The sequence below is a fragment of the Salvia miltiorrhiza genome, chromosome 4 (genome assembly GCF_028751815.1).
Source record: "Salvia miltiorrhiza cultivar Shanhuang (shh) chromosome 4, IMPLAD_Smil_shh, whole genome shotgun sequence".
Lineage (NCBI taxonomy): Eukaryota > Viridiplantae > Streptophyta > Magnoliopsida > Lamiales > Lamiaceae > Salvia > Salvia miltiorrhiza.
Genome location: NC_080390.1, coordinates 44,227,861 through 44,299,949, shown reverse-complemented (window position 1 = coordinate 44,299,949; position 72,089 = coordinate 44,227,861). Strand labels below are relative to the sequence as shown.

At 36.1% G+C, this 72,089-nt stretch overlaps 5 protein-coding genes and 2 long non-coding RNA genes across 7 annotated transcripts; 5 read left to right on the top strand and 2 right to left on the bottom strand.

Moving 5' to 3' along the window:
• Positions 1 to 3,972: 3,972 nt before the first annotated feature.
• Positions 3,973 to 6,009, bottom strand: LOC131021914 (berberine bridge enzyme-like 18). Its single transcript, XM_057951252.1, has one exon. It carries the CDS (start codon positions 5,685 to 5,687, stop codon positions 4,074 to 4,076), a length of 1,614 nt encoding a protein of 537 aa, XP_057807235.1. The 5' UTR covers positions 5,688 to 6,009; the 3' UTR covers positions 3,973 to 4,073.
• Positions 6,010 to 26,629: 20,620 nt separating this feature from the next.
• LOC131021948 (uncharacterized) lies at positions 26,630 to 27,933 on the top strand. The gene is made up of 2 exons (XR_009101098.1): positions 26,630 to 27,422; positions 27,683 to 27,933. It is a non-coding gene; the product is annotated as an uncharacterized LOC131021948 (long non-coding RNA).
• Positions 27,934 to 32,837: 4,904 nt separating this feature from the next.
• LOC131023487 (uncharacterized mitochondrial protein AtMg00810-like) lies at positions 32,838 to 33,313 on the top strand. The gene is made up of 2 exons (XM_057953029.1): positions 32,838 to 33,094; positions 33,229 to 33,313. Exons 1-2 carry the CDS (start codon positions 32,838 to 32,840, stop codon positions 33,311 to 33,313), a joined length of 342 nt encoding a protein of 113 aa, XP_057809012.1.
• Positions 33,314 to 37,403: 4,090 nt separating this feature from the next.
• LOC131021934 (ethylene-responsive transcription factor 1B-like) lies at positions 37,404 to 38,274 on the top strand. The gene has a single exon (XM_057951277.1). It carries the CDS (start codon positions 37,732 to 37,734, stop codon positions 38,224 to 38,226), a length of 495 nt encoding a protein of 164 aa, XP_057807260.1. The 5' UTR covers positions 37,404 to 37,731; the 3' UTR covers positions 38,227 to 38,274.
• A 9,558-nt stretch (positions 38,275 to 47,832) lies between these two features.
• Positions 47,833 to 49,673, top strand: LOC131021935 (ethylene-response factor C3-like). The gene has a single exon (XM_057951278.1). It carries the CDS (start codon positions 49,012 to 49,014, stop codon positions 49,498 to 49,500), a length of 489 nt encoding a protein of 162 aa, XP_057807261.1. The 5' UTR covers positions 47,833 to 49,011; the 3' UTR covers positions 49,501 to 49,673.
• Positions 49,674 to 66,205: 16,532 nt separating this feature from the next.
• On the bottom strand, positions 66,206 to 68,904 carry LOC131021954 (uncharacterized). The gene is made up of 5 exons (XR_009101104.1): positions 68,415 to 68,904; positions 68,185 to 68,269; positions 67,832 to 67,930; positions 67,567 to 67,611; positions 66,206 to 66,398 (listed from the first exon to the last, which is right to left on the bottom strand). It is a non-coding gene; the product is annotated as an uncharacterized LOC131021954 (long non-coding RNA).
• A 1,748-nt stretch (positions 68,905 to 70,652) lies between these two features.
• Positions 70,653 to 71,556, top strand: LOC131021933 (ethylene-response factor C3-like). The gene has a single exon (XM_057951276.1). It carries the CDS (start codon positions 70,886 to 70,888, stop codon positions 71,411 to 71,413), a length of 528 nt encoding a protein of 175 aa, XP_057807259.1. The 5' UTR covers positions 70,653 to 70,885; the 3' UTR covers positions 71,414 to 71,556.
• The last annotated feature ends 533 nt before the right edge of the window (positions 71,557 to 72,089 follow it).

Genomic DNA, 72,089 nt, shown 5'->3' with positions numbered 1-72,089 from the left:
GAAAATGATTAAGTGTACTTCAATTGACAGGACGCTTTACCTCCGATTAATAGGTTAGGGGTTTGAGTCACACCTAATACACGTAATTGTGGATATGAGTTATAACTTTCTAAAAAAATAAGGGTCAATAGTATTTTATGTTCCAAACTTTTAACATTTTTAATAAAATGTCCCAAAATTTTGTTTGCTATTCAAAAATCCCGAACATTCAGTATTTTCTTTATTATAAAAATTAGTGACAAAAAGATGATTTAGCTCGTTGGAGGTGGATTTTTTTTCACCTCACCTTAAAAAAAACCTTATTCCAAAGTGGCCTGAATTTTTAGCATTATTCATAAAATGTCCCCTATTTTCATTTTCTATTCAAAAATTTCGAACTTTCAATATTTTTCATAAAATGTATCGGTATATATACAAAATCCGATAGTTCTAAGTCATAATCCAATTATAGAATTTTCCAAGTCTATAAGCCTTATAGGTCGTACATATGTTGTATAGAATCTAGAATGCTACCGGACACAGTTTGTGGCGACATTCCGAGCTCCAACCGATTGTACTCAAGTAGGAGGGATGAATAATGAGCCATGCGTGATAAGGGCTTAGCAAACCTCTCAAACTGATTATAGTCAAGTTGTTAATTCTACACTACCAAGTTCATAATTGAACATTGTGAATGACGTGGAGGCTTCTTTTTAGATATGAATGATCTATAATTAATGCTTTCTAGATTTGAGTAATTTTGTACGACCTATAAAGCTTATGGATTTGGATAATTTGTTATTGGATTATGATGTAGAATTATCAGCTTTTGTTTAGCGAAATATCTTAAGAAAAATGCTGAAAGTTTGAGATTTTTTAATAGAAAACTTGAGACATTAATGGAAAATGTTAAAGGTTGGGGATAACAATGGAATAGTTTTTTATTTATTTTTAGAATAAGTTGGAAAAAAAATTAACTTCAGACTCAGGCGAGCTAAATCATCTTTCAGTTACCAAATTTTGTATAGCAGAACATTTTATAAAAAACGATGAAAGTTTGATGATCTTAAATAAAAATAAAATTCCATGGATCGAAATATTTTATGGAAAATATTAAAAATTTGGAACACAAAACACTATTAACTTAAAAATGAGAGAAAAAGAAGGGTAAATGTCACTTTCTATTCCATCGTTTTAGCGAATTCTAAAAAATGTCCAACTAATGATATTGACAAAATGATACCCAAACCTACCAAAATAATATTGTTAATTTGTGTCATACTAAAATTTTCCGGAGGCTGAAAATTGACGTGGATTGCTGGAGATCCTACATAACTTGCCTACATGGATGTTAACAAATAAAAATAAAATGAATATACACGTCATACTAAACGTTTTCGTTTCTATTTTCTTCTTCATCATTTTTTATCTTTTCCTGACAATTACATACAATTTCGACAATGTCCAAAACCTGCGAAAAATGATAATCAAGATGCCTCTTATCCTCATTCTCGCGACCCACACACACACACTCATAGACCACCACACCGCTACCACATTCTCCGGCGAAGGGCGTCGGTAAACCACCAATACCACCACACTTTCTCAATCTCTATCTACTTCATCCCTATCTCTGTCTAACCTCTCTCTCTCTCTCTCTCTCTCTCTCTCTCTCTCACTAGCTCTCTGTACACGATAGACACACACAAACACAAAAATCCCAAATCGTTGACGCCACATTCAATTTAGGCCAGTCGCAGCCTCTTCCCTTTTTTTTAAAGAGATTTGCATTTTCTGTTTGTTGCAGATTTGGCAGTCGTTCTATATATTGGCTATGCCGAGTTATTATCTTGAGAAAAAGTGAATTGAAGAAGAAGGTGGTGTTTTGGATCAATGGTTGGAAACAGATATGTAGTGAGTTGCTTCAATTCGGAGATTGTAGTGGGATTTGCTCTCTTATTTTTCGTGATCAGATTTTCACAAGGGTACATCAATCCTAATGATGGTGAGACAAAAATCAATATTTTTTTAACTCAAAACTTGCAAAATTCACTGATCTCCAAAACCTGCAATTTCAAAATTGTCCACCGTTCTTCAAAATCGACTCGAAAAACCTCGTTGGGGTTCAAAATTTTAGTCGTCGCCGCGCTCTCTGTTGTCGTCAAAATTTAGAATGCCATTGTCGCATCGAAATTGGAGATGTCGATGCGAGTTCTAAATGTTCTCAGATTTGGCTTCGTCTTCTCTCCCGTTTATTCGCGAATTCAGTTGAGCTTCGTGAGCCTCCTATTTTTTGTTGCGATAATGGAAAGGTTATACTTCCATTTTCTGAAATTCCCAAAGAATTATATGAATTGTTTACATCCGAATCACAAGAAGCTATGGATTTTCGAAAAAATATCCGCTCATACAATCGTATATTCTCATTTACTTAATTGGAGTGAAATTGGATAAAGAGCTTACATCTTCAAGACGAGGAATTTATGATGCGGCCTTTAAATTTCTTTATTTAATACTGTTAGTTTATGAAAAAAAATAGATAGTACGAATAATAAAAACTATACAATCTATACACTCATTTAAAATTTCTATATTTTTACCCGTGTCAAACCCGATTAAAAAGTAGTAATTTTTATTATTCGTTCCCGTCCAAACTGACAAATATATGAAAAGAGAGTAACTCTATTTTCAAACCTATACAATAATATTTGTTAATGATCCGAAATATTTAAATTTTATAGCCTCAAGAAAGAGAGCTCAGACAAAAAAACAAATAACGAAAAAGCACCAAAAGAGAACAAAACGGGAAGGGGCGAAAAGTCAACCTCAAAGGCTCCGGCCGAACCATTGCCCCTAGGATAACCGGCCCCCAAAATCCGAAACAGAAACCCAAACAAAAACCATAGAAAAAACTAATAGCGAGACCGGCCAAAAAGGGACAACCCAACGGAAGATAGTCGGACAGAAAACTACAGAAACCACAACGAAGACAGCGCAAGAGAAAACCGCCGAAAAGGCAAACCACCAAACCACCGAAAAGGCCAACCAACCATCTGCAAAAACAAAAACCCGCCGAAAAGCAACCAGGAAAAGGAAAACAACAAAGCACAAAACAAGCACAAGCACAACCGCACACCAAAAGCACCCAAAGACAGGGGAAACAGTCCGTCCAAACTTAACCAGATGCTAGCTCTCAAGCAGCAGCCCCAACCACCAAGAAGGAATCCAGGTAATTCTACTCTCCAAACCAACACCCACCCATCCAAGTCTCTCAAGATATCAACATGACTGAGAAGTGTACAGAGTTAAAAATTTAAGAAGCAACAACAAATTGAAACAATTTGAACCGATCAGACCCAATTCTCCGCTATGGGTGAATTTCCTAATGCAATTGCCTTTACAATCAAATCTCACCCTTTTAAAAAAAGGTCAAATTATTATGCTCTCAAGATAGGCCATCTTCACGAGATAAGCACTTTTGGGGATGACCCAAAATTTTCTCGCGTGGTTTCCCATGCTCATGATGCACAACAGAAACATCAGAGGAGCAGAGACCCATAGCAATCAAAACCAATAACCAACCAAACGATACAAACCAGATAAAAGATATTTTGGCAAAAGCAATGAAAACACTCTCCATAGCATCTACCGGACAAATCACGACGAAAATTGCTCACCAAGTTGTTGCATCCAAAACATTAAGCAAATAACACAACCCAGGCAACATCATATCAAGAAGAAACAGATAGCAGCCCAAAACAAACACAACCCAAAAAACAACTAGCAAACCAACCTCAACGGGAGGGGAGCACCTGAAACCAGCATCCGAACAAGAAAGGAGGGCTAAAACCCCACAACACACCCCAACAAGCAAAAAGCAAAAACAAAAAAGTCAAAAAGAAAAGAAAAAGAGGAAGAGAACCACCCAGAAGAGAGGAGCGCCCAAGAGAAACGAAGGCGCCTAAGCCACAATCCGAACGTAACAAATAAATGTATATCAAATATAAATATATAGTATAAAATATATCACAAAGGCAAAATAGGCAATTCACAAATTGTGCCTTAGGCTCTTTTTCTATTAGTATATAGATAAATTATATCGATGAACTGTTTAATCTATTTTCTAAATACGATACCATGGGTGGAATACTTTGCTCGTTTCTGAAAAAGTTTGAGGGGTCAATTTTGGTCTTCACACGAACTAATCTTCTGAAATTGTTCTTAAAATATTTGAGGCCCCAAACACTAGCCTGATCGTAAGTGGTAATACTGCTGTCTTGAGTGTTGCTCCCAATATCAAGATCTCTGTAGTTGAAGTAAGCAGCCCTGGGATTTTGGGTGACATAGCGTGCCATGAAGCTGTAGAAGCCTCTGATCCAATCAAGATGCGTTTGTGATTCTGATGGGTTGTCCCATACCACGACGTAGTAGATCATGAATATATTTCCGTTACGATGAGGGAACGGCGTTTCGGAGTCGGAGATTGTATTGAAAACTCCCCCGTAAGGACTGAACTGCAGCTGAGAACCTTCTTCTTCTAGAAGGAACCTCCATATCTCTCTCAGACCCTTCACCGGGATGGGAGCACTCACGTAGTCAGATTTCCCTTTGAAGTAGGTTGGGGCGTAGATGCCCTGCGGCGTGCGGTCCAGCAAAACGTCTACTGTGGTATTCTCAAATCCAGCGAAGAAGAGATGAGATTCTACCCAGCTCATCTCCATGCAATCTTTCTCGGTTAATCCCAGCTCTGGAAACTGCTCCTCCATTATTGGCATGAGTTCGCCAATCCTTCCCAGGTACAGCGTCGTGAACGAAGCTGAGATTGTACGAGAGTTGCTGGGAGCCAAGAAAAGCCTGAGCAGGAGATTCTCGTCGACCTTGTCGGCGATGTATTGCCATTTGTTTACTATATCAGTCGCGTTTTCTTCCAAAGTTCGTGTCACGTTGAAAACGGTGACCGTTTCCGGGACACTGACTAACGTCACCTTGAATTCTAGAACAATCCCGAAGCTTGTGCCTCCGCCTCCTCGGATGGCCCAAAACAGATCTTCTCCCATGCTGCTCCTGTCCAGGATTTCGCCGTCGGCGTTGATCAGTTTGGCGTCCACGATGTGGTCCGATGCGATTGAATGTTTGCGTGACATCATACTGTACCCTCCGCCACTGAAGTGGCCGCCCACGCCCACCGTCGGGCAAGCCCCGGCCGGGAAACCAAGAGTCTTGCTTTTTAGGGAGATTGTGTAGTAGAGTTCGCCGAGGGTTGCACCGGCCTGCACCCATGCAGTTTTCGCCTTGTCGTTGACGGTTACTGATCGGAAGTTTCTCATGTCAACGATCATGAAAGGCGTTGATGCAGAGGTGTAGGAAAGGCCTTCGTAGTCGTGGCCGCCACTCTTGACTCTGATCTGCAGGCCGAGTTTCCGGGAGCAGAAGACTGCTGCCTGGATTTCGGACACAGAGAATGGAGTGACGATGAGATCAGGTTTCTCCGGTGAGGTGGTAGCTGCCCGTAGATTTTGGGATAGCAGAAGATATGCATATGTTGCATTTTGAGGGGTGTAGATTATATCAGTATCTAAGTTTGAGAGTTGGAATTCATGGATTAGACATTCCAGAAAATCATGATTGTTAGATGTAGAAGCTCCCAAAAGTAACAAGTTTGCGAAAATTAACAAAAGGAATGTAAAAGTGCAATTAAGAGACGACATTACACTACAAGAAATAGTAGTATTAATTGTGAGAAACTTATGTAATAAATTTTGTTATATTTATAGTTTTTATGTGTGAGGAAATTTAATATCATTACATTAAATTTTGTGTGTGTTGTGAAAGGCTCAAATCTTTTAAATATATGGTGTTTAATGGATCCCAAAGCCAACTTACATGAAAATGCCTCATCATAAGATCAAGAGGTGTTGGAACAACGAGAAACCACCTCCATTCATTCTTGATAGAGAGTGGGCAAATTGGAAGGAGTATTGGGGTCGGGATGATGTGAAAGCAAAAGCAGAAAAGATGAAAATAATAGGATGTCTGAACCAAATGGAGTAGAGAAACAAAGATCATAAAGCATAGAGGTGGCTCAAAATATGCTTGGATTTTTTTAACAAGGGTTGGACGACGTCATTTATGATATATATTTGATGTGTTATATTGATTTTTTTTTGCATAATGCAATCATTTTTCCACGTAGATTAATAAATCCATGTAGGCAATCCATGTAGGTCGTCTGTCCCATTAATTTCCGGTCTCCGGAAATTTTTAATAGGATACAAACAATATTTTTTTTGATAAATTAGGTATTATTTTGTCAACATCGTTAAATTGAGATGTTTTTAAGAATTCACTTAAATGACGAGATAGAAAGTGATATATATATATATATATATATAGAGAGAGAGAGAGAAAGGTTAAACGGAGAATGCTAAATATTTAGAGAATAGAGAAATCGGAAACAAAAACGAACAGATCTACAAATTTAACGAACAGATCAATGTACCGCATGAACAACAATTTGCCCAGGGTTCGAATCCTGTTGGTGGCGAGATTTTCTTTTTTTTTTACTAAATACGTCTGTTCAAATTGCTGTTCATGCGGTACATTGATCTGTTCGTTAAATTTGTAGATCTGTTCGTTTTTGTTTCACGATTTCTCTATTCTCTAAATATTTAGCATTCTCTGTTTAACTTGACCCTATAGAGAGAAAGGGTTAGGTTCTATTAAAATTTTGATTTTCGTAAGAAATGAGATTAATGAACATATCAATAAATTCTTTGAACATATAACTGATGAACATACGAATTTATTTAATTTGTTAAAAAATGCGTCATCACTAGGGATAGAACCCCACATCAAACACGCGTTCATAATTAATTAACATATTCATCAAAATGTATTTAACTTATTCATATTTATTTGAATGAAATCTCAAAATATTAAAAATCTCAATTAAACCTTTCTCTGCATATATATATATATATATATATATATATATATATATTTATATAGGGGAGGGCTATACAGAAAACCCTCCTTAGTATATAAAATAAGACCAAATCCAGACCATAGATCTTGAGTGATTTGGCGGTTGTGATTTAAAAATCTACCGCATCTTTAATTCGCAGAATTTGTTCTTCTGATTCAGAGTCACGCGTTTGAGGGTAAAATTGGAAATGGCTCTCGATCTTCTATTTATCCAATTGATATGCGCCGATTCGTGCGTGATATAATTATGGAATTAAAATCAAATTTGATTGATACTCGAGTTTGTCACTGAAGCAAGCAATATGTGAATTGGAATGATTTTTAAAACAAATCTTTGGATAAAAAAACATGCCATTTACTACTAACAATTAATTAAAATATTAAAAACACACCTAATCTTATGAATTAAATCATTTCATCGGCTGATATTGTGGAGAGGGTAACTAGGGCGACGAAGCAGACGAAGTTTTCGGAACGACGAAATTCGTAGTAGGCTCACCGTCTATCGCATCTAAACGCCGATATTAACGGCTCGGACAAAATCAAATCCACCCGGTGAGATGCGCAATTTTCACATATTTTGTTACTTCTAATGACATGAATTTTCGAGGTGGTGGTGGTGGTGCTTCCGATGGACTATGGAGGAGTTAATTAGTTGTTAGGCAGCTATTTGTGGTTTGGGGTTTGTCGTGGGTCCTGCATTTTTGACCTCCCGGCTATTGCTGAACCTTTTAATTGTATGTTAGAAATCATATATGTGCAGAATTATATGGAATGAAGTGGATTAAGGTTTTAACAAATCCTGAATTTTATTGTTGCTTCAATATTCTGGAAAAATAAATTAATAGCATGAATTTTCACATATTTCGTTGGATCCAAAAAATAGATATAGATATTGCAATTTTCTTTTTCGTTTTTGGGCGAGTTCATGTGTCGTAAATGATAGTAAATAAGTGTGGACGTTGATGCGAATATAGTAGAACTAGTATAAATTCAAAGGTATAACAGTATGAACTAATCATTGGCCACATGAAATTGAATTCTCTGTGCATTGAGGTAGATTTAAACAGGGTCTGTGTCATGTAATTCATATATGAATTATATGTGTTTGAAGTATGAATTATATTCGTAATTCATTTACATATTTTGCCATAATTCATACCATATGTCCATAATTCGTTTACATATTTCACATAATTCATACTATTTAATCCATAATTCATACATAATATACTCATAATTCATCTGCCCAAATAAGGATACTTCGCACATAATATGGATGTAATGGTATTCCATATGGCGCAGCCTAATTATTGGAGTATAAAACCATAGCTCATACATAATATATTTATAATATATATGTCATTATCATCACGTGAAGCGTAATAATTCGTCATTATTAATCATGTGATTTATTTGACACTGGTTCATGGTACTTCATTCATAAATCGCAAATAATAAAAACATGAATTATAAGTGAAATCATGATGAATTATACGTTGTATTAGAATAAATTATACGTAAATAAAACATTAAAGTTTAGGATGAATTATACGTGAAACGAGGATGAATTGTACGCATGATAAGTTATGTTTAGTGAAGAAGGATTAAAAGATATTAGACTACATGTAACAATTGTGAATCAGTATCTACCATTGTATGAATTAACAACAATGATATGTGAATTGATAGTTGCAGTTTGTGAATTCATAATTAAGAACATAAATATTAATGAATCAATAATATTATTGTATTATGACACGTAAATGGATGTTGTTTAATCCTGGGTACGTGTATTCTCCATTTTCTAGGCGTGAGAGTTTTTTTTTTTATTATTAAATTTCAAATCAGCGGTTTTGTTAAATGATGTTACAAAATAATACAGATCTTATGTATTGGATTTAATGATGAAAATAATATTATACTATTAAATAGTGAGATCCCTTAAATCATGCGGTAACTGAATTTTGAAATGTAAAATTACTTAATAACCCTATACTTTTTTTTTTATCAGAAAAGGAAATTCATTAAAAAGCTCCCCATGAGGTACCAGAGGGGCAAAAGGACATAATACAAAGGAAAAGGAAGAATCAAACACAAACAAGGCAAAAAGCAAACCAAGCAGACACCAACAGACGAAACAAACCAGCAAATCGAAGAGCTCAAGCCAAGATTTTTGTCTCTGTAACCCACGTCCTAGAGTTAATCTTGGCTTCTGGTTTTATGATCCATGCTGAGCTGGCACTCCTCCTATTTTTATACGCAATTAAATTTCTTCAGCTCACTACTCACCACTGCTCCAAGGCTCATGAGAAAAACTGGTCGGAATAGAGACAAGAGCAGCGCCCCAAACCTTGTCACGCCAGAACAGTGTGGGCCGAAAACAACCGAGCAAAAACTAAGCAGATAAGCAGGAGGCCAGAGAGAAATCCGGAGAACACCAGAGCTCGAGGCAAAACCCATCTTTCAACACTTTAAACGAAGAAAGCCAGCTCCATAATCTGACTTTAGCTTCCAGAACAAGGTTTTTGACGTCCCAAAATTTATCTTCGAATCTGCTCTCGTTTCTTTTTTTCCAGATGAGCCAAATAACACACATCCACAAAGCTTTAAGGATTTTGCGGCTTCTCTTACCTCTACCTTGATGACAGAAAGAAATGAAATGATGTGCCACGCCTCTTGGTCTAGCCGTAGTGAAGCCGATCCATCGTTGGATATCATCCCAAATTTGCTCAGTTTTTGCACATGAGAGAAAGAGGTGATCCGAGGTCTCCTCTCTCAAAATACATGCATTGCAGCTTGCTTCTTCGACCGGAATGTCGACGTGTCTCTTGAGAAGGTTATGGCAGGTTGGTAATCTACTTCGCAAATATCTCCAGGCTGTCAATTTAACCTTGTGTGGTGTCGGAGCTTCCCAGATCTTAAGCAGCGCCTTGTTTGAAAAGGAATTAGATTGGGAATCGCCTCGCCTTGAAGCAATAGAATGGTATGCTGATTTTGTCGAGAACAGCCCATCCTTCGTCTCTTTCCATCTCCACACGTCGCAATTACCTGTACTGGGAACAACAGTAGAAATAATCGTGAGCAAATTGGCGACCAAAGTTTTTTCCCATTCGAACAAGTCCCTTCTCCACGAAAAAGACCACGACCAACTCCCATTGACCCACAAACTCGACTTTTCAATGGACACAAAGGGATCAACACAAAGACGAAAAAGTCTAGGGAAGACGAAGCGAAGAGGCTTATCTCCCACCCACCAGTCAGCCCAGAACCGAGTATCCTTACCGTTTCCCACCTGACGAGAAAGAGACCCATAAAACCAATCCCCAACAGAGGATCCCCCCCCAGCCAAAACCTTCGGCCACCACCCACCCTTTCCCTTCTTACACGACAGCCCCCCCTCCCCCCATTCAGCCTCCCCATAAATGGACCTAACAACCCTTGCCCAAAGTGTCTCCTTCCCCTGGAGATAACGCCACACCCATTTTGCCGTCAAAGCAGAGTTAAACCATTCGAGGTTTCATATTGGTTCCTATTTTATAGTAGAGTTAAACCATTCGAGGTTTCATATTGGTTCCTATTTTATAGTAGACTTAAACTTTACACGACAGCCACCCTTCCCCTGACTTAATAACCCTATACTAAACTAGCGTGTAGTTTTACAGCTGAAAAAATAGAGTAAATCCGGCCATCCAATTTTTAAGATCTAAAGGTCCATATTAATTCCTATTTTATAGTATAAATACTGTTTTTATTTTAGTCTCCCCTATATATATATATATAATTCAACAACAAATTTTATTACCAAACCCTAGACAAGAATGGTACCACCCTGGTGGAAATTCCTGTGCTACACACTACTGGCATATATAAGATAATATAGTTAATTAGGGACAGTGAATTTTCAGTTTTATCTGGAAAAGAGCACCTTTCTGTCTTTTTGTAACATGGAATGTAAAACAATATTATAGCTTTATATTTTTAACAATGGCTAAGTCCTAATTGGATCCCATTCCTTTAAAAGCAAATTAGGATGCATCCGCCGACGGAAAAGGACAAAAGCTATAGAGCCCGAAATAACACATTCATTTGGGAATATGAATTAAACATATTTAAATGAAATTTTGAGATATTTTGTGCTACTTGGAGCTACTACAATATATAGGTGACTAAGTGATCCGTTTCGACGGGGTCTATTAAAATATAAATTTATGAAATTATTAATGTATTTTTTGTTTTGTGAATTATTTTTCATAAAAATAGAGAATTTAATAAAATTATTTTAAAGTAAAAAAGTTATAATATTTATTTGAAATTGACCTAATTTAAATGTCTTATAAAATTTATATGTAACCAGAGTTTCGATCCAAAAAATATTAAAAGAGAAATTGGAACAATTATTTGAAACGTTTCTATATTAGATATCTGTAGTTGGAACCAATAATTAAAAAATAAGAAAAAAATAAATTAAATAATATCATTAATGACTTAAACTTTAAAAGTTTGAATAAATTATTAAAGTTGCAATTACCTCATAATCTATCGAAAATTTCATCATATAACACGTTAGTTGTTGCGTCTTGCACATGACCTCTTTTTTAGTGACTTTTGAGATTGCCACGTAAAATTGTCCATAACTAAGAATAGGTTTCAGCATGGTATAATCCTACATTTGAAAGAGATTGTCCATGACTTTTATTTATTGTCGACATAGCAAAACAAACACTCATAGAGAATTGCCTTCTCTGAAACCGAATTGAAAATTTAGTGAAATGCGATTAAATCGTAATCATTCTAGCTATAGAAAACTTATTGCGCTCATTTTTTTTTTCTTCTGAAATGAGTTTATCTTCACTTACGTGTTCCCCAAGTTGAGTTACTATCAGCCTGGTGCCATTGTAAAGCTCATTAGATTGATCATATTTTTGAGAAGCGTGATTATGCATGCATTCCTCTTTCAATCATGATTTGACAATCCTGAACACTTGATCGTGTCGAGATATTCAACCAAGAATACATGTTCATTGAGCTCAATTTGTCCATTTTCTTTGCAAATACTGTCTGAACTTAGATAAACCCTTTTCTTTGATAGACATTAGAGACATGACGTAATCATTTATCGTATCAATCATCTTATTAATTAGTGTGGGCCAAGATAGCTCTATTCTTAAACATTTATGTATCAAATGCATTATTAATTATGTTATGGATATAAATAGATTTTTCTTGATTTGTGGAATATTAATATAATGATTTTTAGATATTTCATAGTTTTCAGATATTTAATGATTTTTGTATATGGAAACTGATTAAAATTTAGAAAAATAAAAAGAATGAATGAGAATTGAGGAAAATTAGAATGAAGTGATTATACGACGTCACATAGGATATAATTAATTTTGTTGAAATACTAATATAATGATTTTTAGATATTTAATAGTTTTGAATATATCATAATTTTTAGATATTTAATGATTTTTAGATATGAAAATTGATAAAAGTTTAGAAAAAAAAATAAGAATGAATTAGAATTGAGGAAAATTAGAATGAAGTAATTGGAATGAATGAGAATTTATAATCCGTCATCTTTATAAATGAATATTAGCGGATAGTGCATCGGAAGATAGAAAGGACTAAATTTATTCAACCGTATAAGTTCAACAGTGCTCTTTTGAACAATGGAATCAATTTATTTATATTTGAAGGAAAAATGTTAACAATTGAATTTAATAGTTATTATGTGGAATGTGGTGGGGTGTTTAGAGATAGTTATTATGTGGAATCACTATTGCTGCAGGTGGGGTGTTTAGAGATAACTGGAATGTGGTGCGTGGTTGTTTTCACTTCAAAGGTGGCTCGGGTTTTGCCTTTGAAGCAGAGCTACTGGCAGTTATCTCGGCGATTCAAATTGCTCACAATCGTGGATGGCACAAACTTTGGATTGAAGCCGATTCCACCTACGTGATACTCATTCTTAATTCTCGTTCTTTGAATGTGCCTTGGCGTTTTAAGGCGGCGTGGAATAGGATTTTAAAGATGTTAGATGATTTCTCGCTGCAGGTTTCTCACATCTTTAGAGAAGGAAACAAGGCGGCCGATTTAATGGCTAACCAACAACGTTCGGAAGGGTGGTGGCCGCACGAGATTGAGGAGATTAGGGCTGCGGTTCGTCTTGACATGGCTTCGCATAGCCATCTGCGTCAGAAACGGTAGTTAGGGCTGATGTGTGGCTGTTTGGTTCTAACCGCCCGTTTAGTTTTTTTTCGTGGGGTGAGAGCCTGGATAGTTTGGGGACGATGGTTAGGCCGGAGTTCCGAAAACTTTCCCTTCCGCTCTTCCCTACTTTCGTTTTGTGTTTAGACGAGTACTTTTTTTCCTTTTCACGGTTTTTCCCTCTGGGTTTTCAGTGAAAAGGTTTTAATGAGGTTCGGCCCTTAGTCTGCTCCTTCTGTGCTTTCAAGGGTTTTTTTTAGGTTTTTTCTTTCCTTTTTTTATATAAAATCGTCATTTAATAAAAAAAATAGTTATTATGTGTGTGTGTGTGTGTGTGTTGGGGGGGGGGAGAGTTCAATTTGAGGAAGATTAGAATTGAGTGATTATACGATGCCACATAGGATATAATTTATTTTGCTCAAAATTACAAATACTTATGTATTTTCTATTTTTCGTGTAAGGGTATAAATAAAATTTTATTGATCAATGGAATATAAGTATAATGTTTTTTAGATATTCAATAGTTTTTAGATATATAATGATTTTTAGATATTTAATAGTTTTTGGATATGAAAATTGATTAAAAATTTTAAAAATAAGAATGAATGAGAATTGAGGAAAATTAGAATGAAGTGATTATACGACGCCACATATGATATAATTTATTTTGTTGAAATATTTATATAATGATGTTTTAGATATTTTGTTTTTAAATGTATCATAACTTTTAAATTTTTAATGGTTATAGATATAGAAATTGATTGAAATTTAGAAAAAAATAAGAATGAATGAGAATTGAGGAAAATTAGAATGGAGTGATTGTACGATGTCACGTAGGGTAGGATTTACTTTGGTTTAATATATAGATTAGTTGTATTCTAATAATGTAAAGTTAAATTAGAGTGTGATGGCATCTCGTCTAGGGCTGGAAGTAGGTTATGTTAGTCCAACCTCTTGAATCACAAGATTTGAGTTGGTCATGTTATCAATAGTGACATAATATATTCATACATAAAATTGTCAAATGCATAAAAAAATTAATTTATTTTAATTGTTTAGTTCAAAATAAAAATAGTTAATTTTATTATTTTGTCCATATTTTAGTTAATTTTGTAATTTTTATAATTTTAATTAATTTTTATGTACAATAATTATAAAAAAATACAAAAATTACAAAAATATCTACAATGTGGACAAAACAGTAAAACTAACAAAATCATCTTTTATTTTGAAACAAAAATTTAAAACAAACTCATTTTTTTGTGTATTTAACCATTTTATGCCCGGACATATTATGTCCGAATAGCATTATTCATAAGTTATATATGAGAAAAGCTTATTGTATGTACTCTAATATTATTAAATTAATTTTTATTAAAAAGAGAAAGAGGTAAAACGAACCAAGAACCCTTGAGTGCACAAACAACAAACTAAGGGCCGAGCCTCATTAAAACCCTTTTTAAGGCAAACCTGGTCGGAAAATCCTTAAAAGGGAAAAAGAGTACTCGTCTAAACAAGGAGCTGTGTGGGAACGGAAGTGAGACAACTTCAGAGATTCCGGCCGAACCATCACCCCTAAGCAGCTCGGTTCCCGAACACATCAAAGCAAACCAACAAAGGAGAACAAGCAAAGAACAAGCAAAAACACAACCAACTAAAAAGGAACCAAAATGAAAACCAGAAAAAGCACGACACCAGCCACAACTAGCTAAGCTAAAAGGAAAATCAGCAGACCAAGAAAAACCATGTAAACGGAAGAAGTAGGAACCATCCCAACACCAACAGACAACCGAAACCCCAACGTAGCAACCGCACCTGTCGCGAGAAGCATCCAACCTATTCGAAACTAACACCTTAAAGCACCATTCTAACAAAGCTATGGGTAGAAAAATCACGAGCCACCGCATGTTTAATATCGTCAATCGCATAAGGCCACCATCCCTCTTGTCTATCATCATTGGCCATTATGTCCGCGGGGTGATTTCCTTCCCGAAAGATGTGAGTAACAATCAAAGAAAAACCATGAAGACGACGAAGAACCTGCTTCCAGGAAGCTAAGAAACGCCAGGGAACATTCGTGGAGCGATTCTCCAACAACCGCACCACATACATCGAATCGGACTCAACCCAAAGATGAAGCCAGCCACGATCATGAGCAATATTAATAGCAGTAATAACCGCGAGAAGCTCAGCTTCAAAAGCAAACCCACTACCACCCTTGATGTGAAAACAGCCACGGACATAAGCAAAATTATCCCTAAAAACTCCTCCCGCGGCAATACGACCAGGAGCCCCTTTAGCAGAGCCATCGGTGTTGACCTTAATCCAATGAGTCACCGGAGGCCACCAATAAACCTCCACCATGCGAGGGGGAGGAGCAGCTCGACTGCCAATTCCAAGACTTCTAACAATCACGTAGTCAGTCCAATTATTCTTGATGGTACCAAGCCGTGAAAAATTAGAATCCATCTCTTTAAAATAAGCTTTAACAAAAGTAAGAATCGACCGAGCCTCAAAACGGAGATCATCGAAAACAATCGCATTCCTACAGTCCCATATCTTCCACAGGATCGAAATAATGCCTCCTTTCCAAAAAGCCAAAATTTGGGGGCTGAAGCAAGCATTCCAAGCCAGCACTAAAAAAGTGTGAATATCCAAGCAACTTAACAGATCCGTTTTATGAAACCAGACCAGAAACGTTTCCCAAATGTAACTAATCCGAGGACAGCTCCACATGATATGCTCAATGGTTTCAGCATCCATATAACAAAAGGGACAACCATTAGGAGTGACCATACCTTGTCTAACGAGAGTATCCAAGGTTGGAAGACGCCCATGAAGAATCCTCCAGCATAAGATCGAACGACGAATTGGAATGTACGGTTCCCAAATCCATGTCCCCCATTTCACCATAGTGTAACGATGACAATTCTTGGAGAAGGCTAAAGCCGCCGAGACATCCCCTTTGAGCGAATGCTTCCAATATCTAGAATCTTTTTCCTCGCTCATAGGAATCAATAAAATATCAGCCACCACCTCAGGAAAATAATTCACAAACGAAGGCGAGAAATGCCACAGACCATCGTAGTAGAAATCTTTCACAGAGAAATGGAGAAAATCATGCATGTAGTGAGGAATTTTGAGCTTATCCACCAAAATGTAACCCAGCCAATCATCCTTCCAAAAATAAGTATTAGCACCATTATTGATGCAAGAGTAAGAATCAACCACCAAGGGATCAATCTCCTGTTTCACGCCGAGCCAAATAGTCGAATTAGCAATATTTTGCTTAGCATAGCTGAAGGTCGTGAGGTATCTGGACCTCATAATCCGATGAGCCCAATCATCACCTTTTATCATCTTCCATGCCAGCTTCATCAAAAAAGATTTATTCATTAAGGTAAAAGAACGAATGCCAAGACCACCTTCCTCTTTAGGAGCGCACACCCGTCTCCAACTAACAGAACAACGCGGTTGCTGATCAATGCTGCCCGTCCAAATGAAATTACGACATTTACGGTCAAGCGAATGCAATAACGATTTAGGCCATTTATAAACCATCATCGAATGCACAATCGAACTCTGAATCACAGACCTCACCAAACATAAACGGCCTGCGATAGACAGTTGAAGACCTTTCCACCTTGCAAACTTTTGGAGAATTTTATCAAAGATCGGCATGAGATACGAGGCCCGCGGACGACCAACAAATATAGGAACTCCCAAATACGTCATCGGAAGATTCCCCACAGAGAAACCTATGACACGCTGAATAGCCCTTCTCCTATCCGTAGTCACGCCCCTAGCGAAGTAGAGATTCGATTTCTCCTGACTGCAAACCTGACCAGAAATCGAACCATAATAATTCAGAATTTCCTTGATCTTTCGAGCATTACGAACCGTAGCAGTGCTAAAAAGAATAATATCATCAGCATAAAATAAGTGTGTTGGAAAATTAGTGGCCCGGCTGAAACCCATCGGACTAAGGTGTCTCGATTCCACACAACTGCTGATAAGGTGACTCAGGACGTCTTCCGCAATCCCAAATAAAATCGGCGACAACGGATCACCCTGCCTAACCCTACGAGAACAAGAGAAGTACCCCAAAAGCTGACCATTGTAAAGAATGGAGAGCCGGGCAGAGCTAAAAATGATCCAAATCCAATTGACGAACTTCTCATGATATCCATTCGCTCTCAAAACTTGCATAATGAACTCCCAGCGAATGGTGTCAAAAGCCTTACGAATGTCAATTTTGCAAGCCATATTCGAACCCCGATTCGTACGTTGCATCGAGTTGAATCCCTCAGAGCTGAGCATAATGCAATCATGGATGTTGCGACCACTAATGAAACCAAATTGGTTATTAGAGATATGAGTGGACGCAATCCTGCTAAGCCTTGACGCCAAGATTTTGGAAATGATTTTAAAGAAGAAGTTCGACAGAACGATGGGTCTCAAATCAGCAACAGTTGAAACATCCTTCTTCTTTGGGATAAGAATCATTGTACTGGAATTGCAACCAGTAGGTAAATAAGAAGACCGGAAAAAAGTTTGAACAGCACTGACAACATCCGTCTTAATAATTTCCCAGCAAGTCTGAAAGAAGGAACCAGAGAAACCATCAGGTCCAGGGGCACTATTAGCGTCCATTCCAAAGACCTCCGCCGCAATCTCACTCTCCGCAGGTATACTGACCAAAAAATTATTCTGAGCATCCGAAACCGCCAGATCAAAAAGCGCCTCAATCTCCAAAGGGTCAGCGCTCGGGCTTCCATCATCCATGAAAAGAGCCGAGAAGTGCCCGATGATATGTTGCTCAATAATACTCGGATCATAGACATCCACACCATCAATATTCAAGCGAGTAATCAAAGTATTCCTCCGTTTGAATTTTATCATTCTGTGAAAGAAAGTCGTATTTCTATCCCCATCTTGCAACCACGAGGCACGGCTTTTCTGTTGAAGAAGATTATTTTTTCTAGAAAGAATCTGCAGTGTCTTATGCCAGATGGAGTAACCTGACGGCACTGCAGAACTAACGGAGAATGATCAGAGGTGAGCCTCGGAAGCGCCGTGGTAACAATCGAATCGCATAAATCAGCAAAACCCTTGGAAAAAAATGCTCTATCAAGGATAGATTCAACATGACGGGGAAAAAACCGACGTCCAGACCAGGTAAAGCGAATCCCTTCAGTCGGAGATTCAATGAATTGAGAATCATCAATGAAAGCGCAGAAGTCCAAGCATGAGCTTCTTGAAGGGGACCTAGAACTGATCCTCTCATTAGAGCCTTTGACTGCATTAAAATCACCAATAAAGACAGTATTACCTGACGTGAAATGTAGAAGATCATGCCAAAGTTGACGGCGGAGGATCTGGTCATTGGCTCCGTGTATAATAGCTACACGGAAGTTGAAAGTTTGCCAAATACAATCAACGATCACAGATTGGTCAGAGGAAAAAACCATGGTTGCAATCACATCAGGATGAGCAAGAACCCAAATGTTCGAACTTTTAGATGGTCGACAATTTTGATGAATAGGCACCATATTTAAAGAATTCCAGTAGCTCTGCCTCACCTTACGAAACGTCTTCTTAGGTTCAATCAAACCCAAGATAATAGGAGAAAATGAGCTACAGTGCTCCTTAAGTAACCGCTTGGATTCGTCCGTCAAACCACGGACATTCCAGGCGATGATATTCATGAAGATTGATTGAAATGGGCGGAGGAGCCTCCGCATCTTTCCACCTCAGCCGACCAGCTTTCACGGGCGACATTCTCCATCGCCTGAATACAGTCTTTCTTGCTATTGTCAATAACAAAAGCTTCCGGATTATTGCCAGCATCTCCAGCTTTTCGAAGACGATGTTTAATACTCTCCTCTGCCTGTTTTGAGATTTGTTCCGCTGCACGATCTGCGAGCTGTTTTTTTGAAGGCCTACCGCGCCGCTTAGCTGCCATACCCGAAGTAATTGGCTCCTTAGCCAATGCCAGAATTTGTTCCAATCTCTGAGCCTTCATAGCATTCTCAAAAGCAACCGCATCAGTTGGTTGCTGTCGGGAATGAATTTCCTCACTTATAACATCCGCTTCAATTGTTTCCTCCTCTTCTGAACTTTCAGAAACATAAACTTCAAGCGGCCTATCGTACACCGATGTCTCCACAATGTTGGTGATAGCGTCCAACATATCCGGCCCTCTGATATCCTCATTATTCCTCAACTGAAATCTAACATTCTCACCACTGATTCTGTTCTTAGCATTTTCCTCCTGCTCCAACAGATGAGGCGAAGAGCCTCGATGCGAAGGCTGCACAACCTTCTGAGGTGTAGATCTTGGTTCATTGTCCTCACCGGAACCTTGCTGCTGTACGCGCGCGGATTTATCAGTTATCTGCTCAGCCTCCAAGATTTGTAACCCAGTTTCTTCACCTCTCAGGTTTTCCAACACAGCAAAAGTGTTTCCAATTGTAGTCCCCGAGCACTGCTTATCTTTAACCGAATGTTGCTGAATCTGTTGATCGCCGACAGGTTGATTTCTATGCTCATGCAAGGCGGCTTCATGTTCGTTGTTCGTAGTCTTAATATGCTGAATTTCTTGCCATTGTTTTCCCCTTGGCTGTTGCGTGGCAATCTTGACGTGAGTAGTTGTCTCGTCAGTTTCCTTTTGAATAGCTTTGAAACATCTATCAGGAGAGTGTCCTGTTATTTTGCACCTGTTGCAGTAAAGTGGGAGCTTTTCATAAGTGAACTCAATATAAAAAGCGAAATCTCCTTCATCAAAAAGAATAGTAGTAGGAAGAGGTTTAGACATATCTAACTCGACCAAGACCCTCGCAAACTGTCCAAAATCCTTCTTCACTGAAGCTGCATCGATTCTAATGGGATGCCCAATATATCTCGCAACTCCAGCCAGCACTTCCGCGTGCCAATATTCTATCGGCAAATAGTGTATTCTCACCCACACATTAGCCAACGAAGAATGCTCCTTGAAGGGATCGAAATTCCTTGACCATTCCCTGAGTCGAAGATGACCATTAAAAAGTTCCCAAGTGTTTTTAACCTTGGCACAGGTTTTGTCCGCCTCACTTTGAAAAACCAAAGTGTAGTAGCCTTTTCCAAGGGGAATAAGTTGCCAAGAAGAAGCAATTCCCCATAAATCATTCAACTCCTTTTTTAACATCATTGCCGGCTTCAGTTTTTCACCTTTACGAAGCAAAAGTCTTCCTGTCAAAGCATATTGAAACTCCGAAACTTGTTTGATAAGAAGATCTTTGGGCATTTTGAAACAGAACTGATCACCCTCCTTCATGGGACATAGTGCATGAAAGTTATGAGCAGCTACGTCAGAGCGTCGTTGCCCCCTGTTAGAAGCCATCTCCGCATAGGATTTGTGGGCATCAATCTTCTCTCCCATATCAGTAACTTGTTGACGAATCGAATTCGTGGGAATAGTTATCGAAGAGAAAGCCTCCGCCCCATTAGGGTTAGGATTGGGATTCCCTTGTGCTTGCGTAAGGGAAGTACCATCCGGAACCACAAGCGTACGTTGAGGTCCCTTTGAGCCATGAGAAAAGACCATCATTCCAGACAGAGTAGCATCGATCCAGGCGAGCAGCAGCTCCAGCGGCTTGTGGCAGCTGCACGTCGGCGTGGAGCTCAGGCGTCGAGCTCGAGCGCCGTTGCTGCTGGGACGACCGGACGAGTGAGCCCTGCTGCTTCTGGGACGAGCTGCTGCGTCAGGGAGTGGGTCTGCCGCCTGCTGGTGGGCAGCTGCGCCGGCGCCGGTACCGTGGGGACAAAGGTCTGGAAGCGGTGAGCTTCACCGGCCGGTCGCGAGAGAGTTCGAACTCTGATGCGAGAACAAATTCAAAAAAAATTACTGTTCATGCTACAGTATTTCGCAGATTCCCTGCTACAGTATTTCGCTTTTCTTTTAGCTGTTTCGTATGTACTCTAATATGAAACATTATTATATATTTAAATAAACAATTAATTAAATAAACCATCTAAATATACATATATTATACTAATAAATAAGCTAGCTTGGTAGACTTGCCTGATTCTCTTGAAAGCTAAAGCTTTATTGACATAAGTAAATGTACTTGTTAAAAAAGACAGTACTGTTAGGTCCCTTGGGGTCTCGAATAGGTGTATGGGGGGAGGGGGGAAATACATCTATAGGCTATTTTTCAAACGAAAACAAACTGACACAACCTTTTTCAGTTAAAAGAGTTTAGCAAGACTTAGGTTGGCAACTGATACTGAATATTCTTTAGTAAGGAGTTATCAGTTAAGTCAAAGACTTTAACTGTTACACGTTAGGCTTCAGTCGAGTTTGTAAAACAGATGAATAATATGAATCTCACTGACTATCCAAAGATTTATCAGTTCGACTAATATTACTGGCAGCGGAAAACTTTTCTTTCGAAATAGCCGTTGTGATTAAACAAGTTGTCAAGGTTTATGTTTCAACAATCAGTTTCAGTTGATAAAACGTTTGTGCACAGATAAGAAAGGTAAATACTGAAATAGATAAATAACAAGGGGATTTTTACGTGGTTCAGAAAACACTTCCTACATCCACGGTCAATTGATCAGACTGACAACTTCACTGGGCTTGTGCTTATGGGTGCACAACAAACCTAAGCAACCGAAGATCCAATCTTCAGTACCAACACACTGGGCTGGATTTCTCACTCTTAGCTTCACTGAGACAAAACTATGTCTTTCCGCAAAGACTAAGATCTCTTGGAGTCAGAACACTGGTATGAACTCCTTACAACTCAAACTCTCAATTCGGTCGGTTGAAAAGAGGTTCGAAAACTTGCCAACTAGATTACAAAGAACATGTTCTCTGTAATCAGTTATACCTAGGCTTTGGATATATATACAATATTTGCCTAAGTTCTAAGAGAATGTATGTAATCAGCAATGACTGATTTTTGACTTTGTGATTCTCTTCTTTGATTCAAACTTTGGAATGGCTTTAAATTGCTGAGTGACGAATTCGGCAGCCTTTCAGCTTATGTAGTTGAATCGGTGAAGATTGAAGTGATCCTCGAGCTCTATTTATGGGAGAGGTCTTGAATAGATTCGTTGGCTGAAATGGTCTTCAAGAATTCATCCGTTGGAGATAGATTTGAACTTTGTTGAGGCTTCAATCTTTGAGGTTCCTTTGTTTGGTGAGAACGGTTACTTGGAGAGCAGGAGATTGGACATCTCTGAAAAGGTTAAAATGGAAGGTTCTGTAGAGAAAGGACGATCCTCGAAATCTCTGCATTTAATGAGGCTGTACTTCTGGAGTGCGTGGCTTCCTTTAAGCTTTGGACCTTCAGTCCGAGGAAGAATGTTTAACTGATACTTGACTTTAGTATCAGTTCGCTGAATTCACGTGGCTCGCATTAATTAATCAGTCCTAACTGATTCTTGGACTGGTTAGTCAAATATCAGTATTTGACTCTGCCTTAAATCATCAACAGTCGGCAACTTCAGTCTTCAATCTTCAATCATAATTTAATACAATCATGAATAAAAGTTAAGGTCAAAACCGTTCAAACCACAAACTAAGGTAATGAATAAATGTTCATTTATTTTATTCATGTGAAAATATACATGAACAATGCGATCATTAATGAACAACACACATGAATGTGACATTATGTTCGCACGAACAACATACATTGAACAGGACAATATTCATGTAAACAAGACAATATTCATGTGACATTATGTTCGCACGAACAACATACATATAAATAATGACATAATTAAATGTTGAGCTATTAAAAAAATCAAACGACGAATATTTGCATTTAATGTTCCAATGTAAAACATGAAAAAAAAAATATACACAATTATGTGTGACATATATAAAATCTGAACTGCCTTAAATAAAAGATATCATGATAGCATGATTATAGGAAAGTAACGGATTACAAAAATGGAGGAAATACAACAATACCCTTAACGCCATATATATAGGCTCATCATGTAATTATCTCATAGTCGTTAGATTCACAAAATGAAGGGATATGATCAATTCTTAGGTGTCACAAAAATATGGCATTCTCACAGGATCCTCTCCATATATATATATATATATATATATATATATATATACCATAAGTGGTTAGATCACACAACATAACCTAAGATAATAAATATATGTATGACATCACTTACCGTTTATGATATTTCCACTCTATATATTATACCATAAGTATGAGTTGACATTTTGAGAGAGAAAAATTAAAGGTGATTGGAAAATACTATAGCCTATATTTAACTTATAATTAACTAACAATTTTCAAGATGACAATATATATAGTTAGAGGAATGTTTAGGACATTAACGGAGACTAGAAAATTAAGATAAAATTTCGGGCATGCAAAAGTAGGACACTAATAAGTACTGTACTCATAAAATAATTTTCAGTCAATTTTAAGAGTTTCGAGCTTACGTGAAATTAAAATAGGAAATTAAGTTTTCGATCTTGTAAAAGTAGGATATTAATTTAAAGGGGTAATTGTCTGTAAATCCATAACGTTTACACGGAATTGGTTTTTGCACCTATTTTTATTTTTCTTCTTTTAAATACCTAACCTTTAGTTTTTGTCTGAAATTTATCCGATCACTGATTTTTTCTTACGTCGGCGCCGAAAATGCCATTGTGGCAGCCGGAATTCACACTGTGGCAGCCAGAATTCTCCACTTGGCTCATTTGTGATATGTGGCAAAAAAATGTGAAAAAAAAATTGAAATAAAAAAAACATGTGGAAAAAAAATAAAAATAAAAAAAGAAAAGAAAAGGAAAATCACCCGCACCCCAATCGTCCTTTCTCCCTTCCCCCCACCCCAAACCTTAACTCTCCCTCCCCCCACCCGGCGCTGCCCCCTGCCACCTCCACCACTGCCGGCGCCGCCACCCATCGCTACCACCACCAACGCTCCACCGCCTGGAGCAGCGGAGGAAGTCGATCGCCGCCGCTGTCCTCCACCTCACCAAGCTCCAGATCGAGAAGCTCCGCTCCAAAGCCGATCTCGATCTCGATAATTCCTCCGATAGCGGCCGCCACGGATACAGCAGGTTCAAGGTGGCCTCGGCGCACATCTGGTAGTGCACGAGCAAGGCGCGCGACCAAGTGGCGGAGTAGCAGACCAGCCTCCACTTCGTGGCGGACTTCCGGCCTCACCCTCCCCAGATCTCGCCGGCCTCCCCCTCCCCAGATCTCGTCGGTTTCCCACTCCCCAGACCGCAACGACCTTTCCCTCCCCCTCCCCAGATCATTCGCCTCCACCAAGATCAAAGTGTCAATTTCCGGCTGCCACAGTGTGAATTTCGGCTGCCATATATAGTGGTATTTCCGGCGCCAGTGTAAGAAAAAACCAGTGACCGGACAAATTTCAGACAAAAACTAAAAGTTAGGTATTTAAAAGAAGAAAAATAAAAATATGTGTGAAAACCAATTCCGTGTAAACGTTATGAATTTACAGGCAATTACCCCTAATTTAAAATCGACCGAGAATTGTCCTATAGGTGCATCACTTATTAACTAGTGTCTGTTGGAATATAAAATTAAACTTGATTTTTTAAGTGAAGATATATGTATTAGAAATATCTAGAATCAAGAAAGAAAGAAAAAAAAGAAAGAGAACAATATAGAGAATTCTAGAACCTAAACTAATTAAAATAATATTGCTTAGCTGCTAGATTATTCTAGCATCAACTAAGTCGGTTTAGTAACCGACCTTTGTAGGCTATATGTATGTAGTTTGTATCCAAATCAATGTAGAGAAAAATTGAGTTAATACCACTCAAATTCCTAAGCACACACATCCTTAGTCAATTCACTACACCAAAAATGCACATACATAACGCCTCATAGATAACGGATATTTAAAATATCCGTTATGTATGTGCGCCTTTTTACATAGATAACGGATATTTCAAAAATCCGTTATGAGAAAACTGTTACCTATGCTTATTTATAACGCTTTTTAGTCTACCGTTATCTATGAGTGTTGTGTATGTTCATTTTTAATAACGCGTATTTATTATCGTTATGGTTTGTGTTATGTATGAGTACATTTTAATAACAGTAAATATTACCGTTATTAATTTATGTTATGTATTAGATTTTAATTTCACTACAACATTCAAAACCCTAAGTTCCTAATGATCTCTCTCCAACTCTCCATCTCTCGTTCTCTGCCTCCCATCAAAACCTCCACCCACCCCGCCCTCCTTCTCTTCTCCGGCGTCGTCGGCCGCGGTGCCTGGATCCAGCGAAGCCGTGCCTCTATTTCTCCTCATATCTCAACAGATTTTCACCTCTCTCCTTCTCATCCCTCAATTCCTCAGTTCATGCCCTAGATCTTCTTCCAAAATGTTGTCACCTCAAGGATCTCCGCCACGATTAGCTCCAGCGAGGCTGGCTGCCGCCGCCTCTGAAATTGGCGAGGCAATCGTCATCCCCTGTTCTCACCGATGGAGGCGAGGCGGTGCTTTGTCCTTGGCCTCGGCCGATGATTATAGCAGTCAATGTCGCGCCTCTCTCTCTCTCTCTCCCATCGTCCTTCTCGGTCTTCAGCACCCCAAATCCTAAACCCTAGGTTGTCGCAGGCGGCCTATCATCGAAGCCTCTCAGGAAATCCAACTTTCCCTTCACGACCTATCTCGCGCTCCTCTCTTTTTTCCCCAAATCTAGAAACCTAGGTCATTTGTCGCCACCGCCACCGCCTCCATCGGTAGTCGCCTCCCTCGCACTGAAATACTCGAATTTTGAAAGCGGAGCCCTCTCTCTCTCAGATAATATGCACAAATTGGGTTCCTGAACTCTGCACAATTCTCTCCTTATCTATCTCCACTCTCCAACTCCAGTAAGTCCTGAACTCTGCACTTCTCTACTCTGGGTTCCAATTTTGAAATTTTCGAGCAATTTTGTAGTTTATGCATACTTAGTAAGTTCTAGTTCTTTTCTCCGGAGAACGGGGTGTTGCAGTTGATTGATTCTTGTAGTCCGACTTAATTCAATTGTTTCTTGCACTGTAGGTATTGAATTCGCAGGGCGGTTCTAAATTCTTGATTGAATTCCTGGAGCTATTTTTGTTTTAGCTACTCTTTATTTGATTGATTCTCATGGTGCTTGTAGGTTGAGACTGTATTCCATGAATTTGGCCATGCTCTTCAGCATATGCTGAAGAGTCAGGATGAGGGTTTTGCTGGTATAAGGAGTGTAGAGTGGGATGCCGTGGAAACAAGGCAGGATGAGGTTCTTGTTTATTGGAATGCATATAGACTGCTGGAATTTGGAATAATCTTTCTATAATTGCTTTGATTTGCAGTTTTGGGAGGATGGCAAGATCTTTAGCTAATTTTCTTTACAAAGGCATTGCTGCATTTTCAGCTGCTAGTTCAACTGTAAGTTTATTTAGTTTTATGTTTGCTTGAATATCTCTAAACTACACATTTTTTCATAGCTTGTGAGCAGCTTAATTGCATCACCTTTCTCATTTCCTAACAGATTGGTTAAATAAGAAGCATGATCAGCTTCAGTATTCTTATTGCATGAGCGAAAATTGTTAGTTTATTCACTCAACTTATTTTTCCATTATCATATAAATTAGAGGAATAGTTAATTATGCCAATACTGTTTATCAATTTGAGTCACCCTAAGCCTTCTCATGTCCTGTAATGCGAGAAGATGATGACACCTAGAAAAAGGTTACAGTGGGCCATGGTCATAGTATAAACTATAAAGACATATCATACTTCCATTTTGAAATTTCCACAACTTCCAGACAGGCCTGATTGAGAACAAGAGTGGGTTTTACATGTGCTGCAGGAGAGGTAGGAATATATGTGTAGCTGCTGTAGTTCTTTGAAACTTGTTGTTAGCATGTGCATGATGATAAAATTTTAACTTGTAATTAGTTTTATTTTTCTGTTTTATTATCTGATGAACTGTTACATTTAATGGCGATATACTTGTGAATATGTGTTGAACCAAGAATTAGTTTATCAGTATATAGTCTTTCAACCTGTACTAAATGCATGCTTACCAGCTACCAGTGAATTGGGAGTTCTGACATCTCCTTGAAGGACATTGTTGAGCAGGTAAGACTCTGATGATTGGTATGCGCGGTGCTTCTCAGGTCTATTGACTAAGAAATTTATCGCTTTGATAAAGCATGCAAAGGATGGTGAACTTGATCTAAACAAGCTGGCTGACACTTTGCAGGTGATTAAACTTGAGCTAAAAGAATTCTGTATTTGACATGATTATAAATATTGGGATCACATATACTGCGGAATTCATCTTATAGTCAGTTCTCTCATTATTCTTTTTTAATGGTTGTGACTACTTAATGAATTTAGATGTTTATTTTCCACCATTGATGTTTCTATGGAGATGTAAGTTTTTTAGAAATGTGTTTTTATAACAGTTGCAAGAATTGCTTAATTTTATCATCTCTCAATTTTTTGTTTATTTCTGTGTAGTTGTATATTTCTCAACCCCAACCGGACTCAGCTTTAGGAGGTACTCTTCACTCTGCCGTCGCGAGCAGATTAACATTTATATAGTTGAAGGACAAGATACAAGATTATAGAGCTTATAGAGAGGTGCTGGTTTTAGAAGGCAACGGAAGCCCTAGTTTTTTTTTTTTAGTTGGGCTCAAAACATTATGTATGAATGTTTTGTGATATATATAATATATGTTATTGATGGTTTTATCATTTTGTTGTTTTAAGTTTATTTATTCATTTTTTTAGATAAATAACAGAAAAATTGAGAAAAAGTATTAAAAATATGCTAAAAGCTATAGTTGGCATACATAACGGTAAAGAACTGTTATGTATTATGACAAAGATAACGGTTAAAACCGTTATGTATAATACTATAGATAACGGATATAAAACGTTATTTATATATAAACAATCGTTATGTATATGTGTATACATAACGGTGAAGTTTAACTTTCTTGACGGATTGGAACCGTTATGTATAATTATTTAGATAATGGATTTTGAGCGTTATATATTTATGAAAAACCGTTATGTATAATAGAATAGATAACGCTTAAATATCCGTTATGTATGAACTCCACATACATTACACCATTATATATTACGGCAGTTTTCACACATAGATAACGGATAAATGAGCGAATTTGTAGTAGTGATTCCTCCAAATTTCCTTTAGCTAATCAAATAAATTCTCAATTACATATATATACTTATAATTCTCCATTATATATATACTTATATTTCAACAAAGTGGTATCAGAGCCACAAGATTCGACTTGTGGTATGGCAAATCTACAATCGTTTCAAGTCCCCATGCTCAACAAGAGCAACTTCGACAATTGGAGCATCAAGATGAAGGCGCTATTGGGAGCCCACGATATTTGGGAGATCGTGGAGAGTGGCTACAAGGAGCCGCAGGATGAGGCCACACTATCCCAACAACAAAATGATAGATTGCGAGACGCGAGAAAGAGAGACAAGAAGGCTCTCTGTCTCATTTATCAAGCGCTACGGGATGACGATTTCAAGAAGATCTCGAATATGAGTACCGCCAAAGAAGCGTGGGAGAAGCTCCAGAACGCGTGCAAAGGAGTTGAGCAAGTAAAAAAGGTACGACTTCAAACTTTAAGAGGAGAATTTGAGTCGTTGCATATGAAAGAGTTCGAATCGGTCTCAGATTATTTTTCAAGAGTTTTGGTGGTTTCGAATCAAATGAAAAGAAATGGTGAAAAATTGGAGGATATTAGAATTATGGAGAAAATAATGCGTTCACTAACTCCAAGATTTGAGCATATAGTAATAACAATTGAAGAAACTAAAAATTTGGAGGAGATGACCATCGATCTCTTATTGGGGTTGTTGTAAGCATATGAGGAGAAGCAAAAGAAAAAGCAAGAAATTTCAGAGCAACTTTTAAAAATGCAAGTAGTTCAAAAGATAAAGAAGAAGGTCCGAGCAATGGTCGTAGACAATTCGTGAGAGGGCATGGCCAAGGACAAGATCGAGGCCGAGGACGTGGACGTGGTCGTGGACGAGGAGGTTTCGTCAACAACAATTAAAGAAACGAGTATACAAGTAGTTGAGGTACGATAAATCTTCAATAAAGTGTTACAATTGTCATAAATTTGGGCACTATGCTTCCGAGTGCAGAAGTGAAAAAGTAAGTATTGAAGAAAAGGCTAATTATGCCGAAAATACAAGTCAAGAAATTCGTAGTGTGCTTCTAGCATACAAAGGAGAAACTGGAAGATAAGATGGCACGTGGTACCTTGACACTGGTGCAAGCAACCACATGTGCGGGAAAAGAAATATGTTCGTGGAGCTCGATGAGTCAGTAAGTGGAAATGTCTCATTTGGTGATGAATCTAAAATTATCGTTAAAGGAAAATGGAAAATTTTAATTCGCTTGAAGAATATAAATCATGAATTTATTTCCAACGTTTATTATGTGCCCAATATGAAAAATAATATTTTGAGTTTGGGACAACTCTTAGAGAAAGATTAAGATATTCACATGAGAAATTATAACCTTTCAATAAGAGATGGCAAAAATAATCTTATTGCCAAGGTGCCAATGTCTAAAAATAGAATGTTCTTATTGAATATTCGAAATGACGTGGCAAAATACCTGGAAGCGTGTTACCAAGATAAGTCTTGGTTGTGGCATCTTCGGTTTGGGCACTTAAATTTTGGTGGTTTGGAGTTATTGTCCAAGAAAGAGATGGTGAGAGGACTACCATCCATCAAGCATCCCGATCAATTGTGCGTGTGGGCCAATAAATCCAAGCTCCCTCGGTAAAATAATTATATTCTGCTCTTCATTGATGATTTTTCTAGAAAAATGTGGGTATATTTCTTGAAGCAGAAGTCAGAAGTATTTAATGGATTCAAGAAATTCAAAGCCGCCGTCGAGAAGGAGAGCGGACGACAAATTAAGGCCTTGAGGTCCGATCGAGGTGGAGAATTCACACCAAAAGAGTTTCTAGAATTTTGCGAAGCAAATGGAATTCGACGGCCCCTGACAGTTCCGAGATCCCCCCAACAGAACGGAGTGGTGGAAAGAAAAAATAAAACAATCATGGAGATGGCAAAAAGCATGCTAAATACGAAGAATCTGCCTAAGGAGTTCTGGGCAGAAGCAATGGCGTGTGTGGTGTATCTGTCCAACAGATCTCCAACAAGAAGTGTTTGGGGAAAGACTCCACAAGAAGCCTGGAGCGGGAGAAAGCCAGGAATTTCCCACCGAAAGGTATTTGGGAGTAAAGCCTATGTGCATGTACCAGATGAGAGAAGAAAGAAGCTCGATGACAAAAGTGAAGCATTTATCTTTATCGGGTACGATTCTAACTCTAAAGGCTATAAGTTATATAATCCAAATACCAAGAAAACAGTGATAAGCCGAGATGTGGAGTTCAACGAAGAAGGAGTATGGGATTTCAACTCCAGCGATGACTTCACCTATATCTCACAGTTAGAAGAACAAAGAGCAGAAGAGCAAGTTGGAGAAGTCCAACAAGAGCCAGAGACTCCACTAGCTTCACCTGTGCCAGTCACTGAAGACTCGCCACCATCTTTCTTAAATGAAATAGTCACACCACGAGCAAGGAATTTGGATGAGATATATGAGGATACTGAGAGGTTAGAAAATCTCACCTTATTCTGCCTATTTGCTGACTGTGAACCTGTTAGCTTTGAAGAAGCAGCAGATAGTGAAAATTAGCGAGTCACGATGGATGAAGAGATCAAAGCCATAAACAAGAATGATACGTGGGAGGTCGTGACACTACCGAAAGGGCACAGGGCCATTGGAGTCAAGTGGGTATAAAAGGTTAAGAAGAATTCCAAAGGTGAAGTCGAAAAATATAAAGCAAGGTTGGTTGCAAAATGATATAGCCAAAGAGTTGGAATTGATTATGATGAGGGTGTTTGCTCATGTTGCTCGCTTAGAAACTATCAGACTAATACTGATTAGGCGTATTTATACGCATTTATTTGTGGGATTTTGGTATGTTTTATGTGCTTAATACGTGTTAAATATCATCTTTTGGATATGAATTCTGGTCTTATATGAATTTTGATGGTATTTGATAGATTATGAAGAAAAGACTTGATTTTGAAAAGAATGTTGAAGCTTTGAGTTGTGAAGTTTGAAGATGTGCACGTACTTGTTGAGTAGAATGCCCATAACACCTGGCTGCGATCTGAACTGCATGGATTGAAGGCTAAACGGGCGAGAGTGGCGGATGAGTTGTGACTTAGTGAGCTGCCACCTTGATTTTGCATACGCTATACTTTAGCTTATTGCTAATGGGCCTTATGCGCCACTTTAAGTTGACTTTTTTAGATTAGGTTATTATTATTTCCTTAGTTGTTATATATATATATATATATATATATCACATATTAGACACCACATACATTAGACAAGTAAGCCGCAACTTTTGGAGCAGAGTGGGACGCAAGTTTTGAAGCAATTAATCAAGTTTTTTCGATTCTTCATTATTTTTCGCAATTTGTTTTTTTTTTAATTTATTTGTTTTATTTATTATAAGTTCTAGCTAATTCGTTTATTCCGGCATCGATTAGGGAAGCACTAACAAGATTATTATGTGAGATTTAATTTATTCTTATACTTTATTTTATGCTTGCATTTGCGATTCTCTGTGTTTAATGACATTAATTATTTTAATTCATTAGATAGTTGCAAATATTTATTGGGTTAGAATTAATTATATAGCCAATTGAATCGGCCATCCGTAATTGTGGTTTAGATTTGATTAGAGGTAAATTGACACATCAGGGTCAAGGGAAAAACAGTCTTAATTCAATAATCCTGCATCAGAGTTTATTGATTTTGAATCGGGTTTCTCAAGATATTAATGATGTCGGCTCATTAAACCTACAGAGCATTTCTTACGGTTGTCAGTCGATTATGGTAGTAATTAGTGAAGTGTCTTCCTAGTTACCGAATAATTAAGAAGAAATAAGATCACGTCACAAGCGTCTTCGGTGGTTATAACTGGTTTGTTTGCATGATTTAAAGTAATTTTTGCATCAATGATCGAAATAATTAAGCTAGGGTGGACTTAATTGATTGCTGGAATTCTTTTATTAATTGTTGGAATTTTTATTCATCTTTTAGTTATTGGAAAAATTTCTTTCAGTTTGGATTTTATTTATCTAATTTTAAGTTTAGTATTTTATAAATTTTAATCTCAATTTCCGTGGTTAATTTGCAGGCTTTAATTGGAGAAATTCTCGCCAGTCCCTTGGGAGACGATTTTGCTTACTTTTGTCTGCACAGTGTGGGCATACCGGCTGACTGCCGGATATTTTTGGTGTAAAACGACACACCAAATACTCTCTCTTGCAGCCCAAAATAGATGGAAGATCTATCAAATGGATGTCAAGCCAGCTTTCTTGAATGGATATATAGACAAAGAAGTCTATATCAAGCCTACGAGGTGAAAGGGCAAGAAGATAAAGTCTTGAAGTTAAAGAAGGCCCTATACGAACTAAAGCAAGTACCAAGGGCAGGGAATAGCAGGATCGATAAGTACTTGGAGGGTAATTTTTCACTAAATGCCCTCATGAGCATGCTCTCTTCGAGATGACCGATATTGGGCTAATGGCGTACTACCTCGGTGTAGAAGTCAAGCAACTCAAAGATGGGATCTTCATCACACAAGAAGGATATGCCAAGGAGATCCTGAAGAAGTTCAAGATAGAGGACTGCAAAGCAATCAATACACCGGTGGAGTGCGGCATCAAATTATCCAAGAATGATGGAGGAGAAAAAGTGGACCCGACGTTATTTAAGAGCTTGGTTGAAAGTTTACGATACTTAACTTGCACAAGGCCGGACATTCTTATGCGACAGGGCTCGTGAGTCGCTATATGGAAAATCCAACCTCTATCCACTTTAAGGCAGCAAAGAGAATACTACGATATCTCAAAGGTACGCTAAACTATGGCCTATTCTATTCAAATACTGATGATTATAAGCTTGTTGGATATAGTGATAGCGATTGGGCTGGTGATAATGATGACTGCAAGAGTACAAGCGGGTTCGTATTTTTCATGGGAGACATCGCTTTCATCTAGATGTCGAAGAAGCAACCCATAGTCACGCTGTCAACTTGTGAAGCTGAATATGTGGCTGCCACATCCAGTGTTTGCCATGCAGTTTGGCTCAGAAGCTTATTAATGGAGCTCGGGTGGCCATAAAAGGAGTTAACAACTATTTGCGTGGATAACAAGTCGACGATCGCACTCTCAAAGAATTCGGTGTTTCATAATTGAAGCAAGCACATTGACACCTGCTTCCACTACATCAGAGAATGCATCGCAAAGAAAGAGGTCCAACTGGAGTATGTGAAATCACAAGATCAAGTTGCTGACATTTTTACCAAGCCTCTCCAGTTCGAGGATTTTGCTAAATTCAGAAGTTTGCTCGGACTGAAAAATCAAGTTTAAGGAGGAGTGTTGGAATATAAAATTAAACTTGATGTTTTAAGTGAAGATATTTGTGTTAGAAATATCTAGAATCAATAAAGAAAAAAAAAAGAAAGAGAACAATATAGAAAATTCTAGAACCTAAACTAATTAAAATAATATTGTTTAGCCGCTAGATTATTCTAGCAACAACTCAGTCGGTTTAGTAACCGACATTTGTAGGCTATATGTATGTAGTTTGTATCCAAATCAATGTAGAGAAGAATTGAGTTAATACCACTCAAATTCCTAAGCACACACGCCCACAATCAATTCCTCCAAATTTCCTTTAGCTAATCAAATAAATTCTCAACTACATATATATACTTATACTTCTCCATTATGTATATATATATATATATATATATATATATATATATACTTATATTTCAACAGTGTCCTACTTTTGCAAGTTTAAATTTTTTTGTTCTAACGTTTCAAATCAGTTTAAATTATTGTCCTAAAAAAATCCTCCTACTCTTGATATATAGAAACCTTATGACAAGATCCTTTAGGGTGCATTTGATTTGAAGTATAAGAAAGTGATAAGCTTCATTTACTGTATTTTATACATCGTTTGCTTGACGTAATAAAAAAATTGGATAGATCACATAAAATGTGGGGCAACACCTTTTTTCCTTGGACAAATATAATTTTATACTTAAGGAAGGGTGTTATAATTTTATACGATCTGCTGAAATAGAAATTTTATTGAAAAAAAGGAAAGATCAAAACCCTTGAAAGCACAAGCGCGGACTAAGGGCCGAGCCTCCAAAAAGAGAGCTCAAACGAAAGAAAACGACAAAGCAACGAAAAATGCCAAAACAACGAAACGGGAGGAGGCGGAAAGTCAACCTCAAAAGCTCCGGCCGAACCATTGCCCCTAGGATAGTCGGCCTCTAAAAACCCGAAACAGAACCCAAAAGCAAAAGCAACGCCTGAGACAGCAGGGGCAGTGAACGCTCAAAAGCAGACGCCCAGAACACACGAGCACCAGAAGAAGACACATGAGTGCGAGCCATCAAGACTAAGAGAACATTTGACCGTCCTCATAGAAAGAGTCTTCGTCGTCCAGCATATCCTCTCATCTTTTAGAAACCATAGCCGACATAGATCGAGCTGCGTCCGAAGAAGAAGAGTGAACCACATAATTGTGCATAAGCGCTCCTCCAGACTGAGCATTTTGTACTTTATTCAAGAACTCCACCAGCGACGGAGTGTCAAGAACGACGCCCTTATTCCTGAGCTGACTTTTTATACTGTCAATCGAATTCGGTGGATCTTGCGGATGTTCCATACCCTTTTTTGGTCGACCCGGTCGACGCTTAGGATTGTCAACGAGCATTTGCATTCCCTGACTAACCTACTCCTCTAACTTGCTAATACGACTAGCCAACTCTTCCTGAGTAGAATGTGTGGGCTCAATGACCAACCAAGATGCAGAATCATCTGCCATGTCCGTGGACGGAACCACGGCAGACTGTATTATAACCTCCTTATGCTGCCCAAACTTCGCAGTGGCCTGCAGTGTAGAACCCTCAGACCCGACCGCATTCTCCCTCTGTGATCGCGCTGCCGTGCTTGCGGTCTCGCGATCATCTGCAATGATCTCCTCATCCACGGAGCTGTCAGAATCCTCCATAACAACCGTGTCCTCCTTGCTAGCTTGAGCATCCGAGACAGCTTCAAAGGGCCGATCGAGTACAGAATTCTGAACCGGTCTCATTAAGGACTCCAGTAAATCTGGTCCCGAAAGCGAGTCCTCTCTACGTGCTGCCATATTGTCTCCATTATCTAACTCCATACCCTCCAGCACCTCAAACCGATTGCTTTTTTTCACAGAATTCTTTCCAACAATAACATATTCACGTCTGGGCGAAGACTCCTCTTGATTATCCAGCTTAGCAGCACAATGCACCGCAATCGCGTGCTGTAGAGAACGGCTCCTAGTTTTCTTCCTTTATCAAGATCTATTGCGATGCTTCCTGCCCCGCATGCTATTATCCTATTATTTCTGTTTAGTCGAAGAGGCAGGCTCTATGCCCGATTTCCTGCAGTCATCTGTGGCATGGCCAATTGCAGAACAAAGACTACAGAAGTATGGCAAATTCTCATATCCAAACTCAATTTCATAAATATCATCATCACATTTAACATCAATAAACTCAGGAATTTCCAAGGCCACATTCATCTCAACTAACACCCTAGAAAAATAACCAATCGAAGCCCTAACAGACATGCCATCAACGAGAATAGGAGTGCCAACATGCCTAGCTATACCAGAGAGAACTTCAGGATGCCAAAACTCATGCGGGAGATCAAAGATACGGACATGAAGAAACAATCTTGTTTCGGATTGAAGTTGGGAGTCCATGCCTGAAGAAAAAGGATCCCCACATGAAGACGCCAAGCAGATTTCGCAAAAGCTAAAGCATAATCCTCAGGTGACGAGAACTTCAAATTGAAATATCCCTTGCCCAGAGGAATAACCTGCCATGGAGACGACGTTTTCCAGAGGATAGAGAGCTCAGTAAAAAGATCCGCCACAAATCTCGGCGCATCGCCTTTGCGAAGGAAAACCCTTCCATGAATGGCATGCTGAAAGGCTTTGATTTGCCGTTCACGGAAAGTCGAGGAGATAGAAAGACATGGTCTGTCGCCCACCATTGTGAGTTTCAGCACCACAAAATCATGAGCAGGGACGTTTGCAGGACGCCCCGAAGATTGCCTTAGAGTCTCGACAAGCGACTTCACGGGATCCGATCGTGGACCAAGGTTGCGCCGCCAGGCCCATGGACGAAACCCTAGTTGCCGCCATAATAATATCAGACGCGAGAACTTCCGGGAATAGGGAGCAATCATGGGAGAAGTTGAAGCCAATAGGCAAAGCATCGCCGGAAGAGAGATCTGCCAGAGAGCATGGAGAAGAAGACGCCAGAACCGGATCAAAAGTTTTAGGGTTAAACAGAGGCAGCTGGAGGGAAACCCTAGGCAGAACGGTGGTGTGTAAAGGAAAATCTGAGGACGAGAGGGTCGCCATAACGCCGGCCGGCTAGAACCACCCGAACCGCCTAGGCGGCGGCCGAGATAATCCCTTGAGAGAGGGAGCGCCGCATAGTCAGTTTCTCCAACCCCGTGTCATCTCATATATCTTATAATTTTATACGATCTTTATCTTATAAAGAGTGAGATAAATATATTATCACTCAAAACCAAAAAAGATATAAAAATATAATTCTAATTATTTCAAGTGATAAATCTGTACCTTGTTATATTATCTTTTTATTTAGTGGCCATGGAATAAAAAAACAAAGTCACCCTTAGGAGTGTTTACTTTGCATAATTGATAAGATGTATGATAGAGTATTTTTATCCTTAAAAGTAGGATAACTTTAATCTCACCCTTTCAATGAGATAAGAATCAAGCAAAATTAGCTCAAATGATATAAATAATCAAGGGCATAGGAATATCCCATGTTTCAATCCATCAGGTTAAACAAGAGATTAGTCTTACTATTTTTATCTATCAAAGCTAATCCTACAAAGTAAACGCCCCCTAAATTTCTTTTGGCGGGTAGAGATAGTCAGTGTACGTCTTTGTTTGTTTAGAAGTGATATGGGTGTAGACAAGACAACCATTCTTTGCTCTGGACTTTCACATATATATCTCGTGATTTACTTCAAACATGGAACTCGAGGGACGGGATAGAAAGCATCACAAATGTTTTATCTTACAACAAATTTTTTGAACTGCGTGGGTCGAAATTAATTAATTAATAATGCGTCATCGCAAACTAGTCAATAATTAATTAAGTTAGTAGCTACATAAACACTTCACTAGCTATTTCTCGTCAATTTAGAGTTAAAAACTACTCCGTATTTGATAATTAAAGTTAAGCAATAATGAAGGCACGGCATCTAGTTTGTCCAGGAATCTTTCTTTTATGCTCAACAACAACAAAATTAATTAAGAAAGCTTAAACTCAGGCTCATATATATCTCCTCCAGCAAAGGGCAAGCGCAGCAGAATGAAATCTTCAACCATAGTGAAGCAAGAAGAAGATAAAATCCTTTGGTTCAACAATGGGTGCGCAGGCGAAGAGGCGGCGAAAAGGCGATACATCGGCGTGAGGAAGAGGCCGTGGGGGAAATTTGCAGCAGAGATTAGGGATTCAACAAGGCATGGAGTGAGGGTTTGGCTGGGCACATTCAATACTGCAGAAGAGGCTGCTTTAGCTTATGATCAAGCTGCATTCACCATGCGGGGCGCCTTAGTTCCTCTCAATTTCCCCTTGGACAAAGTTGTGCAATCGCTGCAGAAGATGAATTTCAGCTGCAAGGAGGGCTCCTCGCCTGCCAAAGCCCTAAAGGAGTCGCACAAGATGATCAGACACCCATCATCAGCTTGCACAAAGAAGATTGAGGAAGATGGTGAGGATGTTGTGGTTTTTCAAGATTTGGGATCTGATTTGTTAGATCAGCTTTTATCTCAGACTCAGACCTCTAATTCTGAACCATTGTGATTACATCTTCTTTCTTTTATTTTATTTTATTCAATCAATTTTATTGCATTTCTGCCTTGTTTACGTTTTTAGTTATTTTCAAACCATGGATCTCCTGTAAGTTAGCTGTAGCTTTCAAACTTAGTTTTTGACCATAATAATAAGAAACAACAACATGAAGCTACATCATTGTGACAGCTTGTTAACTTTTGGATGCTAAAGCATAAATTAAAATCATTTTTAAAATTTGAATTGTACCTGCCCATTTGATATGAACTGCAATGGGAGCCCACATCTTTGCTTTTGGTTTTGGCTCTTATAATTTAGTGTATCAATTTGAGAATTAATTGATGATACCCGTATATCAACAAATAGTTTAATTTGTACTTTTATCTACAGTCGTCTGAGTGAAAACACCACTGCATTTTTTTGGGATATATATTTCTTAATTACTTAGGCTACAGTTTGAATATTTTAATTTATATTAAAATGCAAAGAAATTAAAATGTGATCATCAATTGCAAAACACTGCAGCTAATTAGCTGAACAACTTATAAGTACTTCATCAATTTTGTTTATCAAATGATTCAAATTCATAATTTGTGCCTCGGCAACGTGGTTTTCTTGTTTTTTAAGTTTTCTATAGATATATATAGGAACTGGTTCGAACGAGAACATCAATAAATTCTCAAATTGATACATATATACATAGGTATGTTTAGTCTGGATGATATAATTGATCTGGCCAAATTTTCTATTGAATATTGAGGAATTTGTAGATTATCTTTCTCTCATTGCCAACAAGCTTATTTAGGTTTTGTGTTTACGTGCGTACTTTAGTTCTTCCCATTCAAAAGTTTCCTGCTAAATAATGATCATCAGCTAGCTAAGGCAACAAGACTTTTGATTGTAGAGAATTATAGGGCAAACTAAAAAAAAATTAGTAACTCAAGTTTATAAATTTTTGTGTGTTTATGTAGACAGTGAGTCAGAGAGAACCCATTTGCATCTGCACATGTACACCATTTTTGAGCGCCCAAAAATTCAAGGGAATTGCCAAAAAGTAAAAGACTATGCATAACGGTCAATTTATCAAAATAAAACAGTCAAAATATTTAATCTAATTACAGACTAGAAGTGTCCATTTGGGACATCTATAAAACTGTTCATTTGAGACATCTAAACGGTCAAGACTGTACCCAAGGGGACAACAAGTGGTGCGAACTCCTGTCTACGAACAGTGAGGTTCAGGGTTCAAACCCCACCGCTCCCCCTCCCCAAAGTTTAAAAAAAAAAAAAATCTAAACGGTCAAGACTTAATTACATATTAAAGTATATAAAAGACTTAAATCAAATAGTACAAAAATATCTTACATTTATCAAAGAAAAGTATAGAAATCTTCATCAATTTATGTTCAACACCATAAATTAATCAAAGTATACATGAATATAAAATAATTGTCAAGTATTGGTTATACTCAAATATATATTGTCATTGTGTAGACAGTTCTTGAAGTATCACCGGATGTTCATTCTGAACTGGTACTTCGGGTAATACAGTTCAATGCAGTCTTGTGCGAATTTTCATGAGCATATTCCAGTTGGTATCTTACACGTCTCTTTTGGATATATTCCACATTATATCAGCAGTATGCACGAATTGTTGTTGGATCATAATTAGAGATAGATCAATATCATCCAAGCAGAGTCATCATCAAGTTAGAACTCGTGTTTCCTTCTACGAGTAGGAAATGATTAACTTGGGCTACAAGAGAATATTGGAGGCTTGAAGTCTATAAAAGGAGGCCATATTTCGTTCAACATGGCTGGGGAAAATTAGTTCATAATCGCTCTCGCTATGTAGTCGAGAATTCTGTTCCTACCAGGTGTCCCCCTGGATTTGTACAGCCTGTAGTACTTTCATTGATACAGTACTTTTATTTGTCCCAGCAGAAGAGTATTTTTTAGTTATACACTTGAGCGTAAATTGTAAAAGAGTTATATACTCTTATTTATTATTGGTTCTTATTTCTCAAGGGATTAGGCGCACCCAGGAAGTTAGTCGTTGTCTAGCTTTCAGTTATTCACCGTTGATGGGGGTGTCTTATTGTGTAAGTCCTTTGTACATCTTAACTTCATATAGTGGATAATTTTCCCCGGGCGAGGCCCCCCAGACATAGGTTGTTTAACCGAACTGGGTTATTATTCTGCGTGTATCTTCTTTCGTACTCACATTCACTGTTACAACACATCTCACCACATATTTTATGGATTAGTTATTCTTTCAATAATAATAATAAAAAAATATAGAACAAGAACATTAATTACTAATCTCGACTACTTCCTACCATCTTTATATTATAATCACCATTCCCATAAAATGAAATTTATAAAACTTATTCAATAATAATAAATTTTAAAATATTAACTTAAATGAAATAAGGATAATTAATGAATATTTATATTATTATTAATTTTAATGCTATATATCTAAGAACTGATCAAATAAATAATGACAAAAGTTAAAGCAAACGTCGTGGACTGGTGGAGTTAGTTATGGCACTTTCCTAATATTATTACTTGTACGTCTTTGGTTCGGCACCGGTTCAATGGGTCACCGTTTCAGACAGTTTTAAAGATTCGTGCCAATTTAACTAAAAGTCAGCATTTTTTTAAAAATCGATCGATAATATGACCGGTTCACACATCAGTCGAACTGATCGGTCCGATCCGATCTTCAAAAAACTGATAGAATATATACGATCTAATAAAACTTGATTAAACACGACTAGATAACAGTATGATAAAAATAAAATAAATAAAGGGCATATGGATTTTGTGTTATTTGGCCGCGGAATGTAACATAGTATTAGAAAAAAAAAAGATTCTAACAAATCAAAAACCTTACACTACAAAAAAAACACACGATTACCGACGGCATTTTGCCGTCGGTAACGGGGACTTGGCGGTCGGCAAGTGGCTTGCCGACGGCAAAACGCCGTCGACATACGCCTCGTCGATAAACACGCTACCGACGGCGATCGAACGCCGCCGGCAATTAACGACAGTGACACCGCCGCCATTTCTCGTCGGAGTACGGCGGAGCTTCACCAGAGCTTTACCGACGGTAAAAGCCGCCGCTAATTAGCGACGGTGTAACTGCCATCGGTAACACTCGCCGGACGGGAGCGGAGGACTCGCCGAAAACCACTGTGACTACCGACGGCGATCGTCGTAGCTAATTAGCGGCGGCACCAATGTCGTCGGTAACACGCCAGATGGTCGCCGGAAACTCGCCGTTGAATTTTCGACGACGGTTGCCGCTGCTAATTAGCGACGGCGATACGCCGTCGGTAATATTAATTTTTTTATTTATTTATTTGCATGTCTACAATTTTTTTCTGTATTTATACGATATTGCATAAGTTAGACGAACTTCCGAATCGGTCACCCAACTTCCCAGTGGGTCACCCATCTTACTTGTGCTCTGTGTCAAACAGATTTAACTTTGAAGTTCTTTTTGAGTGGTCACCAGTACAGAACACTCGTATTATTGATATATCTATACCTATTAATTCATTTAAAGGCTATATACCCACTCATATATTCATAATCTTAGAATATGTGGAAATATTACCTGAACGATGTTGTTAATTACTGATCGGGTTCGTTTCCGTCCTTATTTTTATCGTCGGTAAAACATTTAATTATTAATTAATTAAATATTTTTTTTAAATTAGTGTAGTTTATACACCAAATTAACATTCTTAAGTTATAATTATAAGATTCTTAATAAGAATCTTCAATTCTTAGTAATAATATTAGATTAGTGATGATTGATGAGTGAATCACTAATCAAATTAACATTCTTAAGTTATAATTATAAGATTCTTACTAAGAATATTGAATTCTTAGTAATAATCTTAGATTAGTGATCAGTGATGAGTGAATCACTAATCAAATTAACATTAATTCTTAAGTTATAATTATAAGATTTTTAATAAGAATCTTGAATTCTTAGTAATAATATTAGATTAGTGATGATTGATGAGTGAATCACTAATCAAATTAACATTCTTAAGTTATAATTATAAGATTCTTAATAAGAATCTTGAATTCTTAGGAATAATCTTAGATTAGTGATGATTGATGAGTGAATCACTAATCAAATTAACATTCTTAAGTTATAATTATAAAAATTTTAGATTAGTGATCAGTGATGAGTGAATCACTAATCAAATTAACATTAATTCTTAAGTTATAATTATAAGATTCTTAATAAGAATCTTGAATGCTTAGTAATAATATTAGATTTGTGACACATATTGCTAAAAGAGGCCATTATCTGACATTTATGAAACATGAATTTGGAGAATTAGATTGAAGTAAACGAAACTTTTGAGGTGAATAATCAATGTTTAAATTTTCAATTGTATTTCTATATATATTTAATTTTAATATTTTTGTATTATTATCTTTGACCAACTTATTAGATGATAAATGAAAAAAATAAATGAACAAAAAAAAATAATCAAAAAAAGGCTGAAAAAAAATAAAAATAAATTACTGACGACAAATGCCGTCGGTAATTAGCGGCGGCGGAACCGCCGTCGGTAATTTTGGCCGAACTGCGGTGGTGCTATCGTCGGATGTCACCGGCGACGGTGATTAGCGTCGGCCACATGCCGCCGGTAAAAAGCGACGAAAATTGCCGTCGGTAATAAATAAATATTATTAAATTAATTAATAATAAATATAAAATAATACTATATATTTAAATTAGTGACGGCGCTACCGCCGCTAATTAGCGGCGGCTGTTTTGCCGTTGGTAATGCACCGGTGATAGGGAAAAGGCGGGTCACCGTTTTTGCCGCCGCCGTGCCGTCGGTAATTGCGCCGGCGCTATTTACGCGTTTTTTTGTACGTAGTGTTAAGTCTAAAATAAAAATAATAATATTAATTCTAACAGATTTAAATTTATGAACCCGGCACGAATCCAATACGAACCCAATCAGTATGAGGACCGATTAGAATTGTTTTGACACATAGCTTTAGATTTCAATTTGCTTGAACATGATAACGAGCTTCTAATGGACTTGCTTAAGTATATCTCTTGGCTGGTTTAAAAAATTAGGAGAGACCAAAATGTATATATATCCTGGATCAATTATATATATTATTGAAAAAGTTGCTGATATTAATTATTTCTCATAAAGTCTTACCTTTATTCTGGATCCGTACGTGTATTTGTTATGAAAATTATTTGTATATGGTAATCAAAGAGAATACGAAAACAGTATAAAATCAAACTGGAGAATCCCATAAATGTAGAAAAATATAGTGAATGATTTCTCTAGGGAAATGTGACCCGCCGACGGAAGAGGACAAAAGCCACTGTGAATTTCACTACTGTTATTATATACTATGATGATAACCTGAAATGTTGTAATCATCTCTCATGTAATACACACACGCACTCTCTTCTGTCTGTTCGATTTTTGAGCTCAATATTTGGATATTTCTTTCCTTGCATTCCTCGAAAACTCTTCACATAAATTAAGATGTCGAGATTAATCTCATGCACTAGAAATGATGAAGAAGCCCCAAGAAGCAAGGACATATTCACAAAAATAGTTTTTTTTTTTTTTTTGCCAATATTTTGGTAGTCGACTGATCCAACGGCGATAAGCAAATGATAGGATACAAATCTTGCGAGATCGATCGATTCTCATGAATGTAAGTAAACTTTAATCATTCTTATTGTTTTACTAACTCATCTAGATTTAAAACTACAGTTTTGATGGGATCCTGTGTTTCAAATTCCTATTTCTATCCCTCTCCTAACTGAATCTATATATGGTTTCCGTAATACAATTTATATTTGCTTCTTTTTTATTATTATTTAAATTGAATTTCTGAATTGGTATTTGGTGGGGAAATATATGAACTCTTGACCTAACTGAATAGTAGATATATAATCTAGAATAATTTGGTATATGAGTTATTCAAAGGAGGATGGGAGTGTTATCTGACTGTATAATTTTTTATTAGAGTCGACGATTACTTATGTTCAACATTCTAATTTCAATCTCCATGTGATCAAACAAATTTATCTTATTTGAAGTGGTTGAACTAGCCTTCGTTATAGTATTGCTGACAAAATCGTACAGGTTGGAATATTATCGCGTCGACTTGATAACGAGTCGATCTGTTAAGAATATATTTATTTGATTTAATTAAACACGAACTCGATACAAATTGCCGTCCAAATACAATACTAACACGACATAAACACAAATATGACACGATAACTTTAATTTGGTATTGATACGACACGCTAACTAATAACACCATATGATTTAATTGAAGTGTGTTTTCCTTTCTTTAGGTGTAACAATTTTTTCTTTTACGATAACAACACAAAAATTATAAAGTTTATAATATAGACGATACTAATGTATAATTTGGGCTAAACAACAAATTCAATTTCAAATCCATAAGTACAAAATATTCTTGAAATATTCAACAATACAACGATGCACTTCATATTAAATTCTCAAGTGGAGATTAGTTTGAAGGGAAAAAATATAAAATACTAATATATTGTACTATATTTATACTAATAGGTGATCTGTATCCAATCCGAACCCCACACGATAATATTGTGTCCTTATCAAATTGACACAATAATGGTACGAATTTAATAAAAATTTACATTAACCCATTAATTATGTGCATATTCGTATCAAATTATCGTGTCGAGCCAATATATAATTGTCAGCCTTATTTAAGTTATTGTGAGAAATGAGAATCAAATTTCATAAACGTATATTAACATATTTTTGTTGCATTTTATAATTATATTAGCATTCTTATGTTTTCAATATATATTATATAGTACGATTTCATCAACTTGGTTTTTATATAATATAGAAAGATGGAAAATGTAAAATTACAAATACAACTATTATAAAATGTAAAAATATTATTATGCATTTATACAATTTGGTTCTCATTTCTCACAATAACTTAAGTTTTTATGTTAATTTCTGTGAAAAGACAAAAAATTGTAACAAGATAAGTTCATAATTAACAAAACAAAAACATGAAAGAAGTTAAACTTGCAACAAGAGAAACACTGGGCCTATAGAATTAAGGGCCAGGCAATGAGTGGGGTGAATTTAGAAAGCAAAATACTTGTCGAGAGAATATAATTAGCTGTAAGCATATATATACCAGAAGTGAGATTCAATTTTCACGAGAAGTGGACAATTGGCTGGATTTTGACGGCAGATAATTAGTTTCTTTCAAGAGGTTTTAATCTGTGGCTGTCGATATTCTTGCTTTTCTATAAACCAAAATATGAAAGACCTCTACAAAAAGGAATTACATTAATCCTATTTTATTACTTGAAACTGCACACAAACCTTACCCTTAATTTTAATTTATGTTTTTTGTACAAAAAGTGTTGATTTAATTTCTCTCTCAAATATTTAATCCATATAAACTAATTAATTTCAATTTCGTGCACAATGTTCCACGAAATTTAGAACAATGGTAAAATTGTTATTTGTGTGTGTTTGTATAGGAGAATCCCCATGTAGGAGTTTCACCAGATACCGGAAAGTGGCCGGAGGCAGATTTGCTAACAAAATGAAATATATATATATATATATATATATATATATATATATATATGAATTTACTTCACTGTAAATATTGTAATTAACCTTGAGTTATTTCAGATTCAAATGCTAGAACTAGGATGATGGGATATTTTGGTATAATATTTTTCCCCTATAAATTTATATATATATATAGATACCCAAGAAAACGACTGCTCAGTTAATCAGATTGTATCCGCCGACGGAAGAAGACAGAAGAGCGAGCATCACCACAAACGTCTACAATAGTAAATGCAATTCTGTGCAGAAAATTAATACACCTATGTTTATGTTATTTGGCAAGGGAAGAAGTCTCAAGTATCACCATGACCAGAACACCAGAAGTCAAGTCAATATTAAAGAATAAAATATTCAAATACATATCAATTAATTTTACTATCATTCAAAATTTTAAAAAATGGTAATTTAATTTTTGCGCATACAGTCATTCGCACAATTAATAATTAAGTTGATAGTTGCGATTTAATTTGGGAGATGGCAAAATTTATATCTATATCTCTACCTATTATAAAATAGTCTTATTTTAATAACATTTAATTTGCCTATTTATAACCTTCATATATACTTAATTTAAGGTCAATTATGTAATTTAATATATTAGCCTTAAATTAAGTATATAATTTAATATATTAAATTACACAATTGACCTTAAATTAAGTATATATTAATATATTAAATTACACAATTGACCTTAAATTAAGTCTATATGAGGAATATAATAGGCAAATCAAATTTTGTAAAACAATATGATGTGTAATTTAATAAATATACATATAATAAATCTAAAATATATTATGGTTTATGTTTTATATTTTAATAATTAAGGACTCTTCATCTACATAAGTTACTATTCATTATTCTGTAAATTTAATAGTTTAGAATTACAATAATTACTTAATAGTTATATTAAAAGTTAAATTTTGCTGAAATCCTTGGAATCAAAATTAATTATATAAAGATGAAACGTAAAAAATAACATGAATTTCATATCAATCTTCTTCACTAAAAGTAAAAGTAAATTTAGCTAACTCATGCGCCGCCTCATTAACATTCGTATGTGCATAGCCAAGCTGGCCCTTCTTCACTATTGAAGGGGCAAAGGCCCGCCAAATTTGAGGGGCTCCAAATTTTAGAAATAGTCACTTTATAATTTATTATCTTGTAATTTTAAATTTATTAGAAAAACATATTATTTTTTATTGATTTTAAAGATTTATTTTTTTAATTGCAAATGTTACAAATCTGTTACCATTAGAAATATAGTCAATTAGTGAAGCTCTTGAGTATGTTAAAATTTGTGTTAATGGGCAAAAATGCCCCATCCCTTATGTGTTTTTTGAAAAATGCTCTCTCTTATCATAGAAAGCATTCTATGCCCTAAATATGTGAAGTGCCTAATTTACCCTTTGATGTTGATGGGTTTGCTTGGTTTTTTGTGAAAGTCTTACACATTTGACCGATTTGACAGCCATCGGTCATAAAAGTCAACGATTTGACAGCTATCAGTCAGGAGTACATATGATCGGTGGGTGGCTAGATCATGTGTCCGGCCGGTCGGACACATGATTTTATCGGTCGGATCATGTGTCCGGCCAGTGAAATTATGTGTCCGCCCGGCCGGACATATGTTTTCACCGACCGGACACATGATTTTAACGGCCGGACACATGATTTTATCGGTCAGACATGTGTCCGACCGATAAAATCATGTGTCCGGCCGGTGAAATTATGTGTCCGCCCGGCCGGACACATGATCTAGCCACCCACCGGTCATATGTACTCTTGACTGATAGCTGTCAAATCGTTGACTTTTATGATTGATAGCTGTCAAATCGGTCAAATGTGTAAGACTTTTACAAAAACCAAGCAAACCTATCAAATCAAATGGTACTTAAAGAATATGACATAGAATGCTTTGTATAATAAGAGAGGACATTTTTACAAAAAAAGTTAAGGAAGTGGGCACTTTAAATTTTTACTCTTAAAAGGGGTGGAATTAACACATATTATGGGGGTGGGTACTTTCCCCTATTAACACATAATTTTATGCATTGAAAGTATGGTATTGGAAACACTTGAATTTAAGATATTACTAATGATTTTGCTTCTTAAACTACTAAAAGCTTTAGATTATTTAAATAATTATTTGATGATTGTTTTATAATTTATGACATTTTATAGATTAAAATTATGTAGTCACACAATTATAAAAGATGATCATGTGTTATGTTTAACTAGTTGATAACAAAAATCTTGAAATTTTACTCTTTAAGAGGCTCTTTTTTTTTTGTTTACCTAGTTGATAACAAAAATCTTGAAATTTTACTTTTTAAGAGGACCTTTTTTTGTTTTCGCCTATGACCCCCAAAATATCAGGCGTATAGCGGAAATCGAAAACCACATATTTACTAGGGTGTGCACTGTGCAATTCCATTTATGATAGTAGAGTTTAATTTAAAACCTCATCAAGGAAGTGTTGTCTTACATTATTAATTAGCTGCTGAAATTCGATTTAGAAAATTTACGTTAACGTATAAAGTTTCCGAAATCATAAAAAACCGTACGTTGACTAGTAAGGTATCCCCAATGAGACAGAAATTGTTGTTTACAGCTATATATTGATGAATAAATTGGGAAACTACACAAGTAGGAGTATATATTAACATCTAGCAGCATTAGTTTCTGGAAACTAATTGATGGGAGACAAATTTTAATTTAGCATTAACTATCTTTCAAATTATGACATTTGTTTTTTTTTTTTTTTTGACTTGGGGGAGTTGGGGAGGGGGAGCAGTGAGATTTGAACCCGTGACCTCACTGTTCACTTTATTTTAATATATAGGTCAAAAGTTTTTTTTTTATTTTTTATTTTTTGATATGACCTTTTGCAGCTTATACTAGATGGGATGCACACAAATTTCACTTTTACTAAGAAAAAAGAAGAATTTCCCCACTTTTATCATGAGCCAAAAATTTACAAGCTGTCCTAGAATCTAGCTTCTCATTATTTAAAATAATCTGACCATCAAGGCTTCAACCCACTTTTTTCTTTCACCCACTATTATTGCTACATGTTTAATTGTGCCAGCCATATATTCATATTTCCACGCCAAATTGGAAGATGAATGCTTGGCCTTTGAAACAAGAAGAAGATCAAAGTCTGATGTCATTTGAATTCTGTACATCAGCCTCCATTTCCCACCATGGAAATGGGAAGTACCCTAAAATGGAAAAGAGATACATTGGAGTAAGAAAGAGGCCATGGGGGAAATATGCAGCAGAAATTAGGGATTCGACGAGGCATGGCAGGAGAGTTTGGCTGGGCACATTCAATACTGCAGAAGAGGCTGCTCTAGCTTATGATCAAGCAGCATTTGCGACGCGAGGTGCCGTCGTTCCACTCAATTTTCCCATTGAGAGAGTGATTGAATCTCTTGAGAAAATCAATTATAGGTGCGAGGAGGGCTCGTCGCCTGCAAAAGCCCTAAAGGAGTCGCACAAGATGATGAAGCAAACTAAGAAGCATGCTAGACAACAGGATGTTGTGGTTCTTCACGACTTGGGATCTGATTTGTTGGATCAACTCTTGTCTCAGACTGATTCAACATAGACATTAGACACTACTATTATGTCTTGTAAGTATCCTTTTGCCGTTCTTTTTTTCTTCTTCATTTTCGTTTAAACCCTTGATCTCTATCCAATCATCTCCGAGCTAGTTTATCAATTGAGATATACCCTTCGAATACGTTACAAGTGATCAATTTAGCCTCAAATTTATCTGCTGCTATGTTTGTTTATACCTCTTGGATCCATTTCCCCCTATTTTATTTTATTTAAGTAGGAGATTAAAGGCATATATGGCTGGAAAGTCTATAGCTTAATTAAGATTCAAATTTTTTGTATATTATTGACTATTCATCCTAGCTTAAAATTAAGTACAAAAACGGTTGAATGCATGATATCCACTTAAAGAAGCGTGTGAAATGAAACTATAGTTACAGTAGGAGTCCACAAATTCAATTCGGTGTTAAAGATTTGAAGGTCTCTTCTGAATCGATATTTGAAGTTAAGTTGATGTTGACTAATGTGCATATATATTCCACACATATATGCTTCAACAATTTTCCCCGTTCCTTGCTGGCTGCTGCAGATGGCTAGCTAGTTATGAATTCTTCATTCAGACTTTCCCCAGTTTCAAATTGCTTTGATACGAATGAATTAATCTCAACAAACACTGCTGCGGTTGATTACACTAATTAGTTTTATTTGATGGAGGAATTAATCTCGGTTCATTTTATCTAAATGCGTTCTCTTTGGTTGTAAATTTATCATAGAAAATGAGTGATAAACAAAATTTTATCCTTTAGATCCTTATTTTTTTTTCTCATTTCCTACAAAATAGTATTTGACCCTTGCTCATTCTTCTTTTTCACTACAAATGAGGCATAAGATTATCACACACAAAATAGAGGGATAATATTATCCCTCCATTTTCATTCATTTTATTTATCCCTCATTTTCTCATGATAAATTTACAACAAAAAAGATCGCACCCTAAAAGTAAATTAAGTTCAATTCTGATTAGAATTGTCAACAAAATGTAGCTCAAAATTATAGTACCAACTGCAATTGCTTTATATGAATGGCTAGCTTAATATATATATAGGGAGAGGTTCAAATAAGAACCACTAAATAAAATTAGAACAGAGAACCATTTTAAACCATTCGATCATCAAGATCTACGGTGGATGCATCATCTTGGTGGATGAATGCAGATCCTGGGTTCGAATCCTGAAGGGAGCAAAAAATTTATTATTTTCGGATGCATTAAATTTAATAGCGAATGCATTAATTTATATAGTAGATGCATTGATTTTAATGGTTCTTATGTTCTCACGATAAGTGTGGTTCTCACTATAATCGCACCCTATATATATATATATATATATATATATATATATATATATTTATATATATGCCATTTTCTAAAAAAAAATGAATGCTAGAGAATGATCTTATGATATACTCTTCGTCCCAATATTGAAGACACACTTCATTTGAGCACGAAAATTTAGGAAAACTAGATTAGAGAGTTTAGTGTAAGTTTTAAATTGTTTTAACTCTATCTCATAAGCAATTAACCCTCTGTCTTCTTCTTCTCCGGCGGAATCGCCGCCGACCACCAGTCTTTTCCCTCTGCTACGCCGCCCACAATCGAACCCAAAAATCTATTTCTCCGCCGACCACCACTCTTCTTCTTCTTCTTCTTCTTTCTTCTGCTACCCTGTCGTCTCCCTTCCTCGGCGGCATCGTCGTTGGCTACCACCACCACCAACATCCTTTTCCTGACAAGCCTATTATTCCTCACCCAAAATCGAACCCAGAAAATCTCCCTTTCTCTTCTCGACTATATTGCACGGATTCGCGAAAAAACAATAGCGTGCAGTATCGGATACGCCGTGGGTGCGGGTGCGGGTGGGATTCGCGTGGGATTCGCACGGAATTCGCCACGTGGCGAATCACTCCAAATAAAAAATAAAAAAAATTTGGATACGCGAATCGGATTCGCGAATCGGGAGTGTGGGGCTGCAGCCGGAGGGAAACGAGGGCAGCAGCCGTGGCCTGTGGCCTTCTGCAGTCGCCGGAGGACAGAGATGAGGCGGACGTGGTCTACTGTCGACGGTCTGTGAGAGAGAGGGAGATAGAGGAACAGAGAGGGGTTAGAGGCGATGGCGATAAGGGCGACGACCTCGTTGTGTGCGGTGCGTTTTGACTGTGTTGTGTGCGTGTGTTTTGGGGGTGGAGGCGATGGCGATAAGGAACAGAGAGAGGAATGTGATTTGGGGGTGGAGGCGATGGCGATAAGGAACAGAGAGAGGAATGTGATTTGGGGGTGGAGGCTGTGTTGTGTGCGTGTGTTTTGACTTTTGAGGGTACATTAGGTTTGGGTGTTGGGCCATAGCTATTGGGCCTTTTTTAATCCAATTCATTTAATTAGTTGTTAGGCCAACTTTATTTAATTGCTTTTTTTCACTTTAAATTATTGAACTTTTGTTTAATTTAGTTAAATCTTTGAACTTTGAATTATATTGTGATTTAATTCTGTGAATGGTCATATATATATATATATATATATATATATATATATATAGGGTGCGGTTATAATGAGAACCACACTTATCGTGAGAACATAAGAACCATTAAAATCAATGCATCTACTATATAAATTAATGCATTCGCTATTAAATTTAATGCATCCGAAAATAATAAATTTTTTGCTCCCTTCAGGATTCGAACCCAGGATCTGCATTTATCCACCAAGATGATGCATCCACCGTAGATCTTGATGATCGAATGGTTTAAAATGGTTCTCTGTTCTAATTTTATTTAGTGGTTCTTATTTGAACCTCTCCCTATATATATATATATATATATATATATATATATATATAACACAGACGTATCCTTCACGAATCGCACCCTATAATTTTTTGAAAATTCGTATCCCCGTACCCGAATCGTATCGCATACGCACCCGCCCCCTCGCACCTGTGCAATCTAGCTTCTCGACAAACGGCCAGCAAGATCCAGCCTTCTTCCTCTGACGAAATCAACATCTCTGTTGTCTCTCTTCGCCGAATCTAATTTCTGGGACAATTCCTCCACCTAGGGATCATCGGTGGAGATTGTCCACTCGTGCAATCAACGGATCTGATTTCTGGAACGATTCCTCCACCTAGGGATCGGCAGCTGCAGCCTTGTTGCGGTCGTCGGAGACGAGAGAGAGGCAACGGAGCCGAAGGAGATAGGAGTGGCGGCGATGGCGGTGGAGATCTGGAGATGGCCGGACCAGAGGGAGGCACAGAGGTGGAAGATCTGGAGAAGGAGGGAGGTGCAACTTGGGAGAAAAATGAAACAAAAATTAGGGTTAGGGTATTTACACTACAAGAAAAAGTTCCACTAGTGACACGAGGCTTGGTAGCTATTATGTGTGTTATAAAAATTTGTGACATTTGATAGTATAGCTAGTCACTGATAGTTACACTTTAAATGCTACTAATTTTTGTGACACGGATATTAGTTGCCAAACTTCATGTCATTAATATAAACTTTTTTTGTAGTGTTATAGTTAGATTAGGTGTTGTATTAGTAAGTTTTAATTAATCCCTAATTTTATCAACTTTAAAAATGTGTATATTATTGGGACAATTCAATAAAGAAAATATGTCTTTATTATTAGGACGGAGGGAATATAGTATTACTTTCTTGTATCCTGTATTTATATGGCCTCAATGTGTGTTTGCTTGCATACTTCTCAGTTGTTTTAATCTTATGGTACAATGTATACGTGTTGTTTTGATTATTCGTACATATGCATTTATTCTAAACATATTTAATTCTTTCCATTTTCGGTTAAAAGCTAGCGAGGTATGAAAAGAGAGATTTGATCATGCTATACGAAAGTACATGAAGTATTAATTCCATGCGTACATAAAGTGTTGGAAATTTGGTTTTATGTATGTATTACTTTTTCTTAGGGCTGTAAACAAACCAAGTCGCTCGCGAACTATTCGAAGCTCGGCTCGAAAAAAGCTCGTTCAAGTTCGTTTAGAGAAGCTCGTAAAATAAACAAACCAAACTTGAGCTTAGTAGTATTCGGCTCGTTAGCTCGTGAACATATTCGTCAAGTGATTCAGTTTGAAAAATATAAATTATTAGTAGACACAACTTATATTTATCCATTAAAATTAATAATAATTGTATTAAATCTCTAATTAATTTTGTTTGTTATAAGAAAATAATTAATATATTTATTATTTTGAATAAAATAATTTATTTTTAAAATAAAATAATCAATATTTTGAATATAAATATAAATTTAGAAAGTTTGTATAGGCTCGATTAGGCTCGTGAGCCGCTCGCGAGACTCAAAGTACTCGGTAAGTAAAGTTTAAGATTCGATTCGATACTAAACAAACCAAACTTGAGCACACCACTATTCGATTCGGCTCGGTTCGATTACACCCCTACTTTTTCTCGACAAAACTAATCTACGTCGTGCACATAATTGTAGTATATTTATTTTTCTAATATTAATTTTCGATGAGTGAAAATTATGTACTAAAGTTGTGTGTGTTATGTGCAAGGCCTTCAGTTGTTTGAGCTTCGATGGCTATATATATATATAGCTCGTATCCCTTAATATATATATATACACACAACAAGAAATTTGTTCATAAATGACGGCATCGTCTATATATACCCTGTTAGTACGGTTAACTATTATCAGGGGCGGTTCCGTTAAAAATGAGGTTTTGGGCAAAATTATAAAAATAGGCCTCTAATATATTATCGTACATATACAATGAAAAAAAAAAATGTCAATTACTTATAAAAAATGACTTCATCTAGCATTTTTACTCACAAAATCATCGATAACATTGTTTAAATCTATGCTATCTAAAATCTCTTTTTGGATACATAATATTATAAAACCATTCAATCTCTCTTGGGACATTAACAATCTCAAATACGTTTTCAACAATTTTAGATTTTTGTGAATTATTTTTGGAAGTTCCAAAATGGTTTATCTTCAGAATTTGCAAATTGCAATGTGATTTTTTCATTGCTTCAAGAAATAAATTAGTATAAGAGAATAATAATTGTGGTTTCTTATTGTTATATAATTATATTCATTATTCAACGGTAATAAAAGTAACTTGAAGAGACTACCTTTTCCATTCTTATTTTTTGGAAAATTGTCCAACGGTTTGAAGGAGATGCAATTTTTTTTTTTCAAGAAATACATTGAAGGAGACGAGATTTTATCTGCTTGGATAATTAATGATTTAATGGTATTTGACAATAATTTTTTTTGGGTTCAAAATCAATAAACCAAATAATTTTTAGTATACACATAAGTTCTAATGGTCTATAACTAATAAGATATATTAAAAATTTTGGGCCCTCAAATTTTTGGGGCCCGGGGTCGCCCGCCCTCAGGACCGGTTCTGACTATTATGGTGCAATGTATAGCCTATATTATAAATGACATTTATATATTTATAAATGAGGCAAAATGATATATACCCGTTCTAAAAGATAAAATCTAAAAAATACCTACTTTTTTAAAACATATAAATATCCATTTCGGACATTTTTACACTTATGTTGAGCATTAGTGTAATTTGCTGATGCTCGACTTGTAATCGACAAGTCGACTTGTAATTTGCTAATGCTGATGCTGATGCTGATGCTCGACTTGTAATCGACAATTATCGAGCATTAGCGTATTTTCTAAGAATGCTCGACTACTAATGTTCGATTGCTCGACTCGCAATAGTTGAGCATGTCGAGCATTGGTGTATTTACCACTATTGCTCGACTCGCAGAAGTCGAGCATTAATATATTTATAACAAATACGCTAATGCTCGATATACTCGACTCGCAATGGTCGAGCATATCGAGCATTGTTGTATCTCGACATGCATTAATTGAGCAAAGTTCACGATTTCAACAAATTTTGTGATTTAAATAAGGGTAGTTTTTATAGTTTTCTTTTATAGTAAGTATTTTTTATTTTTTGTCTTTGAGAATGAGTAAAAGTAGGGCTATAAACGAGTCAAGCTACTCGTGAGCTATTCGACGTTTGACTCGATAAAAGCTCGATTGGTAATTTAATGAACAACTCATTTAGCTAAACAAGCCAAGCTCAAGCATGATGATACTCAACTCGTTAGCTCGTGAACAAGCTCGTTAAGTGATTTATCTCAAAATCATAAGATTATTAATTAAATGTCTTACTATATTTTAGACTATAATTAGTAATATTTGGAATAAATATCTAATTAACATCATTTATTTACAAGAAAATAGTAAATATATTACATTGTTGTGAATACAATATCTTATGTATTTGAAAAATAACTTATGTATTAGGAGCATAACTAACCTTTTAAATAAAAATTTTAATTTAAAAAGCTCGATTAGGCTCGGCAGTGTATTCGACTCGATTAAAGCGTGATCGATAATTAAGCAAACAACTTGATTAGCTAAACGAATCAAGCTTGAGCAAGACACTATTCGACTCGACTCGGCTCGATTACACCCCTAGGTAAAAGTAACCATTAACCCTTTATAAATCATCATATATCCTAGGTATACATGAAAGTTATATAAGTATACTTGACGATGTATAAACGTCAAGTATAATATAATACATGACGCTAGTAAAATTATTCTTGGCGGTTTTAGACCGTCATGTATACCACAAAATATGATATTTTTATAATTATATTTGACATTTAATAACCGTCATGTATTTAGGCATTCTTTATATTTACATGTATATATGTGATACTTTTTAACCGTCATATATGTGGGTGTATATATACATTACGTTTGTTATACTTGACAATTAATAACCATCGTATATTATGGTATGTATGACCATATAATTTTTTTACATTTGACATTTTATAAGCGTCGTGTAAAATAAAATATATGACGGTTTTTTCTCGTCATTTATATATAGGTTGAAAACCGTTATTTTTGTGCGAAAATTCGTCATATTTAGATACAATACATGATGGTTATAGAACCGTCATCTATGCTCTTTCCAGAATTTAAAATATTCTTTTCTATTTTATTTATTTTTTCATATTTTTAATTTATAAATATCAATAAATTGTACTCCATCCGTTCACAATATCGTTGGCACTTTGTGGACGGCACAAGTTTTTAAAAAGTGGTGAATAATAGTTGGTATTATTATGAGTGGAGTTTGAGTCCCACTATTGTAGGGAGTGAAGTTTGTGGACCATACTGCTATAAATAGAAGTGATAAGGATATTGTTGACTAACCAAAATGGCAAAAGCGACAATGATTTTTTGGATAGAGAGAGTGTAAAATAACAAATTTATACATATTGAAGATGCCCATTTAAAAATTGATACATTAATTAATCTTCCAACCACAAAAAAAGATCCATCATTTTACATCTAACATTCATAATGAACATCCAGAAAGCTACAACATTCTTCAAAATACACTAATACCAGTATCTTTCAAATGACAATCCTACGTATAACAACAACACATAATAATATGTCAAAAAACCTTTCAAAAAGTCAAATCATCAAGCAAGAACTTCTCCATATCACATATCAATCTACAAGGAAAAGAAAATTATTAGTCATATATAATTAGAATTATTTGGATTATATTTCACAAACCTCATTAATAACACAAATTGCCCAATCCTCATGAACCTCGTTGATCTCACTCTTCAAAATACTCATGTTTCTGAAACTACCAACAGAACAAATGCATCGCATAAAATGCTAGATCAATGCTAACTATATAATTTATTACTAGTGCGGTCACGTAAATGGAGTAATCATCTTCACACGCTTTCACTATCTCTTTCATACATCGCATCACATAAAAGCCACATTATTTTGAATCAGGTTATACTGAAACCTATATTGAAAAATAAAATGATTAATGTGTATATGATAAATTGCAGTACTACTGGTAGAAGTAATAATAGACACCTAACCTTAACAACTTCCCACTTTCGTGAGTTTTTGAATTTATTCTTTTCTTTGTTTGCATTAAAAATGATTATTGCGCAGAAAAACAAAAACATGGTGAACATTAGCATTAACATCTAGAAAGGCAAAGAAAATTATTTGCATATTCTCAAACGTACCGATTGCGAATTAACAAGCGGCATCACAATTCGGATGAGTTAGATGGTTCATCAAACAGACACAATCTTTATAAGCTTAATGATTATTAGAATCCAATGTTGACTAAACAAAATTTAGGTTGAATAATTAGTATGTAAAAAAAGAAATAACTGAATGAAAATTAAAATGAATTGACATCCATTACAAAAACTATTTATTGAAGAGTTTGAAAAGGTTAACCGCTCTAATTATATTAAGTGGATTCTATTAGGTTGCACCTTACATTTTTAGAACCCTTAGAATGTCTAGTTTTGTAGATCATTCTAGGGGCTGCTATACATTTTTAGAAACCTTAATTAAGTGGATTCTAGGGGCTACACCTTACAATTTTGAAGCAAGGATGGAATGAAAAGAATGAATGAAAAACGATGAACTTCTCTTTTGTAGAAAATAGGGAAAAATAAATGAAGCATTAAAAGACATAAATTTTTATTATCCATCATTTTCTCATGACAAATTTATCCATCAAAGAGAACACACCCTTCTTATATAAGTTTTCTTTTCAATCAAGATTAATTATCTCTATTTCTCGTTAAACTTTTCATTTTCCAATTCCCTCATTAAGACTCTAATTAATTACTTTCATTTCTCTGTACATATCAAAATATAAGATGTTTTAGGTTAACTGTTTTCATAATATAAAATTCTCTTTAACCAATTTTTTTTTATCTCTATCCTCCATTAAAAATTTCACTTTTAACTCTCTCATTAGATTTAGAACTCTAATTACTTTTATTTATTTCTTCCCTTTCAAAATATTTTAAAAAGCAAAGGGCGATTAATCTTTCATTTATTCCGATCATGTTACCGTAACTTTTCTTATTGAGTTTTACAGAAGTGCCTGCATTTAGTTTGAATTTTGTTTTTATACGTGTATGAAAATTTTAAAATTTGGCCCCATTAATTTTTTTGAAAACTGGCTCCATTTGAAAATTGAAATCATAGTCTTTTGTATAAAAAATTTAAGTTTGACTCCATCTAACAATTTTAAATATGGCTCTATTTGACATAATATATATTTATTTGATTTTTTTTTTTTTTTTTTGCGAAAGTTTTGACTCCAATAAGTTTATAGGAATATGAAGTAGATGAAGAAATATATTTTATTTAAAGAATGAGAAGTGAAACGAGGTCTAAAAATTTGGGAGTGTTAAGTACTTTTTAATCCTAACTCAAAAGTTTAGAACATCTTAATTATACTTTATCCGTCTTCAAATGAATATCATATAACACAAAAAAATACATATTAAAAAAGAAGATATTTATCATTCAAATATCAAGTTTTTATTATTTTTCTAATTTTATGATAAGGGTAGAATTAAAAATATGATATAATTCTAGTTTAAAATTGGGCAATATAATATTTAGAAAAGAATAAAATAAATTTCGTAATAGGACATTCATATGAAGAGAGTATATATGAATGTTGATGCTGGTGAGTGATTAATTTGGGAGGGCAAACCCTATATTCGGGGGAGCATATTTTATACTCCCTCCGTCCACGAAATGAGTACCCATTTGTGGACGGCACGGGTTTTAAGAAATGTATGGAGTGTAGTGTAAATAGTTTAAGGGTCCCACTTTTTGAGTGTATTAATTAAAGAGATGTGTGGGGTACACTTGCCAAAAAGGGAAATGAGTACTCATTTCGTGGACGGATGAAAAAGGAAATATGGGTACTCATTTCGTGGACGGAGGGAGTAGTATTTATTTGTTCGTACGAAATGAGGAGTATTAAATTGTTAGGGTATTTAATAACGATCTGAAAGCCACGAGAGGTAGACGGATAATATCCGCCGACGGATAAAGACAAAAAGGGCAGGGCCAACACCACGCCCACAAATTAAATTCGTGTCAGCAAAAATATTAAATACTCGTCTCGTCTGTATGATACTCCATTTGCATTGACCAAGACTATACTTTTATAACTGAAAACCGAACAGTTAACAATTTTTTAACCTAGGACTAGTAAAAAAAATGTGTAGCTAGTAATTGTCTTCTCCCTAGAAGAATAAATACTTTTGCTAACCCCGCAAATCTAAATTTGAAATCATATAAATTATGATTTTTTCTACTCACTACCAAAAAAAAAAAAAAAAATTCTACTAATAACACGAGACTTGAGAGTTATTATGTGTGTGTGTCATAAAATTTAGTGATATTTAATAGTATAGCTAGTCACTAATAATTACAATTTTAAATGCCACTAATTTTTGTAACACGAATATTAACTACCAAACCTCATGTCACTAATAGAAACTTAATTTTTTTTTATAGTGAATTTATACTACTACATCGTTCATAGTTGTCTTGTAATAATATTGTTACAAAGAAATTTCTCCACAAAAAATCGATTTCTAGAAAGAGAGAAATTACAGAAGAAATTGATGATTTTGAAAAGATCTGTTACACAGCATGCATATGTTTGCATCGGGACAAGGCATTAGGCAATAGGCATGGGTAGGGAAGAAGAATTGGCAATCTTGGGGAGGGGAGGACAAAGATTTCATTTTAGGGTGCGTTTTCTTTGGTTGTAAATTTATCATGGGAAAATGAAGGATAAACAAAATTTCATCCTTTAATTAATCCTTCATTTTTTTTTTCTCACATTTCCTACTTGACCCTTACTCATTTCTCATTTACACTACAAATGAGGGATAATATTACCACTCAAAGTAGTGCATCTGTTTAGCGGGAACATGTTTCTTTCGCAATCTTCCAGATGCACGTCGTGTCTCCTTATATCGTGACTCGCCGCAGAAGTTACAGCTGTGCAACTCACTATCGTCCCCCCAATACATCATGCAATTATATTAACACAACAATCGATCTTCTCTACCGGCAAACCCAAACCGCGCAGATTTCTCATCGTACTATAGAAGTCTTCTGGACAGTTGTTATCCTTCGGTAAAGCCGTTTTAAACATCGACGACAACTGATTGTAGCATCTCTCTTACATGTGATTTTCAGCCTTTATGCTCATGAATTGAGTCATCCAGGATAACTGTGAGTAAGTGTCACAGGATGGGTAAAATTGATTATCGGCTGCGTTCAACATGTCATAAATCTGTTGAGCGTCAGGATTGGGCGGCTCCTCCAGATTGGGAAGATCTTGGTAATTACTAGGTCCAGCACGATCATGCACCATCCTTTCGTAGTTATTGTATGACCCATCATCCTCATCCATTATTTGGTAATTCCTAGGTCCAGCATGTTCTGTCGGCATATACATCGGTGCTTCCCCGTGATAAACCCAGGTTGTGTAATTGAAGACAAATCCACGCCTACTAACATGTTCTCTTACCGTAGGCACAGATAAAAAGGCTGCATTCTTGCACTTCTTACATGGGCACCTAATGTTACCTTCTCCATCTATGTACGCCGTTTGATTTATCGCATACTCAAGGAAACTCTCAAGTCCCGCTTCAAATGCAGAATGATCATTGTATCTCGCGTACATCCACATACGATTATCACTCATTCTTGCAAATTCTAATTGAAAAACATAAATAAAAGATCATAAATTACTTGAATTAAACGAAAATGGTTTAATAATTAGCGACGGCAAAATGTCGTCGCTATTACGCGACCCGCTTCCTATTAGCTACGGCATTGAGCCCTGCCGCTAATTAGCGGCGGCCACGCCACGCCGGAAATTTGAAAATTCGGGTCGTCTATCGCTCCGTCGGAAGGCCGCCGTTAATTGCCGGCGGCCAAGACGCCGTCGCTAATTGCCGCCGGCAATTAGCAATTTTTTTGTAGTGAGTTAGTTTCAAGTATGCCTGTGTTGGTATAGTGGTAAGAGGTTAATGTCCAAAATTAAAGGTTCTGAATTCTAAATTTTTGTCGCGCGGTTTTCAACATAAATTTTATCTATTTATGTAATTTATAAAAAAAAATTCAAAAATTCGGAGAATATGATATTTAGAATTAAGTTTTTATATTCACATGCATATCATTTGAAAATAGAGAAAAGAAAATAGAGAAAAGTTTGCCAAGCCGTAAGGGCTAATGCTTAAGGTCAAAGTTCTTGAATTTGAGTCCCCTGTGGTGCGATCTTTTAATTTCTTTATTTAATATTGTAAATTTATATAAAAAAATAGAGAGAATTCTTTTTTAATTAAAAAATAGAGAAAAGTTAAAGATTCTGTTTTTCACTTTCTAACATCTTCATGCGAGAATTAAAAATCTTGCACAAATATATAATTATAATATGAATAAATGATAGCCATAGCATGGGATAATAATAATAATAATAATAATAATAATAATAATAATAATAATAATAATAATAATAATAATAATAATAATAATAATAATAATAATAATAATAATAATAATAATAATAATACATAAACAACGATATTAGTTAATTTTCAATTTTATATGTATTACTTTTTATTGTTCACCATCTATCCGTCTCTTGTTTATATATTTTTATATGTTTGTGCATGACTATTACTTTTCACGAAAATATATATTTCTCATGTGATCCTTCATACATATATATATAGGGGTGAACTAAAATAAAAATACTTCTTAGAATATAAAATAGGAGTCATTTTCAGCTCTTAGATCATGAAGATCTACGATTGATTAATCACCTTATTGCATAAATTCATGGTCTCGAATTTGAATCCCATAGATAGCAAAAAATTTATTTTTTGCAATTCATGCATTTATGCAGTAAATTCATACGTGTTCTACATAAAATTTATACATTTTAACTAGTTCGTATTTTATATGTTAATAAGTGTTTATACCGTAACTCTCCCCCATATAACAATATTAAAAAAAAATCGATACCTCCAGAATTCGAACCCATGTAAAAGTTTTCCTCCTTTAGATAAATATTAGTCATATGATACATTCAACACTATATACTGCCTCATTCATTAGTCTCACGATGATCTCACGAAAAATAGCAATCTCACTGGAACCTACCCCTATATATATAGGTTTCAGTGAGATTGTTATTTTTCGTGAAACATGAGACTAATGAATAAGATACTATATAGTGTTGAATAAGACAATATATAGTGTTGAATAATGATATTTTAAAGTAGTAATATTTTCGCTTCCTCCAAGATTCGAAATGGAGGGTTCCAATGAGATCCCTTATATGTGGTGAGATCTTAAATTGATTTGTGGATGTTGATTTCATGTATCCTATGGCTGATATTTATCTCGAGGTGGAAAAATTTTACCTAGGTTCGAAACTTGGAGGGAGTGAAAATATTGCTAATTTTTTTAATATCATTATTTAGAAGCGTTCCAATAAGATTCCTATATGTGGTGAGATCATAAATTGATTTGTAAGTGTTAAATTTAATGTATCCTATGGCTGATATTTACCAAGAGGACGATTTTTTTTACCAAGGTTCGAAATTTGGAGGGAGCACAAATTTTACTAATTTTTTTAATATTGTTATTTATCAGTATATGCTGCTTTATTTAACGCTATATACTGTCTTATTTATTGTACTCATGATCTCACGAAAAATAGCAGTCTCATTAGAATGCACCCCATATATATATATATATATATATATATATATATATAGTAAACTTTTGAAGTAGCCAAAATGAAGCATAAAACACAATTTATGGCCACACATTGAAAAAACCTTTTATTGATTTGGACGTTTTTACCCTTAATGAGGCGGACCAGGTAGGATCAGGCACGCGGGTCGCGTGCCGGGTCGGGTTAGACATTATGGCACTATTAGTGCCATAAGTGCCAAGATTTTACTTTGGTTTTAATTTGGATTTTCGTTAACTTATGGCACTAATAGTGCCAAAAGTGCCAACGAAAATCCAAAATAAAACCAAGTAAAATGGTCATTTTGGCACTTATGACACTATTAGTGTCATAAGTGTCATACGTGCAATAGAAACAATAGTAATAGAATCAAGAAATCATAAATGGATCATCTAAACCCTAAATGGATAATCTAAACCCTAAATCGAACATCTAAACCCTAAATGGATAATCTAAACCCTAAATGGAACATCTAAACCCTACGAGGAAGTGTTTAAAACGGTTCTTTTGGCACTTAAGTGCCAATGAAAATTCAAAATAAAACCAAGTAATAAAATGATGCGTATGGCACTTATGGCACTATTAGTGCCATAAGTGCCATACGCGCAGCGGGAGCTGGCTTTTCCCCGCGAGCGCGCAACTCACCCATAAGCTTACAACGGCCGCGCAATCATCCAGCGGTTGCGCAATCACCCCAGTGGCCGAGTAAAAAAGGGCAAATTAGGCATACCACCTAATTAATGACCATATTTTGATGTTTTAAGATTAGGGGCCAAAAATTAATTTAATTTCAATCTTCACTATGGCCATTTGACTACATTGTTTCATATATATATATATATATATATATATATATATATATATATATATATATATATATATATATATATATAGAGAGAGAGAGAGAGAGAGATCGCTAAATATTGTGAGAATTGAGAAAGTGTATGAATAAAGTCAATATTAATTTATACGAATAAATTAATATAATGCATGAATAGACATTCTTATGTAGGTTCGAATCTTAAAGAAAATGAAATTTTCACCATATTTATTGGATACAATTATTCGTAAGTTAATCTTATTTTTCATGACATCCCTAGATTGAGATGCGGACGTATGAAAAAACCTTAATTCTATAGTTGTCCGCCGCCGCTCTCGCCGGAAGATGGCTTCGGATCTCTTCCATGTCTCGCCGGATAAGGGAGGTCTCAACCTCCCTTCGATTTTCTCCAACTTTGAGAGACCCATCGCTCCTACTGCTCCTGCGCGATTTGCTGCCATGGCCGCAGGGTCAACACAAACGGCGGAGGGAGTAATAGCTTCACCGGATAAGAGAGGGTGCAATCCCCCTTTAGTTTCTTTCCCCAACGCGCCTCCTGCTGCTATGGCTTCAGGGTCGGCTGCTTTGGACGCAGACTTCTGCTGCCGCCGTATGGTGTCCGGCAACTGGCGTTCGCCGGGTTTGAAGGATAAGGGGGGACTGAATCTCGTTTCGAATAATTCTCTCCTGCGCATAATTCTTCTTCTTCGAACACTACTTTGGAGACTACGGGTGGAACTAATTTAAACGTGAACCACAACTCTACTGATCTGATCCCTAATTATGCTTTGGATCATGCTTTGGATATTTCGGTAGTGGAAGGCTCGGCTGCTGCTGCGATGACCGTTCAGCCTAAATCCTATGAGTCGATTACTACTAACGCTGTCAATTGTGCAGCGGTTGTCAAACCTAAGCTGGTGAAGAAGCCCGATGTTCCGGCTTATAGGTTCCGGGCACTGAATCCAATTAGAGAGGGAGATATTGTTACATTGTCGGTTCCTCCTTCTTCTCAGGATAAATTGGATGATCTCAAGCAACGTGCCCTCATTGGTCGTCTCGTGCTTCGTAAGGGATGCAAGCCGCGTCTGTTTGCGGAGATTACTTGCGAGTTACAACGTATCTGGGATTGCTCCAATTGCAAGTTCGTCCCTATGGCGAAGGGTTATTTCACGGGTGATGTTCTCAATGTTGGAGGATAAAATTAGAATTAAAAATAATGCAATTCAGGAGCTGTCTTCTGGCCATATCCGTCTTCGTGAATAGGTTCGTTACTTTGACCCATACAAAGAATCGTCGTCGTTAGCTCAAATATGGGTTCATATATATTATCTTCCTTGGGAATTCTGGAATCCTGAGGTGATTGTAGGAATTGGAAGAGCGTTGGGCCATCCAATTCGCATTGATCATGCTTCGACTAAGCTGAAGTAGGGCATTTCGCTCGGATTCTTGTCGAAGTGGATATGGCTCGACCGATTTTGAACTCTATGTACATTGATGATGGTAATACTTCTTTTTATATTGAGTTTGGTTTTAAGACAATGCATTTTTTCTGCTCACATTGTAAGATTACTGGCCATTCATCGGACAAGTGTCGGCGTTTGCCGGCCGACAAAGCAAAGGTAGCTACTAACAAGGCGGAAGCTATACCTGAGATGGGACCGAAGACGACTGAAGTTGTGGGTTTGAAGCCTTCATGGCAAGCAAAGGCACTACAAGAAATTAAGGGTTTTAGCCACACATCAATGTGTGGCTAAAAATATGTTTATGTGTGAATATTGCTTTTTACCGACACATAATTCAAATGTCAACAAATGTGGGTAAAACTTTGTGAAGAAAGGTTTTTACCCACACATACATATATGTGTAGGTAAAACACTGAACATTTACCTACACATATATATGTCACCAAATATATATTTTATGTGTGGTTAAAAATGTTTTTAGTAAAATGTAGTGATGAGGTGGAAATGACGTGGATGCTGACATGTATGTATACGTGGCTATTTATATGTGTGGGTAAATGCTATAATTTATGTGTAGGTAATTTTTTTAAAACAAATTATAATTATTTTAATTTTGATTTGATATATAATATTAATATCATATTACATTTTACATTAGTAAATTATAATATGATTCTAGCTTATTTTAAAAATCCTAAATTAAATGTAATACAACACATTAAAAAAGAACAAGACTTAAAATAATTATTTCATTAATAATATTTAATAATGTGAAAGTACACAATATTTATATGACAACTACAAAAAGCTCTACATGTCTAAATAATTATACAATTGATCAAACACTTTTGATTTTCTTTCAAACTCCCAGAACTCCTCTTTCAAGCACTTTTGGTTAACTTCATATCGACAACTCCATCATTTATTCCTGTTAAGATCATAGAAACACAATATTATTAAAATACACATAATAAGATACAAACAAATAAGTACAAGAAAATAGACAACATAATTTCTTCAGTTGTCTATAAATCATTCTCACTTTTTAAAATTATAGCAACCCAACATTTGTTCAATATGTAATTAAGAAAATAATAATATGTCATCAAAGAATAACCACTCCAGAAAGTAAAACATTAATTATGCAACTCAATATTTATAGTTGAAAAGCAAATAAAAGAGGCAAAGTGGGGAAATTAAGGGAATGTTAGCAGCGGATTTCACTATGCATTATTCTTGGACTAATGGAAAGCTTAGTCACGAGAGAAATATTGATCTAGAAACTCAGTCATTTATTTCTGTTAAATTTCATTGCTTGTATTTCTCTTTCTGTCTTTCTTCTTCTATCTCTTCTTTTTTAATTTCTTTCACCCTCTCTATGAATATATTGGTACTAAATATGATATTATCCCCTCCCCCCTCCCCCCAACACCATATATAATTCATTCCTAAAACTCTGAATCAATCCTTTTTTTTTTTTGGTCGGTCAAAGTCATGTTAGATGTTAGTAGTTAGTTCCCCCATCCACTCCAAGAACCACCTTATCTCTCCATTCACCAAACTCCAACCTTATATCTCCAATCACCAATTCGTTCCCAAGAGGGATCGAACCCGGGTCACTTCACTTAAGTGAATGATCATAAGCTTCATCTCTATGCAAGAAAAGCACGCTACATGGAATCTACTAGAGTAAGAAATGTAAAATCTAACTAATATTTCGGTTCTTTATTTAGCAAACTCATTGTTAGATTGTATAAAATTGGTCAAACTATTTACTGATCTATCTATCATCCAACCTTAAGTAGAAATAGACCACACATAAGTAAGAAGTTAATGTAATACATTAAGAGCATCAGGAATTAGTAAGTATCAACCCATTTATGATTTATAGACATCTAACAGCCTAAAAGAAAGTAAAAGAAACCAAATTAATAAATATGCATATCCATGAAGCAAACAATGAAAGAGATTGCATAAACACTCATACTTGCATATAAATCATATCAGAGTGCAAGTATCCTATGTCTAACTTCCAAGAATCATCATCAACACATTAATGTTGAAAAGCTTATATAAGAAATTGAAAAGTTACTTACCAAAGCTTGAAACGTATACTTTTCCATATTGTATATGTGTATGTTCTGAAGTGAAAATGACATGTATTGAAATGTCAGAAGAAATTAGAAGCAACCTCTTATTCAGTGTAGCTAAATTTAGAAAAATCAAAGCATACTTAGCAGCTGGTATTTTAAATACACATACATTTAAGCATACACAAACATAGAAAGAAAAATTCACAGTATCAAGTCATAATCTCCATCATAGTCTACATTATTTCACAAATTTTATAGGATACCTTACCTTTGTTTCAAATTGAGAAGCCTTGAGAAATCCGAGCATCAAAATATAAGGAGTTGGCTAGTTAAGACGAAACCTCAATTTCTTCAAGATTGTCTTTTCCTGAAATTCAGAATTTATATACAAATTTAATCTTTTTGCAAAATAGAAAATACTAATATTGTATTAAGAAAATAACTCGAGTTGCACTCCCCATTTTCAACATTTGATCCCTAGATGCTTATCAAGTCAGTAACTTGTCGTTAACAAGAAATTGAGTGACAAGTTCTCTATTCAATGAAAGATTGCAATACCAACAGGAGCGTGCAGTAAGGCTTACTAATTTATATTTACATCTCTTTTCTACAAAATATCACCTCTCATTGATCTTACTCCTTGTACGCTGCTCCGTGACTCAATGTTTTGACCTTATAGTGTTAGCTTTCTCACTATCCATTCCATCTGCTTCCAAAAAAATCAATCCAAATATAAATTACAGTGAAATTCATTCCAATACCCGATTCCCTTTAGCCACACTGACCCCCACATCTCACCCTCAAAATTCTAAATGACATAAAAGGAAAAAAGTTATCTTAAAACAATTTACCTTCTCTGCCAACGACTGCTTCACCGTTGCCGCCACTGCCTCTAGCGCCGCGCAATAACCGGAATACGCCTCCAAACATTTTCCCAAAGCCTAAGTTGCCTAAAAATATTTCTCCATAATATTTTATTCTAAATCTTCATCTTCGCCGCTCCATTCTCATGTCCAATCTGCTAGAACTTTCTCCCCGGGGGATTGTTTTTTCTGGTTTTAGTGGAACAGGGGATTCATGTAATGGGAATTTGCTAATTTGGGATGGTTTGCGGGATTAGCTTCGGGTTTGATTGGTGTGTTCTGGGTGAATTTGATGAGACAATATACTCGAAGTGATGATTCTAGGGCTTGTGTGTATGATGCTAGATAGTACTTCATGGTGGCTGGTCTCATCTTCTACGTCGAAACCGCTCCTCCTTCATTTTTTTTAAGGAATTTTTGGCGCAAAATAGGGCGGGTAAATGAAATATTTCACGTTAAGGATGTGGGAAAATGGTTCTCGAAAAAAAAGGACGTGGGAAAATGAAATATTTTTGAGTATTAATAACTAGAGATTATATAAGTTATTCATCCACGTAAGCAAATTTGAGATTTAGAGTATTTTAAAAATATAAAATAAAAGATAAACATGACTAAATATTTTTATCCACACATAAATAAATGTCACCAATTCTTTAAAAATATTTAATGAATTTACCTACACATATTTAGTTATGTGTAGGCAAACTGTCACACATTATTATATGTCACAAATTATGTGTGGCTAAAACTTCAATTTTTTGTAGTGGCTGCGGTTGCTAGCCTTACTAAGGACACGAGAGCTCTAGGAGCAGGTTTGGAGGCTGTTGAGAATTCGAGTCAGTTGAAGGTTGTTGATGTGCAGCAGATTAGATCGGCTGGGAATGAAAGGACTCCGGTTGTGCAGTAGGAGAGAACTCTGGTCGTGCAGCAGCCAGGAGTTGAGGGGAATGCGAGGGTTTTGAACTCTCCGCGGATGTCAAGAGAATCTCCTTCACGGAGTACTCCTTCGACCAATAGGTTTGATGCTTTACGTGATGAGCCAGAATGTGAGGATGAACGACAAGAACAAGGGCAACACGTTGGACAGACACGCAGTCAGCAGGTGCATGGTGCTAAGGAAATACGGGGCGACGTGGAACGCATTGTTGATCTTCGAAGCCTAGATTTATTGGAATCCATTATGCAGCCAGTGCAACACTCAGTCTATGATCAGCCTTTGAGGGAATATAATTCGGATGATGAGGAGATTGCTGAAGAGTTGGAGATGGAACCTGCTCTGGGGAAGGAGATTATGGTGGAGAATGAGAGTCAAGAGAAAGGTCTTGATTTGAAGAAGCACAGATTAGTTTGGATATTGCTAGTCGTCTTAGTCGACTAGAGGAGCAAGTTAGTCAAGGGATGCAGATGCTCTCGGAGCCGAAGCGAGGACGTGGTCGTCCAAAGGGTTCGGGAAAGGGCATGGGAAGGTAGCATAAAAAGTCGCCTTAGGAATGCGAGCGAAATGGGTTACAAGCCGAGGGAATTTATGATTGATCTTAGTAATAGGCCTAGTATGCGTGCAATGAATAATATTGTCCATGGTCGCTGGTCGGAAATGGATAATTATCCTGAGTTTAGGTATGATTTGAAGTTTTTGTTAGCCTTCTTTTATTTTACGATCTCTTGTTGAATTTCGTGCCCTTAGTATGGTCTTTGTGCTTTCAAGGGATGCTATTTTTTTTTTTTTATTATTAAACCTCAATTTCATCATTATTCCTAAGTTAATTTGATTTATTTATTTTCACTAATAATATAAATATCATCAGTAGAACCCCGCCTAGAACCATACCTATATACATATATAACCGAGACACAGTTGACAAAATGAATCGAAATAAAGCTATTATTGTATTGATCGACTGATGAGATCATGTTAACAGATCATACAATATTGTACAATCATTGCTTATTTTCTTAGATTATTATGTTTCTGTTCTTATCAATATTGTAAAATTAGTATATATTCATATAGACCGAAAGTTATATACAAATTAAGTAAGTAATTTTCTTAAATATTCATAACGTCACCTCCAAAAATGTGAGATGTGACCGCTCCAAGCAAGCAAGTGTTCACCTCGATAAAAATATTGGACTATATTTTGGTGAGACCGACATAATATTTTTATTTTGTATTTTTTGTATACATGAACCTAGTATATCTAGCAATCATGTTTTCTGGTGACACTTTACAGCTTTTTGTAGCCTGGAACGCTGAAATTTTAAATTTCACTCTCATAATTGGCCTTAGAAAAAGAAAAAAAAAAACCCCAAAATTCCATATATGGATGAAGCCAGGAAATACAAGTTGTCGACGAATCTAGCATCTCAATAATCTAAGAAAAGTAATCTAAAAAAAAGTCTTCTCTCTCCTCACCATTTGAGTACTTGACATAATTTGTAATTTAGAGGTGAATTATGAGATGGAGTCAGAGTCATGTTGGGCTTTCAAAGAAGAAAATCTAATGTCATTTAAAATGTGTACATCACAAGAATCTGAAGCAGAAGCTGAGGCGTCCAACATCAATCGTGCAGATGTAGAAAAACGATACATTGGAGTAAGAAAGAGGCCATGGGGGAAATATGCAGCAGAAATTAGGGATTCCACACGGCATGGAGCGAGGGTTTGGCTGGGCACATTCAACACCGCGGAAGAGGCTGCTTTAGCGTATGATCAAGCTGCATTCGCGACGCGAGGCGCCTCAGTCCCCCTCAATTTCCCCATTGAGAGAGTGATGGAATCTCTCGAAAAGATCAACTTTAGGTGCGAGGAGGGCTCATCGCCCGCAAAAGCCCTAAAGATGATGAACGCTTACGCCACCACTAGAAAGAAGCCAGTTGAAGAAGCAGAGGATAGAGTGGTTCTTCAAGATTTGGGATCTGATTTGTTGGATCAGCTTTTGTCTCAGAGCTCTACTACTACTCAATTACCATCAAATCATCAATACTAGCTACCTAATTGATTTCTTGTGAGTAAATCTCTATATCTTATCTTCATTAATTAATTTGCTGTTTTCAATTCTTTGAACCCTAGATCTTTGTCGACCTTCGATCTGTCAAATAAATAAATTAAGGGACTGGAATTTGCTTCAAACTAGAGTGCAATCTTCACTTCTATTTCTCTTCAACCGAGCACCTGCTTTTGTTGACGCCAAATCTTAAATTGATTATTTTTAATTACTGGCATTCACTTCATTTGGAGACTAGTTATATATATATATATATATACTTGAAGTTCCTAGTTATAGCCCATAATTTGATGATCTAGTTATCATATGTTTACGCAATGCTGACTTGTTTTAGGGATAGTTCATTAATTATCTTCAGGAATCACATCCATCCTTAGCCCAAACCATATACAGGTATAAGTAAGAGAATGAGCTACGGCATTTGCTTACTTATACATATATATGCTTAATCTTCAAAACAAAACCATATATATATATATATACATATATATATATATCAGCTGATTCCATGATTTTCTTCCAGTAATGTAGTTTTAGCTTTTGTTTCTGATAGTGCAATTAAGAGTGGGTTTTTGTTATTCTAAATAGCTGCAATTATATGTACCATCAAAGATCTCAGTTTCGTTGATTCTGATTTCTTTAAGCTTACCGCGGAAGA

Excerpts from the sequence above, each read along its gene's own strand:
- LOC131021933 (XM_057951276.1), top strand. The coding sequence starts at position 70,886 with ATGGAGTCAGAGTCATGTTGGGCTTTCAAAGAAGAAAATCTAATGTCA.
- LOC131021934 (XM_057951277.1), top strand. The coding sequence starts at position 37,732 with ATGAAATCTTCAACCATAGTGAAGCAAGAAGAAGATAAAATCCTTTGG.
- LOC131021914 (XM_057951252.1), bottom strand. The coding sequence starts at position 5,687 with ATGTCGTCTCTTAATTGCACTTTTACATTCCTTTTGTTAATTTTCGCA.
- LOC131021935 (XM_057951278.1), top strand. The coding sequence starts at position 49,012 with ATGAATGCTTGGCCTTTGAAACAAGAAGAAGATCAAAGTCTGATGTCA.
- LOC131023487 (XM_057953029.1), top strand. The coding sequence starts at position 32,838 with ATGGCGTACTACCTCGGTGTAGAAGTCAAGCAACTCAAAGATGGGATC. Across the intron at positions 33,095-33,228 it reads ATTCTTATGCGACAGGGCTC|TGATAGCGATTGGGCTGGTG; the intron begins GTGAGTCGCTAT and ends TGTTGGATATAG.